The 72,089-nt window shown below is 35.4% G+C and overlaps 5 protein-coding genes across 5 annotated transcripts; all 5 read right to left on the bottom strand.

Moving 5' to 3' along the window:
* Nucleotides 1–5,402: 5,402 nt before the first annotated feature.
* Nucleotides 5,403–7,740, bottom strand: LOC100915539 (olfactory receptor 5B12-like). The gene is made up of 2 exons (XM_003773977.2): nt 6,826–7,740; nt 5,403–5,438 (listed from the first exon to the last, which is right to left on the bottom strand). Exons 1-2 carry the CDS (start codon nt 7,738–7,740, stop codon nt 5,403–5,405), a joined length of 951 nt encoding a protein of 316 aa, XP_003774025.2.
* A 13,587-nt stretch (nt 7,741–21,327) lies between these two features.
* LOC100915802 (olfactory receptor 5B2-like) lies at nt 21,328–22,272 on the bottom strand. Its single transcript, XM_003773978.2, has one exon. The coding sequence runs from the start codon at nt 22,270–22,272 to the stop codon at nt 21,328–21,330; it is 945 nt and encodes a 314-aa protein (XP_003774026.1).
* Nucleotides 22,273–31,708: 9,436 nt separating this feature from the next.
* On the bottom strand, nt 31,709–33,215 carry LOC100916060 (olfactory receptor 5B2-like). The gene has a single exon (XM_003773979.2). The coding sequence runs from the start codon at nt 32,696–32,698 to the stop codon at nt 31,742–31,744; it is 957 nt and encodes a 318-aa protein (XP_003774027.2). The 5' UTR covers nt 32,699–33,215; the 3' UTR covers nt 31,709–31,741.
* Nucleotides 33,216–42,510: 9,295 nt separating this feature from the next.
* Nucleotides 42,511–43,467, bottom strand: LOC100916155 (olfactory receptor 5B2-like). The gene has a single exon (XM_003774565.2). The coding sequence runs from the start codon at nt 43,465–43,467 to the stop codon at nt 42,511–42,513; it is 957 nt and encodes a 318-aa protein (XP_003774613.2).
* A 14,885-nt stretch (nt 43,468–58,352) lies between these two features.
* LOC105751044 (olfactory receptor 5B12-like) lies at nt 58,353–63,599 on the bottom strand. The gene is made up of 2 exons (XM_031942357.1): nt 63,262–63,599; nt 58,353–59,409 (listed from the first exon to the last, which is right to left on the bottom strand). Exon 2 carries the CDS (start codon nt 59,386–59,388, stop codon nt 58,432–58,434), a length of 957 nt encoding a protein of 318 aa, XP_031798217.1. The 5' UTR covers nt 59,389–59,409; nt 63,262–63,599; the 3' UTR covers nt 58,353–58,431.
* Nucleotides 63,600–72,089: the final 8,490 nt, after the last annotated feature.

Raw genomic sequence — 72,089 nt, 5'->3', positions numbered from 1 at the left:
GCCATTTGCTTCTACTTCTGCTGTTGCCCTAACCTAATAAATACTTTCACATGAAAATGCATATGACTTTTTAATAATAGCATTTTAATTCTTCCAGTTACATGTAAAGACAACTTTAAACATAATTTTATTTTATTTTCATTTACTTAGTGCCATGATTGTGCTAAACGCTAGGTATGTAAATAGAGTCCAAACAATTCTGGACCTCTGTAATTTACTTCTAATGAATATAACTTTTTAAAAAAAGTTTTTTATTTTCAAAACATGTCCATAGATAGTTTTCAACATTCACACTTGCAAAACCTTGTGTTCTACATTTTTTCTCCCTCCCTTCCCTATATTCCTCCTAGATTTCAAGTAATCCAATATTTTTAACATTATTCTAAAAATAAAAATAATTTGAGCTCCACATTCCTTCTCTCTATTATCTAAAAAGGTAGAATTTTAAATAGGTTTTGTGTGTGCAGTCATGTAAAACATATTTTCATTATCAATCATATTCTGAAAAAAGAAACAATAAAAGAAAAAAACATGAAAAAAGGTATAGTGAAAATAATACATTTCAATCTACATTCAGATGCTATCACTTCCTTCTCTGGATGTAGATTTCCCATTGTGGGTCTAAAATCATTGTAGACAAAAGCTAGCTAAGTCATTCATAGTTGAGCATGGCGCAATATTGTTGTTACTATGTACAGTGTTATCCTTGTTCTGCCTACGTTGCTCAATATCAGGTCATGTAAATTTTTCTATATTTTCTGAAATCTGCCTGTGCATCATTCACAGCATTCTATTACAATTATATAGAACAATTTGTTCAGCCATTACTGTTTACAAGGGCATCCCTTCAGTTTCCAATTTTTGGCACAACAAAAAGAGCCATTATAAGTATTTTGTATGTATAGATCTTTTGCCCCTTTTATGATTTCTTTAAAATACAGACTTAGTAGTGGTTTTGCTGGATGTTCAGTTTTATAGCCTTTGGGACATAATTCTAGGTTGGATCAGTTCACAATTCCAAAAAATGGTGCATCAGTATCCCAATTTTCCCACAATCTTGCCAACATTTATCATTTTCCTTTTCTTTCATAGTAGCCAATCGGATGGATATACAGTAGCATCTCAAAGTTGTTTAAATTTGCATTTCTTTTGATTAGAGAAATACAAATTAAAATAACTCTGAGATATGATTATAGATAGTGTTTTTTCTTCATTTAAAATATCTGTTCATATCATTTGATCATTTATTAAATAGGGTATGACATATTTTTATAGATTTGACTCAATTTTCTATCTATTTAACAAATGGGACCTTCATCAGAGAAAATTGCTGTAAAGTGGTTTTTCAGCTTTCCTTCTGATTTGGTTGCATTAGTTTGTTTCTGCTACTTCTAAAATTTAATAAAATTAAAATTATCTATTTTATATCTTAAAATGCTCTCTATATCTTGTTTAGTAAAAAATTCTTCCCTTCTTCATATATGTGAGAGAGATACTATTCTTTTCTTTCTTCATTTGGCTATGGCATTACCCTTTATATTTAAACTACATGCACATTTTGACCTCAGCTTTATATGGTAAACAATGTTTGTCTATATACAGTTTCTGCTGTACTATTTTTCAAGCAATTTTTGTCAAATAATGAGTTCTTATCCTAGAGATTTTTTTCTTAGGGAGCTCATGATGGCTTATTCATTTTTAAATTAAAAATAGTGTTAAGTATTCTATTTTCCTTCTGTTAATGTGGACAATTTATACTTTTGCAAGTATTTATGCATTTCACTGAGATTTATTGGCATTTTATTGGGCAAAATAGCTCTTAATTGTTTAATTTTCTCTTCATTATTGGCGAGTTCTCCCTTTTCATTTTTGGTACTGGTAATTTGGTATTACCTTTTCTTTTTAAAATAAAATTAACCAATGGTTTATTTTCTTGATTGTTTTCATAAAAACAACTCTTAGTTTTATTTATGAATTTAATGATTTTCTTACTTTCAGTTTTCTGATTCATTCCTTTGATTTTCAGGATTCTTTATTTGCTGTTTAATTGGGGATTTTAAATTTGTTGTTTTTATAGATTTTTTTAGTTGAATGCCTAATTCTTTGATCTGCTCTTTCTCTGTTTTACTGATTTGAGCATTTAAAAATATAATTTTCCCCTAATTATTTGACTTTATCCCATACATTTTAGTATGTTATCCCATTATCATTCTCTTTGATGAAATTATTGACTATTTCTATGATTTGTCATTTGAATCACTCATTTTTTTTAAATTTTAATTTAAATATTTTCCCAATTACATATAAAACAATTTTGAAGTTCTTTTCAAATTTTGAGTTCTAAATTCTCTCCCTCCATTCTTCTTCTCATTTAGAAGAAAATAATTTGACATAGTTTATACAAATGTAGTCATGCAAAACACATTACAATTCAATGTATGTCATTCTGTGAAAGAAAACACAAAAATCCCAAGAAAAATAAACTGAAGAGAAAATATCTTCAATGTGCTTTCAAGTTCCACCAGTTCCTTTTCTGAAGATGAACAGTACTTTTCATCATAAGTCCTTCAGAATTATCTTGGGTCATTGTTGTGAAGACCGAGTTAGCACGCTGGATACCTTAGAATGAGCCGGAGTCAGGATAAGCAAAAGTCCTTGGTCTTTATTCTTAGTCTTTTAGGGGTGGGAGTGAATTGGATGGACACATGATCTCCACGATCTCTCCTCTTTGTCTCTCACCCAGAAGTCACTCTGGCTAGTCCTATTGTACCCCCTAGTCCCTCCTACAATTCTATGTATACACCAATTATCAAGCCAGCAAAGAACAGTGGCAAGGGCCATTTTCCAAGCATATGCTTATAAAGTATTGTCCAATTGGTAATTAGCCTTAAGTGCTTGGTTGTCCAAGCTCAGTGCATCAACTCAAGAGTTTTAGCCCTTTACACATTGTATTGCTAATACGAATTAAGTTATTTAAAATAGATCATCATATGATATTGTTGTTCAGTGTGCAATGTTTTATTGATTCTAGTCATTTTACTTTACATCAGTTCATGGAATTCTATGTTTTTTTCTAAGATCATCAAGCTCCTCATTTCTTATAACATAGTAGTTTTCCATTGTAATCATATACAGCAAATTCTTTGACCATTTTCCCAATTAATGGACACCCCCTCAATTTTCAATCTTTTGACACCATTAAAATATCTGTTATAAATATCAAAACCACAGGCTGTCCATTGAACAGTTGGTCTACTCAACCAGAACCAGTGGATCTCAGTGGCTAATCTGTGCTAAGTTATGGGTCACTTGCCCCCAAACCTCCTGTTTTACCCAGACGTTTTCTGCAATCTTTCTAAGTTATCTCGCACTGGAAATTCTTTCACTCCATTGTGGGTTCTGTTGTTCCAGAATTTGTTTTGGGGCATGATTTAAAGTTCTCTTAGGGGAAACTGGAAAAAGCTCAGGAAACTCCTTGGGTTTTCTTCACCACCTTGCCACTTCAGCCTTCTATTTAGATCACAACCATCATCTCTGAAAAATCAAGGCTAACTCTATGTTCTACTCATTCCACTATGACCTCTCAGAAATAAAGTATTCCTTCCTGGCACCAGACATCTGAAAGTGTTTTCTCCCCTACAATTATACTGACACAGCACTCATGATTTTGAAGCACTTTACATATGTCACCTCAATGGATCCTAATAACAACCATGTAAGAGAGAGGCTATTATTGTTGTCATTTTACAGATGAAAAAACTGAGGCTGGGAGGGGTTAAATGACTTGGCCAGGTCACAGAGTTAATTAATGACTATTGCAGCACTGAAACTCAGATCTCCTTTACTTCCATTCCAGATGTCTATCCATTTTATGACTGAGCTGCTTAATGAATCATAAACTCTTTGAAAGTAGGAACTGTCTTGCTTTTTGTATTTGTTTTTCCTATTGCTAAGCATAGTGCTTGGCATGTAAGAAATAATTTTTATTATTTTTCTTTATTCATTCATCTTATAGGAAGAAGTGTATTAAAAGACTGGGAAATCAAAAACAAAAAATCATAGACTCTGTCCTTTATGAAGGATGGAGAAAGATAAACATTAAGAAATAAGTTGACTTAATTAGATTATGCAGAAAAATAGTAATATTTTAAAATATACATGAATATCCCAATCGTTTCACATTTCATTTCAAACTTGTTGAGGCAATGGGTCAAGTGCTATACTTTTTCAGTCTTTACAATCCATATTCATAGTGTTGTGTGAGGATTCAGAGAAATGAAGCATAATATATAAGTTTTCTATGTCCCAATGAAGCTTCAGGTATCTGGAAGGAGTATTATTATGTAAATATATGGCTAGGGCCATGGAAAGTCTACGATAAATCTTGAAAGGAATAGAATGAAGAAATCATAGAGTCTGGGAGTCAGAGAACTCCCAGTGGTCATCAAATCCATGTCTGAAAATCACACCTAATACATGAATATCCTACTTAAAGACCACCAATGAAGGAGAATTCTCTGCCAGTTTTGAATAGAATTTTTTTTTGTTATTTATTTTCTTGCATTGAACCAAGATTTGCCTTTGAGCATTCCAGTGATTACTCCTTGTTCTCCCTTTTAGGACCAAGCAGAATATTTCTAATCATTTTTCTACAAGATATTGCTTCAAATACTTCACCACTCACATTTGAATTTTCATTCTCCAAGATGAATATATTCAATTCTTTAAATTTTTTCCTCATATTGAATAGCATTCAGTAAACATTGCTGTCCAAAATGTGACTCCCCAAATGGAATAAAATGCTTAGGTGTACTCTGAAAAAGATAGCAGTGTTATCACCTACTTCATTTGGGGCCAAAGAATTATCATGGTGGTCATGTATAGCATTAGCATTTCTGCTTCCAGGTTTTACTGTTGATTGTTATTGTACTTGCAGTCCTATAATGCCAACTGAACTTTTTCAGATGAACTTCTTCTTAATAATATCATTTTGCTTGTTGAGTTGGGTCCAACATAATTCAAATCCCAAAGGGAAGAAGTGTAGATAACTCACTTTAAAGTGAGGGGAGAAACAGGAGACATATACCAAAGTGCTTCATGTTCCACTAAGACTTCTGAGATCATATAGACCCAGTTTAATTCTAGAAAAATGAACTGCAAAAAGATAATGATTTCTTTATCTTTTATTAGTTTTTTTTTTTACTGTCACAGTAAAAACTGCAATAAAAAGAAAATGAGGCACAAGCACCATAAATTTGTTACCAAGGCCAGCAATTCTCAATAAAAAGGATGCAAGAATCTCCTTTAGTAAAGGATTCACCTAACACTCAAAACAACTCTTTTATTCAGTTGGTTATATAGGGTGCTAGAAATATTCCAGTAATTAAAATTAAACTGGCTGATTACCAAAAATTAATGGTAGACTTTGCTTGGATTACCTGAAAGCAGAAATATCTTTTAACTCAGACAACAGAAAAAATACATAGGTAACTAACATCCTCTGGAAAGTCTTGTGATTGGCAAGCATCTTAAGATTAATCTACTGTCAAGGTCAGTAAATGTTCACAGTTGTAAGGCTTTGTGCATGTAAAGGTCACAGAAATGGGGAAATTAAAAACTTACAAATTTTACAAATTAGGGCTGCACAATTAAGTCTACATTCATCTTACATATATTTATTTAAGTGATTAGATACCATTCTCAAACAATACTTTATAAATGATATGAAATAACGATGAGTATTCATTTTCAGTTTCACTTTATCCTCAAAAAGAATTGTTTCTGGAAAATTAACTTCTTTGCTGATAATAAAGTACATTCCTCAGTTTCTCCTATTATAATAAAGATGACTCTTTAATTCCTATAATTCAAGTTATTAAATATTAAATAGACTTTATTTTATCCCAAAGAAAAAACAGAAGATGCTTAAAAACTATCACAAAATCTCCTATTCAGATACACAAACACATAAAGCACACAAAAACCTATTAGTTAGAACTCAATTAATATTGAAATTGGTATCAGAATATGATACTGTTCCGATAGTGAAATATCTCTCCTATAGTATCAAAGTTCTTTCCAAGCCTGTAGAAGTAAAATATAGTTTGTATTCCTTCCTAAAGACAGCCATAATGCAATAATATGCTAAAGCCAACTCTCAGCAGCTCACAAGAGATAATTGAGTTTTGAATGGTAACATTTTGATCATACAAATAAATCAATTCTACAATCAGGACTTCATTTATGGTTTTGTTGATGATCTAGCCTTTAAGAAGTGATGGAGAAAATAATAGTGAGGATTAAATTTTCAGGTATGTCATTTATTCCTTTTCTCCTCAGGGAACTTGCTCTTAAATATTTAACAGCACACTTCCCATTTAGAGGATGATGAATCATCAATACCATTAATATCAAAGCTATAGATTTCAGCCAACTCAATGGATTTGCTCATGTACTAAGCTGTTCAATAATGCAGGAGTTGGTCTTTTCTAGAATAACAGCTAGAACTTAAACACTTATCATTCATTCCACATAACAGTGATAAAATAGGGGGTAGAATTAAGGCCCATGAAGCATGAGGAAACAGGCTAAGATTTTGGGCGACTTGTCTAAGATAATACAACATGAAAGTATCTGAGACAGAATTGAAATTCACATATTTCCTACCTCCACATCCATGACACTTTCCACTATATGATGCTGCCCCTGAAAAGATTTGAATTAAACTTCTATGAGCACAAGAAAAGTATTCTGACTTAGGGACTGGATCGCCGTATAAGGAAGTTACAGATTGGATTTGTCCAAGAAAAATGATGATCTGCTCACAGCTTTCCTGAAAGCACTCTTGACATCTTTGTTCCTGAGACTATAGATCAGAGGATTCAATGTGGGGATGACCATAGTATAGAATATAGATGCCACTTTATCTGAATCCATTGAATGGCTTGAGCTGGGTTGGAAGTACATGAACATGATTGTCCCATAAAATATTGACACTGCTGTGAGATGGGAAGCACAAGTGGAAAAAGCTTTCTGACGACCTTCAGTAGATTGGATCCTCAGGATGGTGATGAAGATGAACATATAGGAAGACAATATAATAATAAGAGGAAAAAATGCTGTGAATATTCCAGAAATAAATATTACCATCTCAATCTTCTGAATATCAGAGCAGGTTATAACAAGGAGAGGGGGAACATCACAGAAAAAGTGATGGACCACATTAGATCTACAGAAGGAAAGACTAAAGATGTTTCCTATGATTATGGAGGAATTCAGAAAGCCACAAATGTGAGCACCACTGGTCAGAAAAACACATATTGTTGAAGTCATGGTAGTGGTATATTTTAGGGGCTTACACACAGCTTCATGACGATCATAGGCCATGGAGGCTAAAATAAAGCTTTCAGTAGAAGCAAAGGCTCCAAAGAAGAATAATTGTGCTGCACATCCATTATAGGAGACGACCTTGTGGCCTGTGAGGAACCCAGCTATGACTTTAGGAGTAACAGCTGAGGAATAGCCAAAATCCACCAGGGAGAGGTTACTGAGGAAAAAATACATGGGGGTGTGGAGGCGAGAATCCCAGGAGATCAGAGCTACTATCCCTAGGTTTCCTACCAGGGTGATGAGGTAGATGAGAGTAAACATGATGAAGAGAGGAATTTGAAGCTTTGGGACATCTGTTAATCCTGTAAGGATGAACTCGCTCACTTCAGATCGGTTCTCAATAGATGTCATTTGAGAGTGTTGTCATTTAACTGCAATAAAAGAGTAACTGTGAGTATAACCACTCTGCATGATGAATGACTCCAATATAGAAAATAAAGTAAAAGATAGATCTTTGGTTAGGGGTAGAAGGGACCAAAAGCCTAATAGCAATTGTCACTGCAATTACTTTAAGACTTTAATTCCTTGATCCAGTTTGTCACAGAGAGAGTGCCTTGTGTATTAATTCCCACCTATTTTCTATTATTATCTCAATGGTCTTTAAAGTAATATTTCCCATGGGGGAGGGTGGGTAGGAAATCCCTTTCTATCTGGCAAAAATAAGCATAGGGAAGGAGTTGTTATTTAGGGTTGAAGAACTAGATCTTTTCTTATGAATGTCCTTCTCTCTAATAAATAGAGAAAAAAGCAAGAGGAGAGGAGTAAAATAAGAGGAAAGTTAAGACAAAAAAAGAAGAGGAAAGAATCAAAGAAAGTTGGCTGAGATTTCACTGGAATACTGCTTAACTTAGAGTTTCATTGTATCTGTAAGATCTGTTCTACAGACTGAAGTTAAAACTTCCTGACAAAGAAAGAGTTGACAGTTAACAGCACTTCTATAGTTGTAGAAGTTGTCTATCAAAAATGTCATTGGTGAATCACATAACAATATGTATGATTTTAAAATCTGTTGCTTTCACACAATCTGTCCCCTTTTCAATTCTCCATCACTGCTACCATGGAAACAGAAGCCACACCCAGGGATATTTTGTCCTTTTATTCAGTATACAGTTTTCTGGGTCCCAGAGATATCAACCATCTTTAATTTAGCCTCCTTCAAGTTTCAACTAAAATACTATTTACAAGAAGTCTTTGTTCATCTGTATCAATTCTAGTGCCTTTCCTCTTTTGATTATTTACAATTAATTCTGGATATTTATTGTTTGGATAGTAATTTGCATCTTGTCCAGAAATGAGTTCTTTGAGGATAGGATTATATTTTCTCATTCTTTGTATTCTCAGTGCTTAGTATAGCACAGATCCCATAGTAGGCACTTCATTAATGTTTATTGGCTCATTTATTTAAATGTCAACCCTTCCTTTATGAATAAAATTAAGTTGACCTTTGGGCATCAGACAAATACTTAATCCATTCCCAGATTTTACCATAAACCTTTATGGCTTGGATGGACCTACCACAGTTATGCCTCACTAATTTGGAGTACTTAGCTTCATCTTTACCACCATTGACAATAGAAGAAATGCCACATAAGTTAGTTGCTTCATGTTTTTTATAACATGATGTATATTGCAAAAAAATCACAGCAGAATCAGAGAATCTTAAGTAAACCCAATCTGATCAATACTTACCTCTGTCAAAATGTAAGATTGAAAAAAGAAAAGAACTTTTTAAGGAGGAAATATGAAAGATAAGAGTTATATAAATCTAATGATCTATTAGGGTCCCCAAACAATTGTGCCTGAAAAGCAAGAATCTCTTATATGGAAAACAAGTCTGATTACCAACTTGACATTTAGACCATAGGGATGGGAATCATCAGCGAAATATGATTCTAGAAAGGTTTCTCTCATCTTGAATGAAAAGAAATAGGAACCAGAGTGAGGAAATATGGTGGAAAATATTCTTATGATTATCAGCATAATAGAATAGCGTATTGATATACAGTAATTATATTGGAAGCAGAAATAGATCAGCAAGGTATTAAGCATAAATTTGGTATGAAGCACTGGTTTATTAATGATGGAGGACTTTAATTATCTGGGAATCTTCTAGATTGTTTTCTCTTGTTTTGTCTATCTTTCTGTTTTTGTATTTTTGTGTCTTTTTATTTTCATTTATAAAAATACCCTGCTTATTCTGTCTCATCAAAGAACAGTTATTGATTTTCTGAATGAAAATGTATATTTGTCCAACAAAAGTTCAAAAGTGAAAGAACCAACATGAAGAAATCCTGTTCTGAATTTGATTCTCATAAAGAATGGGGAACTGATAAGTATGCTCAAAATAAATATGAATGTTACAGGAGTTGGAGGAACATAAGTGACTGATCTTAAAGTTTGAGATAGATTTAAAAAAGAGAGATTAGCAACTGTCAGACATGAACCTTAGATTTGGAATGAATCAATTCTAGATATTACAAAGGAAGAATAAAGTAGCATCTTATGATCTAATTCAAAACTTAAAATATAGAAAGATCTCAAGAACACAACTTTGATGATAAAATATAAAAAAATGTCAGTTATATAGACTTATATTTGTAAAATATAAACTGTGGTAAAGTAAAAAGGAGAGATAATAAAGGATAAAATGCAAAAGCAGAACATGTTTTATATGAGAGTTAGAGGACTGCCAGAGCTCAGGATGAACTGAGGAAAGCATAAAAGGCTAAAGAGTATCAGGAATTGGATATGTTTTTGAAAAAATTGTCTATTTGGGAATGAAAAGATAATCAAATAAGGAATTGTATCAATGCTTAAAGTTGATGAGACAAGTACTATGAATGATAAAGAAAGGCAGAAGTGATTAATTTATATTTTGGTTTTATTTTCTATGACTAAGAGAATGATATTTGGATTGAGAAGTGAATAACTATGTTTTATAGAAAATTGATACTTCAGATAATAAGCATTAACACTTATATGAGCAAATGAAAGGGAAGAAGCATTTATATAGCATTTATTAAGTGCCATTAATTGTGCTAAGCAAACACTTTATTAATATTATCTCATTTGATTCTCAGTACAACCTTACAATATGTGTATATTAATTATCCCCATTTTTGGCAAGGCAAGTGGGGTTAAGTGATTTGTCCAAGATCACACAACTAGTAAGTTATTCCCATTTTAAAGTTGAGGGACCTGAGGAAAACAGAGTTGACATGACTTGCTCAGGATTACATCATAAAAATCCAAAGCTAGATTGGAACTCAGGACTTCCTGGCTCTAGTACCCTATTCACTGTACCAGAGGTATCTCTTTAAAGTTTACAAAGTACTTTAAATATATTTGATCATTTGGTTTCTAAAGCATGTTTCTGATGTACCAGATAAATAAGAAAACTAATTTGATTTTATATTGTATAAAGAGATACAGTATCCATGCATATAGAAGTGGTCCACTACATTCTATATTTGGAGCAATTTATTCAGTTGTCACTTCTGCTTTTCAAGAAAGAAATAGATAGATTAGAGGTTTTTCAGAAGAGTTTAGCTACAATGGAGAAGGACTTTGAAATCTTGACATATTGAAATTGGTGGAAGGAACTGAGGGTATTTAGTATAGAGAAAATAAAAGATGGGAATCATAACTAATGTTGGGAATAAAGCTAACTTTAAGTACCTGAAAGACTGTCATAAGGAAGAAAGAGGAAGGTTTTATTTGTATCCAAAGAGAAGCACCAGGGCAAAGTGCAGAAGTTAAAAAGAAATGAATTTCAGTTTAATACTAAGAATACATTTTTAAAACATTGTTATTTAGAAGTGGAAGGGTTGCCTTCACATGTGTTGAATTTACTCTTTTTAAAAAGATTTGATGGAAGTGCTAATTGATCACTTGTTAAGTGTATATATCACGTGTATATGTGTGTGCAATATATACATATGTATATATGTACATAAAAATGTGTGTTTATTTGTTTATTTTAATGGCTAACACTGTTCCTACTACCTGTTCTCTTTCATGAATCCATTAAGATCTTTTACTCCTAGGATACTATGAACCAATATTTCATCATCAATAAAGAAAAGATATTAGACTAGGTTATTTTTGAGATCCTTTGCAGTTCTAATTAAATGATGCAATGATATTTTTGACCTATGTTATTTTTTAAAATTTTCATTAGTCTTCAAAATACCACAATAAAAGAACCTTTTTTCTAATGTAGTTTATTTGGGATTTTTAGGTAAGGACAAATGAATAATTAAAACTTAATATCATGGATTATTAGAGAAGTAGAAATAAAATCTATTTTTGCAACTAGCAGCAATGAAGATTTTTCCTTCACTATAATAGGAGCTATACAAAATAGAATACAAAAAACCAACTTAGACTCAATATTGATAGTAATATTGATCTCATACATGGTAGTCTCAAGCCATTTAGTTATCAAATATGTATAAACACAGACTATGATAGTCCTTCTCACTGATATAATCAAGGTTGAGTGTCCACATCCAGAGAAAACCTTTTTTTTTTTTTTTTTTTTTTTTTTTGGTAATCAGGGCAGACAAAATGATTTGTTTTCTACTCAGAAATGTTTAGATATTGATAAATAGTATTATTTTTGAAAGAGCCCTTGATGCATAGAATGAAGATTTGGACTCATGTTGCTTGGAATTTTGAATTAATTTTCTCTATCATTTCATAAAAGGTGATCAATCCCTTAGAGTCCCTTTCTCCTCATTTGAAAAAATCGAATTAGTAGTTTTTGGGCACAGTAATTACACACAGTGAATGTAAAAAATGTTTGCCAAGAATCAAGTGCTATAGATATGAGAACCCCAGGTTATTGGCCTTGTACATGATCAAGGATGAGTGGTATTTTGGGAAACAAAGATATAAAAAAAAAGAGGAAAGACATACTAAAATAATGCAAAGTAGTAATGAGAGAATGTGGTGTAGCTGAGAGACCTTATATCTTTGAGTGAAAAAGATGTGGATTTAAGTCCTACCTCAGATCCTTATTTATTGCATATGCCTAGACAAATCACTTCAGTCATTCAACTTCAAGTTACTTACCTGCAAATGGAGAAAGATAATGATGGAATATATATCACAGAGTTCTTGGAAAATTCAAATGAGGAAATGGATGTAAAGATTTTTCCAAAGATTTGGTCCTTTAAAAATGTGAGTTATTATCATTAAGTGCAAGGACTAAATTTTATCTAATTTTGTTTTCACACCTTTTCTCAAGAATATAGCGCAATACTCTGCACATACTAATCAACATCCCTTGATGAAGTGGCCATTATAACTTTAAAGTTGGCTATCCTCAAACTGCTCCTTCAGTTACTGCATCATGATGAACAAGAAATGATCGAAGCAGAAATTAATAACCAGTATTTATAGAGTACTTGGATGTTTGAATTCAAGATCCATACCCAATCTTATTTGAGGTCCAGGATAATTCTGTGAGAGAAGTACAACAGGTGTAATCATACACATTGGATAGAAAGGAAAGGGAAGAAGTTAAGTGACTTACTCATGGGTAAAGAGTGAGTTAGTGTCTGACAAAGTTTTTATTCAAATCTTCTTGTCTCCAGGTCTAGTTATGTTTCCTTTATACCATTTTGCAGTCTACATAGACTCTGTGGTCTTGAACTAGATATCCTAGAACTTATGTAGCTTGATATGGAGAAAGATGGTCAGGACTCAAAACGGAGAGTTAGCCAAGAACTTTATATTCAAGGTTAGACCTTGAAGTCCCAAACCCAGGAAGCAGGAGATCTTATTGAAGAAACTCTTCATGAACCAGTAAGACAGAGATTTCAAAGGTTCCAGTGGCAGAGATGTCACTTCTGGCCATTACTGTGGTATGGAAGGCAACAGAATTTGCAGTGGTTATCCTATTGTCCATTCACCTCAGCTCCAAGAAATAGAAAATGAATTCTATTAATGATTGGATGAGTCATAGAATTTGACTCACGAATTGCTTCCTTAACACTGAGCCCTGTAGTACTGGAATGTTTCAGTATCAATATCTGGAATCAGGAAAGAGACTGGGACTTTATGCAGTCCTGGGACCACTGCTGCTCTTAGGAGTTAGTGCTCCCTTTGGAGCTTCTGCAGCCAACTCATGAACAAAACAAGTCATTAAATTTTCTCTGATTATGGGGAAATAACTATTTTCTCATGGGTAATTTGTCAGTCTTAGATTGTTGTTAGCAAAGTGAGGGAAGGAAGGGACCTGAACATGAGCATGGATAAAAACTGGATGATAGTCCTTCTATGTGACTATGTGACATTGTCAAAGTCACTGAACATCTGAGACTCAGTTGTTTATCTTTGAAATGGGTAGATAATTTTCATATCTAAAAACAATCAAAAGATTTTGATGAAGATCAAATGTGACACCAAATATGAAAGAGATTTGTAATGAAAATATTTCCACAAAGCGGAGTAGTGGAAAGATTTGTTAGAAGATCTGGAATTGAATTGGATGTCACTGTGAAACTCTAGACAAGTAACATATAGGATGAACTTTGATTTACTCATTTATAAAGTGTAAATAAGAATATTTTCATTTTGTAAATCTCAAGACCATTGCGAGGATAGTAATTTGTAACAAAAAAATTGACATCTATTATGATTATTAATGCTATCTTTTTTTCTAAAGCTTTTTTATTTTCAAAGCATATGCACAGATAATTTGACAGCATTGACCCTTGCATAGCCTTGTGTTTCAGATTTTCTCCTCCTTCCCCCCCTCCTCTAAGATGGCAAGCAATTCAATACATGTTAAACATGTTAAAATATACATTAAATGTAATATATATATATATATATATATAAAATATAAACATATTTAAACAATTCTCTTGCTGCACAAGAGAAATCAGATCAAAAAAAGAAAGTAAAGGAGAAAACAAAATGCAAGTGAACAACAAAGAGTGAGAATACTATATTGTGATCCACATTCAGTTCCTTCATCACAAGATGGTGCAGATGGTCTCTTCATCACAAGATCATTGGAACTGGCACCAATCATCTCATTGTTGGAAAAAATCATGTTCATCAGAATTTATCTTTGTATAATTTTATTGTTGCTGTATACAATATAATATTGATGTTATTGTGTACAATGATCTCATTCTGCTCATTTCACTTAGCATCAGTTCATGTAAGTCTCTCCAGGTCTTTCTAAAATCATCCTCCTGATCATTTCTTATAGAACAATAATATTCCATACCATTCATATACCATAACTTATTCAGCCATTCTCCAAATGATGAGCATCTACCCAATTTCCAGTTTCTTGCCACTATGAAAAGGGCTGCCATAAACATTTTTGCACATGTAGGTCCTTCTCCTTCCTTTAAGATCTCTTTGGGATATGGACCCAATAAAGACACTGCTGGGTGAAAGGCTATGAACAATTTGATAGCTTTTTGAACATAGTTCCAAATTGTTCTCCAAAATGGCTGGATCCATTCACAGTTCCACCAACAATGTATCAATGTCCCAGTTTTCCCATATCCCCTCCAACATTCATCCTTGTCTTTTCCTGTCATATTAGCCAATCTGACAGTTGTGTAGTAGTATTTTAGAGTTGTCCTAATTTGAATTTCTCCGATCAATGGTAATTTAGAGCACCTTCTCATATGATTAGAAATAGTTTTAATTTCTTCATCTGAAAATTGTCTATTCATATCCTTTGACAATTTCTCAATTGAAGATTGGCTTGGATTCTTATAAATTTGCTTCAATTCTCTATATATTTTAGAAATGAGGCTTTTATCAGAAACCTTAAATGTAAAAAATGATTTCCCAATTTATCACTTCCCTTCTGATGTTGTCTGCATTAGTTTTGTTTGTATAAAAACTTTTAAACTTAATATAATCAAAATTATCTATCTGGTGTTCAATTATGAGTTCTTGTTCTTCTTTGGACACAAATTTTTTTTTTTCTCTATAAATCTGAGAAGTAAACTATCCTATGTTCCTCTAATTTGCTTATATCACTCTTTATGTCTACATCATGAACCCATTTACATCTTATCTTGGTATGTGGTATTAAGTGTGAGTTGAGCCCTAATATCTTCCATAACAGTTTCCAATTTTTCCAGCAGTTTTTTATCAAATAGTGAGTTCTTATCCCAAAAGCTGGGGTCTTTGGGTTTATCAAACACTAGATTGCTATAGTTATTGCCTATTTTGTCCTGTGATCACAACCTTTTCCGCTGATAGAGTACCCTATTTCTTAGTCAGTACTAAATAGTTTTGATGACCACTAATTTATAATATAGTTTTAGGTCTGGCATAACTAAGCTACCTTCAGTACCGTTTTTTTTTTCATTAATTCCCTTGAAATCCTTTATCTTTTGTTCTTCCAGGTGGACCTACTCCTGTTTTATTTTTTTTTAATTTCACCTGAAGCACAATATATTTTGCTCCAATCTTTTATCTTTATTCTGTATGTATCATTCTGCTTTAAATATGTTTCTTGAAAGCAATATATTATAGGATTCTGGATTTTAATCCAGTCATTTATTTATTTATTTATTTGTTTGTTTTTGAGGCTTGAGGTCTGTTCAATGCAAAAGAGCCACAGCTGCTTTAATTTGCCCGGGGACAGTTCTGCTGATTGATTTCAGGAGCTGGCTAATGGCAGGTAGGTCAGGTGTTCTTCTAGGGCTCAGTGGTTTACAATTTGCCTTTTACAAAAGGCAAATTTGCCAAACCATCTGCTTGCAACCAGGACAAAGTGGCCCAAGAAGCTTATAGAAGGTTTCCAGACATGTGGAAGCTACAAAGCTTGGACTCCCAGCCCCAGCTCCTTGCCTGGGCTCCCTGTGCTACAGTCTGAGCTCAGCAGACTGTGCCCCTGTCAATTTGAAACAGACCTGTTATGAAGTTCTTCCAAGGTAACTTCTTCTAGAAATGTGTTGTATTCCAAATATTTGTGGATTCTTTGACTCCAAAACCAGTTTAGAGGTTTAATGTGCTGATGGTTTGAGAGAAGGCTAGAGGGAGGTCACAGAGACTCATGTCTGCTCTCTGACATCTTGGCTCAACCCCCAACTCTATTAATGCTATTCTTAAAAAATTAAAAAAAATACTGCTCAGAGTAGTAATTGATCTGTTTCCCCAAACTCCATCTCATCCAGTCCCATTCTGCTTCATATCTCTGTTCCTTAAGGGCCTATGCCCTAAACATTGCAGTTCAGTAGTATCTAAGGGAAATATTGTAGTACTCTTTTGTTATAGTTTAACCCTTTGAAAAATTTCTCTCCTACTATTCTTGAATACACAATGCATGGAAAAACAGTAAAGATCACAGTGTAGTAGATTCAGAATTTGTTAAATAATTAGACGCAAGAAGCAATAATGTTTTATTTTCATCTTGAAAGATCATTTATCTTAGTCCCCTACCTGCTAATATCTCCCCCCACACTGAAAAAATTTTTTTTTGCTGTTTATATGTTTTGTTCTTACATGTGAATATACAGTTTTACCCAATAACATTTATCTCCTAATAAATACACTATATTCTTTTTACTTTAGTATACTAAGAATTTGCACTGGGCCTAGTAAGTTTGATATGCTATTTTCACATACTCCCTGATTTTTGTCTACATGATCATGTCAGTTTAAAACTATTGCAGAAGCAAACCTAAAATACTTCATTCATATGCATGTTTGTAGTCACAGAGGACAGAAATTTGTAATATAATTGAGTAATTAATTACTACTGGTGGCACCAAAAAAATCAGATGATCTCCAGTATTTTGAATTATCATTGTGAACTCTGGAAGAGTTTGTGAACTAGTAAATGAGAGATGTTACTCTAAATCATTCTACTTCTAATCTTTGGAACTAAATCTAAACTAAACTCTTAGTCCAGCATCTCTTAATGTAAGTGTTTAGTAGACATTTGTTGGATTTCTTGAAAAAAAGTGAAAGGAAGCTCAATTTTGATCTGAATATACCATGTGTAGGTAGGTTAGGTAAAGCACATTTTGTTTGTGGAAGGGAACCATACCAATACCCTGTCATCATGTACTGACAACCACAAAATGTAGTAACACAATACATAGATGATGAAAATATCATTTAAACATCAATTATTTGCTAAAATAATGTGTCAGGTGCTGGGGATATATAATGAAAAACAAAACAGCCCCTGTTTTCAAGGGTATAGTCTAATCCAGGAGATGACACATAGGTCATTTCAGATGTAACTATCATATGAAGGAACAGTCTATATTGACCGAGCATTTTCCCATCTGGAAAGACATCTTCTCCATAGAGATTATGTTTCTGCATAATGACTATAGAAGTTTTTTGTAATTATTATTTTTATTAATTATTTCTTAAGTTAAAAATGGCAGACATGGAAATGATCTGGAGCAGAAACCTTATATAGAAACAAACTCAAAATTTCCAGCAGTATGTCAGGAGTAAGCTAATTTGCTCCATTCTGAACTCTCAGGGATAAGCTTCCCTGCTTATCTATAACACTGCTATTTTCTGCTCTACTCCTCCTTCTACTGCTGCTATTGTATCAACTTCACACACACACAGAGAATATCTTCTTTCAATGTTATAATCAGTTCTCCACCACTATTATCTCTGAAAAGGAAATGGATAGTCCATTTCTTCTACTCATTATATGTATGACTTCCTAGAACAAATCATTATTCCCTCTCAAAGTGTTACCTTTCCCTAAAATTAAACTTACACAACACTTATAGACTTCTGAAATACTTTTTCATATTCCCTCATTAGATCTTAATAAAAGCCCCATAAGAGAAATGCTATTATCATTCTCATTTTACAGATGAGGAAACTGAGGCTGAGAGAGATAAAGTGACTGAGCTGGGGTCACATGGCTACTTAAAGACTATTGTGGTATTCATACTCAGGTTGCCTGGAGTTCAAATCCAGATGTCTATTTTCTACATGATTGAACTGCTTATTGAATCATAAACTTTCTGTAATTAGATACCGTATTGCTTTTGTATTTGTTTTCCTGCTGCTAAACATAGTGCTTGACATTTAAAAAATAATTAATGTGTCTTTTTTATTTATCTTCTCTGAGGGCTAGGAAATCAAAGACCAAAATTCACACATTGAGGTTATAAAAAATAAGCATTAAAAATAAAATGGGTTCACTAGATTAATGTAGAATGATATTAATATTGTTAGATATACCTAAATATCTATCATTTCATGTTACATTTCAAACTTGTTGAGGAACTGATAGTGCTAAATTTGTTCATGTTTTATGGTGCACATTCCTGATGGCATGTGAAGATTTAGACAGACAAAGTAGTCAGTACTTATTTGCAATATCCCAATAGGATCTCAGATATCTAGATGCGATGATATTATGGGAGCACCAGGTCAGCCATCAAAGATCCAGGGGGAATTCATGAATTCACAATAGAGCAGAGTTAGAGAATCACAGAATCTTAGAGTAGAGGGCTTTCAAAAATCATCAAAACTAATCTAAAAAGAGAACATTCTCTATAATACATTTAATAATGTATGTCACATTTACAGACCTACACTAAGGGAGAATTCTTCAAGGTAGACTGCCAATTTTGAGCAGGTCATCTGTTAGGAAAACTTTTTTCCATTGAGCTAAAATTTATCCCTGAATGTTACATCCATTGATCCTTGTTCTATCTTATGGTTAAGCAGAATATGTTGAATCATTCTTTCAAAAGATACATCTTCAACTACTCCTACCATGTTTAAATTTTTATTCTCCAAGATAAATATGCTCAGTTCTTTAACAGTTCCTCATATAGAATAGTGTTCAATAAAGCTGTTTTGTACATGTTCCAGGTATCAATCCCTTCCTCAAATGTGACTTCCAGGACTGAATAAAATATTCACATGTACTCTGAGAAGGGCAAAGGAAAGCAACAGCATCACTTCTGTTACCCGAGACCAAAAAAAAATTTCTCAATGTGGTGAGGTGTAGCATTAGCATGTTTGCTTCCAAGTCTTCCTATTGATTAGTATTAGGCAAATAGACCACTAAAACCCACTAAAACTTTTCAGATTAACCATGCCTTCTTTATACCGAACTAGTGATAGTTGATTCGAGTTCAAAATAATTCAAATCCCAAAGGGAAAAGGAGTGAAGTCAGAGTAGGGGAAGAAATGCCAAATATTTATCAAATAATACTTCTGGACCGTGGACCATATTTATTCCTTGAAAATGACATAAGTTTTTCACTCTCTTGTTAACTCATTATTGTCACAAAATATCTGTGATAAAGAAATTGAGGCAGAAAGATCTGAGAATAATCAATTTTATTAACAAGGCTAACAATTGTCAATTAAAGATACCCAAGGATTAGCCAAGGACACATCTGACCATCAGAGTAATTCTTTTATATACTTGGTTACCAGGAGGTATCAAAAGTCATCCAGTGATACAATTTGGTGTGTGATTAGTTACACAAAAATAAAACTCAGAATTCAGATTTCCATAACCCATGGTGACAGAGAAAACATAGATTTGACTAATATCCCCTGGAAAATCTCATAGTAAGCAAACATGTTGGGACCAGAGTAACTCGTCTTCCCACATGGTCAGCAAACACTCAGAGAAATGAATCTTTGTTGTTTGACTTTGGCCCAAAGCAATAGGAACGTTAAACTCTTACAAATTTTGCCAATGGGGTCTATACAATTATGATTACACTTGACATATATATATATATATATATATATATATATATATATATATATATATATATATATATATTCCCCCCAGGATGAGATATAATTCTCAATCAATAATTAATAAATATTATAAAATAAAATGGTAAATCAATTTTCAATATCACATCACCTTCTGAATAGAGAGGTATTCTTGGAAAATCAATTTACATATGGATAGTATAACAGGTTCCTAAGTTTCCCCCACCCACCCAATATGGTCAATATAGGTCTCCAGCTCATATAAAATAATTCAAGCTACCAAATACTGGGCAGTTTTTATTTCATCCCACAGGAAAATCAAAATATGCTTTTCAAAATTAGAACAACCTTTATTCAGATACAGAAACACATGAAACATCTAAAAATCCTATTAGATAGAATGGAATTGCTATTGAGGTAGGTATCAGGATACCACAATGACAATTCAGCAAAAGGCAGTGAATGTTCCATAGGATCATTCAAAGTTCTTTCCAGGTTCTTAGGCCAATTTGTGGTTTTTATTCCTACCTTAAGGTAGCCATGCTGCAGGGATATGCTAAAGGCAGCTCCAAGTGGGCCACAAAGAGATTGATGAATTTTGAATGTGCATATTTAGACCATAGAAATCAGTAAATGCTACTAATCAGGACTTTATTGTTTTGTTGGTGATCAAGAATTAAGAAAGTGATGGAGAAAATAAAAATGATATTAAAATTTAAAGTCTTTCATACATATTTTCCCCCAAAAAGCTGATTCTTGTGCATTTAGCAGCATACCTCTGGTTTACAGATTGCTGAAAAAGAAATTGCAATAATATTAAAGCTACACTTTCTAAGTAACTCAGTGGCTTTGCTTTCCAGGAAAACGTGCAGAAATGATCCAAATAAACTTTCACTTTCTAGCAGGATAATAGTTTGATTTTCTACACAGCACTTGTATGTATACATATACATCATTTTCCCACACAACAATCTCATAAGATATGAAATACAATTAAGCATCTTTCAATGTGAGGAAACGGACTCTGAGACACGTGATTTTCCAAAGGTAACAAACTATGAAGATCTCTGAGAAAGAACTTAAATTCAGGTTTCTCATTTTGTCTTTCTAGTATATAATGTTATTGCTGAAACAGTTTGGATTCCGGTTCTGTGTGTATAAAAAAAGCTTTAATTAGGGGTAACAGCACAGAAAGAGGAAGAAACAGATTGGATTTTCTCTCTAAGAAAAATGATTCTTTTGAAGTCTTTGTCCCCTCACAGCTTTCTTAAAAGCATTCTTGACATCTTTATTCCTAAGACTATAGACTATAGGATTCAACATGGGGATGACCATGGTGTAGAACACTGATGCAATTTTATCTGAGTCCATTGAGTGGTTTGAACTAGGCTGAAAGTACATGAACATGATTGTCCCGTAAAATATAGACACTGCTACGAGATGGGAAGCACAAGTCGAGAAGGCTTTCTGGCGGCCTTCGGCAGAATGCATCTTCAAGATAGTGATAAAGATTAGCAAATAAGAAGTAAAGATGACAAGAAATGGGAAAAACATAGTGAATGACCCTAAGATATATACTAGTAACTCAATGATGTGAGTATCAGAGCAAGAGAGAGCTAGGAGAGGCGGAACATCACAGAAAAAGTGATGGACTATGTTTGAACTACAAAAGGAAAGGCTAAATACGTTTCCTGTGAGTATAGAGGAGGCCAAAAAGCTACAGATGTGGACACCACTGGCCAGAGATGCACACACTGTTGAAGTCATGGTAGTAGTGTAATGTAAGGGCTTACACACAGCTGCATGGCGATCATAGGACATGGAAGCCAAGAGGAAACTTTCAGCTGTAGCAAAGGCCCCAAAGAAGAACCATTGTGCAGCACATCCATAATAGGAAATGACCTTGTCCCCAGTGAGGAGCCCAGCCATCACTTTGGGAGTAATAGCTGAGGAATACCCAAAGTCTACCAGAGAGAGGTTACTGAGGAAAAAGTACATGGGAGTGTGGAGTTGGGAATCCCAGGAGATCAGAGCTACCATCCCCAGGTTTCCTACTAGTGTGATGAGATAAATAAGGGTGAACATAGAGAAGAGAGGAACCTGAAGGTCTGGATTATCTGTTAATCCCATGAGGATGAATTCATTCACTTCAGATATATTCTCCATGCATGTCTTGTGAATATGTTGTCATTCACCTGCAACAAAAAAGTAATCATCAGAAAAACTAATTCTTCATGATGAATGTCTTTTAAATAACTCCTGGGTAGCTGTCAAAGCAATTACACTAGTTCTCCAAAATTCTATGATCAATTACTCAGAGAGTTTCTAATATATTAATTTTCACCATTTTTCAGTCTACTAAAAATGTCTGAATCACCAAAGTGGCATTTACAACTTCAAGAAAGGAAAGCTTATTCTCCAATAACAGTCAGCACAAGAAGGGGGATTACTGTTGGTCTAGTTGGAGAACTAGATCTTTTTTTCTATAAGTAGGTTTCATTCTGATGAAGAAGAGGGAAAGGGAGAAAAGAGAAAAACCAAATTAGCATGATTAAAGATGGAGAGAAGGAAAGGGAGGATCAAAGAAAGTTGGGCAAAATTTCACTGAGATTCAGTTTTGCCTGCAATTGCTGAAGCAATAAGGTCTATGGAATGGACTGAGGAACAATTGCTAGTGACTACCAGTTGCCTAGTTGTGAGAGTTGTCTGTCAAAGCAACTGTGCATCATGTAATAATAAGTGACTTCTAAATTAGTTTCCACCCCATATCTTATATGTTTTTCAATTTCCGTCACGGCCACTGTGGATGCAGAAGATAGCCACAACCAGGGACATTTTGTCTTTTCAATTCATCATATGGTTTTCTGGGTCCCAAAGATATCACTAATCATTGGCTTAGCTTCCTTCAAGTTTAGTTAAAATCCCATCTACACAAAACCTGTGCTGATCTACATCAATTCAGTGTGTTCCTTCTTTTAATTAGCTGCAGTTTATTCTGGATATTTCTTGTTTTTTACAATTATTTGCGTGTTGTCTAAAGACTGTGAATTTGTTGAGGACCAGGAATATATTTTGCCTTTCTTTGTATTCTGTATTTGTATTTGTACGTATATTGTATGTATTCAGTAGAGTGCTGGCCACATAGTACACACTTAATAAATGTTTACTGGCTCATTTACTTAAGTGATTATCCTTTCTTTAGGAACAAAACTAAGGTTCTCTTAGGCAGCAGACAAGCCATAGTTTATCCCCTGAATTCAAGCCTTTATAGCTTGAAAGGATATACCCATAGTTAATTTCAATAACTTAGTTTCATCTCTACCATTAGGAGGCATGAGAAAAAAATTTGATAACAAGTATAAGTTTATTTCCATTTTATCAAGATATATTTTGAAAAAATCACAACAAACAGAATCAGGGAATCTCGTCAGTATCATTCCTTGGAGGTCACCTACCTCAGCTCACATCTGACCAGGAATAACGTCAACAAAAGTCTGCCAGAAGACAAGTAAAATTGGAAAAGCGGAGCTGGAAAAAATGTAGGGAAAATGTAAGAAGAGCTATCCAGTTCTTAGAGTTTATTGGGATCCCCAAAGAGTTAGATATAAGAAGCAAAATGAATTAGAGTCTAACAACTGGAAACAAATTTCACTAACAAGATAACATGAGAGAAGGAACTCATAACTGAAATGTGGCTCTAGAAAAGTTTCATCCTTTTTTGAATGAAATGAGATACTTAATAATACACTTTTTTTTTTCTTTAGACTATATAAGCATATAAGGAAATCAGAGTGGAGAGATGTGGTGGAAAACTTTTATGCCAACATTAGCATAGATGTACAGTTAAAAGTAACATTTATGTCAAAAGAGGGAATGGATCAAAAAGTTGGCATGATGGAATGATCTATTAATTATGGGGGCCTTCAACTATCTGCATATTTGACAGAATATTTCTGAGATTTTAAAGATACAGGGAAAAATTGACAGACTGACTTTGATATGGAAAAGAATTTGTAGCAAAAACAGGTAATTAAGGATGAATGCAAAAGCAATCCTTTCTTATAGTAACATTCAAAAGAGTGCTGAGGCTTAGCATGACAGAAGCCCAGGAAATTAAAGACTAGAAAAGGTGTTTTTGTTTGTTTGTTTGTTTAAATTGACCATTTAGAGAAATGAAGAATAACCAAATAAGGAACTGGGCTGATTCTTAATGTAGATGAGATAAGTACAATGAAGGACAAGCAAAGCAGAGCTGCTTGACTTATATTCTGTTTATATTTTTTTCTCTGACAAGAAGAATGACCTTAATTGATATTATTTAATTGTTTTCATTAGCAATACACAGTTCCTCATATCTCAGATTGCTGCTTCAGTAACTGAAGGATAATGAGCTTCAAAACCTGCAAGTAAAATAATATCTGGTGTTATAGATGTTTCTATGCATGATCTCATTCGAGTCCCAAGATAACTCTATGAGAGAACCATAAGTGTAATTATGCACACTTTATGGATAAAATAACGAAGGTCAAGTTACTTACCCATGGAGAAACAATGAGTTAGTATCTGAGACAGAGAAGGTTCTTATGCAGGTTTTTCTACCTCTAGGAAGTAATGTTTCTACCACACAATATTACTACATGCAGCCTTGGATTGGAAATATTAGGACCCAGATAGCTTGGTTATGGAGAAAGGTAGGTAGGATTCCAAAGAGGATAATTAACCAAGCATTTTATATTCAAGATCTGACCTTGAAGTCCCAAGCCTAGGAAACATATATTCTATTGGAGAAACTCCCCATTAAAATGGTAATCACTGGCATAAGGAGTTCAAAGGTTCTTTGTGGCAGGGTGGTGATTCCTGGCCATTGTTCTGCCATGGATGGCAATGATTAGCAATGCCATCCCTTTTTTGTTTCCTGAGACTGAGCTGAAAAGAGGGTAATTGATGAATAAGCAAATGACTCAGGATATTTGGTACCCACAAGCTAGTTCTATTAACTCTCTAGTGGAATATTTTAACATCAATAACTGGAATCTGAACAAAAGACAGGGACTTTATAAAGCTCTGGAAGCCCTGTGACTCTTGGGAGATGGGGCTCTCTTGGAGATGCTGACAATTCTGCTGCCAACTTTTGAACAAAACAAGCCATTAAGTTCTGCCCTGATCATGGGGAAAGAACCATTTTCTCATGAGTACTTTGTTAATCTTAATTTCTTGTTAGCAAAGTACAGTAGAAAGGGACCCAGAAAAGACAATTGACAAAGTTGGATTCTAGTCTTTCTTCTACCATTTCCTACATTGGTCAAGTCACTGAACATCTCCAAGTCTCAGTATATTCATTTTTCAAATGGGCATAATAATCTGACCTAACTACAATTAGAAGATTTTAATGGAGATCAAATGTGATATTGTACATAAGAGAGAGATGGAGTAGTAAAAAGATTTCTATAAAGTGGGATAGTGATCTTTGAACTTGGTGTTAGAAAAATCCAGAATGGAATTATAGGTCATTGTGAATTTTTAGGCAAGTCATTTATCTTAAATGAACACTGATTTCCTTATTTATAAAGCACAAATAACTACATTTGTATGTTTTAGCAGCTATTGTCGAGATATAAATTTATACATTATAAATGATCTTATCATGAATATTAAGAACTCTCTTTTAAAAAAAAACAATCTATTTAGAGCTTTCATATAATCAATTTTCTCAAACCACATGTAATCCTGTCCCACACTGCGTTGTTGCTTTTGTCCTTGAGGACTCACACCCTTAATGTTGTAGTTCAATGACAACTGAGGAGAATGCTATTGTAATTATTTTTCATGGTTTAAGTAGAGCATTTGTCAAGCTTCTTACTGCTATTCTTAAAGACAGTAGGTAGAGAATAAAAATTAAGAGCACAGTATGGCTCTCTGCCAGCTTGGAACATGATCTATCCTACCCTCTGCCTGCTCATAGTCTACCCCCCATCACAAAATCAACGTTTACTTATTTTTATATATTTGATCTTCAATTAAGTGTATATATTTATTTTCAGCCAATGCAATTTGGTTCCTCATTGGTATACACTATATAAAAATTATGTTTGTCTGGTATAACTATAACCTACACTGGCCCTTACTCAAAGTTGTAGACTAATAAATAAATCATTGTGAAATTAAGTTGATTTATCAGTTTCTTGGACAAACAAATATTGGCATCCCTGTCAAATTCCCAGATGGAAAAAACCCAGAAGGAACAACTTTCACACTGAATCATCTTTTTCAGATTTAAAAATATCCCAAGTCAAATTTTATTAAATTAACAAGATGGAAAATCTTTAGAAGGAATCAGTTTACTTTTTCCATCTGCAAATTCCATCTTTTCAGAATGACTCTATGTCACAGAAATCAGATGTATGGGTGTCATGTGTGGATTGCAAATTCATGGATAATTTGAAACAAAAACATTTAAAAGGAACATTCCAACTCATATGACATATTTTTATTCACCATTTTCACATCTTCCATGATCCATCCACTTATTAATAAATTCTACAGACTGATATCAGAGATACTGGGTGTTTGTGTTGTCTGTGTCAGTCTGTATGCATTGTACAAATGGGACTGAGGACAATACAATGTCATGTCCAGAATGACTACATAATGAAGAACAAATTTCAATTACATTTCAAATCTACTATTCAACTCTTATAATCTTCTCAGTTAGGATCAAATTTATTCTAATATGTTTACATATTTGCATTTTCCAAATGACATGAAATATCAGGATATATACTCTTACTATCATTGACATATTCAATGTCTACAGATTTGAACCAATCTCTACTCTATATTCTCTCATTTAGACTGTTCGTTTCTAATCCTTGTTTACAATGGATTGCATTGTATCATCAAATCCTCAATACTTGACTCATTTAAACTCATTATTCCTTTATCTTTCTACAATCCTTTCTTTTCTCAATTGATCTATTCTCCTAGCCTTTGACAAGTCTCTGGCTTTTTACATGGATCTTGCTTTCAGATATGACCTCTATGCATAACATTTCTCTTTCTATCTCATTTCTCTATCTCTATCTTACTTTCTCTCTCTCTTTCTTCTTCTCTTTCACTTTCTGTTCTTTCAATCTCTCTTTTTCTCATTCTTCTCTTACCTACTATATCATCATCTCTATACTCTTCATACATCATCTCTTCTCTTCTTTCTTTCTTCTCTCTTTCTCTCTTTCTCTCTTCTCTTTCTCTTCTTTCTTTCTCTCTCTTTCTCTTTTTTCTCTTCTCTTTCTCTCTTTCTCTCTCTTCTCTCTTTCTCTCTTTCTCTTTCTCTTCTCTCTTTCTCTCTCTTTCTCTCTTCTCTCTTTCTCTCTCTCTCTCTTTCTCTCTCTCTGTTCTCTCTCTCTCTCTTTCTCTCTTCTCTTTCTCTCTCTTCTCTCTCTTTCTGTTTCTCTCTCTCTTTCTCTCTCTTCTCTCTTTCTCTCTCTCTCTTCTCTCTCTCTCTTCTCTCTCTCTCTCTTTCTCTCTCTCTTCTCTCTTCTCTCTCTCTTTCTCTCTCTCTCTCTTTCTCTTCTTCTCTCTTCTCTTCTCTCTCTTCTCTCTTTCTCTCTTTCTCTCTCTCTTCTCTCTTTCTCTCTCTTCTCTCTTCTCTCTTTCTCTCTTCTCTCTCTTCTCTCTTTCTCTTTCTCTCTTTCTCTCTTCTCTCTTCTCTCTTCTCTTCTCTCTTCTCTCTTTCTCTCTCTCTCTTTCTCTCTTCTCTCTCTTCTCTCTCTCTCTTTCTCTCTTCTCTTCTCTTTCTCTCTCTCTCTTTCTCTCTCTCCTCTTTCTCTCTTCTCTTTCTCTCTTCTTCTCTCTCTCTTTCTCTCTCTCTTTCTCTCTCTCTCTCTCTCCTCTCTCTCTCTCTCTTCTCTCTCTCTCTCTCTCTCTCTCTTTCTTTCTCTCTTTCTTTCTCTCTCTCTCTCTCTTTCTCTCTCTCTCTCTCACTCTCTCTGTGTGTGTGTGGTCAAAATGAATCTCCCACTCTTAAAAATAATTCAAGTTGCTATATCCTGTCCAATTTTTGTTCCACCCCAATGAAAAAAATGCTAAATTAAAAGATCAAAAGTTGTTTTTAAAAAAACAGAATAAAAGAAAGTAATCACAGGAAACCTTAATTTTTTTTTTCTAAAAGTAGCCACACTATAGTGGTGATCTTCTGCCAAAGCCAAGTGGTACAAAAAGGATAATTATATATTGAATATGAGTACCTTGATGAGAAATATAAAAAAGTGCTGCATATTAGCACTTTATTTACAGTTTTGTTGATGATATTAATTTTAGAAAGTGATGGGAAAATAATATAAATTATTAAAATTTAATAAATTAAATTTCAAAGTATGCCATGTGTGTATAGATAGATAAATATTTATATCTATTTATCTATATACACACATACATCCATATTTTTGAAGCCCTGATTTTTAAAGTTTTTCCAGTTCCTCTCTTGTTTAGTAGCTGCTGAAAAGCTAAATGGCTTTGTTCTTGAAATAATAAACTGTTCAAAAATTATGTATTTTCTTCCTCTTTCTAAGAAAGTCACCATAATTGCTCTCTTCCACTTAGGTGTGTGTGTGTGTGTGTGTGTGTGTGTGTGTGTGTATCTGCACACACTATGCAACAGGGAGAGTCCTAGGTTTGGAATGAAAAGAAGTCATCTTCATGATTTCAAATGGGGTCCTGAGCACTTGCCACCTCTGTGATGCTGGATAAATCTCTTAGCCTTATTTTCCTTCTATTTCATCATCTGTAAAATGAATAGGAGAAAAAACCTGGGAAACCACTATTGTGTCTTTGCCAAAGAGATCCCCAAAATCACCAAGAGTGAGGCACAACTCAACAAGAAGACAATATTCATACTATTCATTCCACATAAAAATCATATGAGATTCAGATTTTTATGAAGCCCTTTAAATAAGAGAAAACTGAGATTGGGAATTGCCTAGTGCTGTGTAACATGAAAGTGTCTAAGGTCTCTCCCAACTCCAAATGTGTCACAATTTCTACTAGGTAATTTTGACTTTCACATAGTTTGGATTCTACTTGGGGCAAGCCCATTGCAAGATGGTTGTGACTATTCTGGGTCTCAGAGTCCTGTCTTTCCAGTGAGCAGCAGTAGCAGTATTGGCTACAGTAGTGCCTGAGGCTGAGACAGCTGTTTTTCTTTAGCCCCAGAAGCTGTAGCATTAAGCTACAGGTGTCATTCACTCCTTACCTGGTCTACTCTTAGCAGTTTAGCCCTGTACTTCCCTCACTTGTCTTGCCCATTTCCCTCAGAACATAGCTGCCTTGGGGCCACATCCCTGTCCTACCAGACTACCAGGCCCCAGAATAGTTTCCCAGAGTTCTCTGCATGGCAGGGTCCAGCAATGTCCCTGCCTCACTGACCAAGCTGTGGATTCTAGTGAACGATCTGAAGATAGATCTGCTAATCTACTGGACCCCATGTAGGGACAGTGTCTTTGTTTTTGACAAAGGCTAATTTGCCAAGGAGGTACTGCCAAGGAACTTAAGGTTCTAATTATCCTTAACACTTGAAAAAATCAACTTGGAGACTTTCCACAAGACCCACAAATTCCTGCGTTGTTTATCTTTGAGACTTCCATGAGAAGTGCTACGCAAGAGCTAAGAATGATTGTCTCACAGTCTAGTCCACTTGTAGTTTTCAAGAATATAAGTTCTTTCTTTTGCCCATCATGTAAAGCTCTGCTCAACAGGAACACTTCTGCTTATAAGCATTGTCGTTATTCTGAGATTAATTAAACTTTTGTTTCACCTTTTACTATCCTGTCTCTAACTTTGTTTGGTTCCAGCCATTCACAGGCTAAAAAGTCTGGTTCTATTTTTCAATAGCTGCTCAGCACAATCTATGTCCAAGTATAACAGCGAGTATTCCTTAGAGCACATCCATGGCTCCTCTCCCTATATGGCTTTTCTCCCTTAATCTATAGTGCTTCCAACCTATATTCCTCAGATTTGACAACCAATAGTAGATCCATTATTTCTGATATCACAGACCTGTCCAATCTATCTCCTGGAGCTTCCCAAATGGCAGTGTGGATGAGAGGGTAATTATAATGATAGGAATCAAGAAGGAGCAGTTTTTTCTTCTCTTTATCGCCCCCCAAAGCCTCTAAATCAAGGAGACCATCCCAGGCCAACATCCCCCTTGGTGGTGGAGACTCCTATATCTCCTTGCACCTTCAGACTAATTCATTTTGGGAGAGTGAGCCCAGCATTATTGCCTTTGCTTCTGGCACCATGGGTGAGGCCATCTCTTTTTTTTACCTCCATGTCCCCTGTAGACCCCTGAAAAGTGCTTTGGTATAGCCTGCCTCAAGAAAAATGAGCTTAGTGAGCACCTAAGAATTATAGACTCCAACCTGGACAAGCTATAGACTTAGGCTAATCATCAGCAACTTCAGTGGATATACAACAGTCCTATTATATTTCTTTAGGTCCTCAGTGTTTGTCACTGATATGAGGCTTTCTCACCTGGACAGGTACCTGGCCAGTATCCAGGACTTCCTCTTCTTCCAAGAGTCACTAAAACCACTAGAGCCTGAAACAGATGTTGTAGACTCTTGGAATCAACTGGTAGACTACAATCAAGTCCTTGATTCTGATAGATTCCAGCACTTTGGATATCATGATTTGCCCATATTTTCTGAACTTTGGTAGGGACTTTTGTTCTCATAGGGGAATGACTACACTGATGACCCCATCATCACTCTAAAGTCTAATTCTTAGTCCAGCAAAATCAAGAACCCTGTCATATTCCAAAGCTCCTCTACTCTGGGAAGAGGGGAGAGATGATACGATTATCAGGATATCCTTGTCATTCTTCCTAAGAGTTGGAGACGGGCACTGTCCCTTTGTGTTTATCCTCAGAAAAGTTGCCAGAAATATCATCTGGGACAAGAATACTCTTGTGGAAGAAAGCTGGCAAAAGTTGACATCTAAGACAAAATGAAGGGGCCAACCAGAGGCATAGGGGAAGAGATGTGTCTGAGGGATTTTTCTGGACAGAGCTTGATATAATGGAAGAGCCCGGGGTGAACAGAGAGCTACAGGAGAAAGAAACACAATCTCAACACATGCATGTCATCCAGGGATCCTGGCTGCCACCATTTTATTTTTCTATAAATCCAAAGGGGAGCAACGTAAGCTTGTGTCAAACCCACCTCAGTTCCTTATGTTCTTCTGTTGATTGTGTTGGGGTTTTCTTTGTTACGTTTTGTACTGATTCCTCTAATTGTTGATAGATTTGCATTCTGGATTTTTTACATAAGTTTCTACTTCTCCCCCATATACAAAAGGTTTAGGTATAAATACACACGCAAACACTGTACAAATATACATGGCATTATATATCTATATCTATACGTATTATATATTCACACATACATAGAAACACAGGCTTACATATATATACACATATACCTACCTACACACATATGTACATATGTATATTCACATATATGAAGACAGACAGATCTATAACCATCTCAGCTATAGAAACAGAAAAAAGGAAAAGGTTGCATTCTACTTAGTGCATTCAGGTCTGAATCCCAGAGTGTGGAAGATACACAATGGATTTTCTCTATGAAAAAAGATGATCTAATTGAAGTTCTGGTCCCCTCAAAGCTTTTCTGAAAGCATTTTTCACATCTTTGTTCCTAAGACTATAAACCAGAGGGTTCAGCATAGGGATGACCATGGTGTAGAATACTGATGCAATTTTGTCTGAGTCCATTGAATGGTTTGAACTAGGCTGGAAATACATGAAGATGATTGTCCCATAAAATATAGACACTGCTGTGAGATGGGAAGTACAAGTAGAGAAGGCTTTCTGTCGGCCTTCAGCGGAATGGATCTTCAGGATGGTGATGAAGATTAGCAAATAAGAAGTAAAGACGACAAGAAATGGGGAAAAGACAGTTAATAGTCCTATGATATAAAATAGTAACTCAGTGTTGTGAGTGTCAGAACAAGAGAGAACTAGGAGAGGGGCAACATCACAGAAAAAGTGATGGACTACATTAGAACTACAAAAGGAAAGTCTGAATATGGTTCCTATGCCTATGGAAGAAGCCAAAAGGCTACAGATGTGGACACTACTGACCAAAAATGCACACACTGTTGAAGTCATGGTAGTGGTATAATGTAAGGGCTTACACACAGCTGCATGGCGATCATAGGCCATGCAGGCTAAGAGGAAACTTTCAGCAACCCCAAAGTTCGCAAAGAAGAACAATTGTGTTGCACATCCCTTGTAGGAAATGGTCTTGTCCCCTGTGAGGAGCCCAGCCATCACCTTGGGAGTAACAGCAGAGGAGTAGCCAAAATCCACCAGGGAGAGGTTACTGAGGAAGAAGTACATGGGGGTGTGGAGGCGAGGATCCCAGGAAATCAGAGCTATCATTCCCAGGTTCCCTACCAGGGTGATGAGGTAGATGAGGGTGAACATGATGAAGAGAGGAACCTGAAGCTCTGGAACATCTGTTAATCCTAGGAGGATGAATTCACTCACTTCAGATCTGTTCTCCATTGATGTCATTTGGGAGTGATGTCATTCATCTGCACAAAAGGACAACCATCAAAGAAAGTCATTCTACAGCATGAAGGACACCAAGAAAAAACATGGTCAGAGACCTATCTTATGTAGGGACAGAGATACAGAGCTAAGGGACTGAAAGTATAAAAGTAGTCATCATTTGTCATTGCGTTTACTTTAGGTTTCTGAAAGTCCTTGATCCAGTTTCTCAAAGAGTGAGAGTCCCTCAAGTATTAATTTCCCCATTTCCTAAACATTAAATTCTTCAAAGTGACACTTCTCATTTCAAGCAAAGAAAAACCAAACAGCCTTTTTATCTAGCAAAATTTATTATAAGATGGAGTAGAAGTGTGTGTGGGGGACTATTGTTGCTTTGGCTTGGAAAACTAGATCTTTTCATAGGAATATCCTTCAATGATAAAAAGAGGAAAGGAAGAAAGAAGAGGGAGATGTAGATTTCACCTAAGGAAAAAGACCCCAAATCTTTAGGTTCTGAGCTACTTGTGAACTCTTCGAAAGTGAGCATATATCTGGAGCTACTGGATTTTACCCTCCTTGAGATTTCTAGAGAAGGACTGGTTGAACAATTATTGGCTTTGCAGTAAAAAGGATTCTTTTGCAAGTGTGGGTTTAATGATACTGCTTCAATAGCATTTACATGGTGTCAAGAAATAGGCAACACTCTTATATAGATCTTGTTTGATCCTTTCAATAATCTATTGAGTTAGATATGGGGAACATGAGGCAAAAGAAAAAAAAGTTGAATGAGTTATTTGGGGTCACATGGCTAGTAAATATCTAAAATTGGAATTAAACAGGTCTTCCTGAATGTAAGCCTATAGTTTAGTCCACTCTACTGCCTCTGTTGCATAGGTCTAGGACCTCTGGATGCTATAACCAAATATCTTTAGATGATTGATTGGAAAGCTCGGGCAACCCAAAGAATATAATAAAGCCTTATACATTTTTTATCCCTACTAGAGGTGTCTAACTTGCAGCTAGAGGTATCTGGCCCAATCAGAACACAATGTAATTGGAAAATATTTAAATATATATATATATATATATATATATATATATATATGTATATATATATATATATATACATATACATATATATACATATACACACACACATATATAATAAAACATATTATATAGTTATCTAAGGCAATATATCAAGAGCATCAATTTTCATTTATTCTTGATCTGGCAAGAGCAGCCAGGCTAGCAAGATAATTAAAATAAAAATACTGAAATACTGAAAAATAGTTCTTTCTCATTTTATGGGAATATATGATCGTGGCTATACTACTTTCTGGTTGTATGCTCATGGAAAGAGAAGCCCCTTTCTCTCTCTGGGAACATGTCCTTATCTATGAAATGGGAACAATAATGTCTGAGTAACTGCCTAATAGTTTAGTGTTTAGAGAGATTGTTATATAAAGTGCTTTGTTAAGTATGAGATTTTATATGAGTTGTCTGCTGCTATTATTATCTTAATTTGTAACATTCCTCCTACTACTGTGTCACTTTGGATGTATTCTTTAAGTTCTGTTGAATCAGTTGTCTAAGAGGACTTAGTTTCCTCATCTATAAAGTAAAGGTTTGGATTAATCACCACTGACATCCCTTCCAAAATCTTTGATTCTGTATGGGCACAAGCACGAATTAGTATTAAAAATAAATTAGTATTCAAAACACTTTATATAGAGATAGCTAGGTAGATATATAGATATATGTGTATATATAAACACACATGTGCATGTGTATATATATATATATATAATATTTATATATATAAATATTTGCTATGTATGTATACATAGACATAATATGCATACATATATATATATATTAGAACAACTTTATTTTCTAATGCTATTATACAACACATAGGCAAAGACACAATATTCCTTAAATTTTTATTTGAAAGTATTTTGGAGGAAGAAGGGAAAACTCCATTTTTACATCTCATTCTGTATTTAATCAGGTATTTTCCTTTAATATTAAAGAACCTAGTGCAAAGCAAACCCAGAAAACTTGTAATAAAGATTTAAAGTAATATTGGTCATGTATATGGTATTCTTGAGCCATCTTGATAACTGGTATTAATGAAACAATTACATGTAAACAAGTCCAATGGCATTCTGCTTGAGGTTCTCCAGACTGGATGGCCTCAGGTCTCCATATCTAAAGTCTTTTTAGGTCAGCAGGGCAGACAAGGTGATTCACTTTTTACTCATGAATTAACAAGGGTTTGAGAGCATAAAAAATACTTGAGTAGGAATCAGGAGACTTGAGTTTTAATTTTGATTGGATTGGACACTAATTTGTTTTTGATATCAGACAAGTCCATTAATCATATCAGGTCCTTGTCTTCTAATTTGGAAAATGGAAATAATACGTCTTAAAGTATGGAAGTTCCAAGTTCCAAGCAAAGTATTTTTTAAACACAAAGTATGAGAGACTGAGTTTGGCTGGCAAAAACTAATGAATTAATATATGATAATTTAAGAAAGAAAACAAATGCTCTGAGAAGCACAACAAATGTGGAACACAGGAGGCAGAGGTCATATTAGACCATGAATATCTTTAGGAAGTGTGGTATAATAGAAAAGAACTTGGAGTTAGAGAGATCTAGATTTAAAATTTCTCCTTAGACACTTCATAACTGTGCATCACTAGACAAGTCACTTAACACTCTCAATCTCAATTACTCAATTAATATAATAGCATTTCTTTCTGTCTTTTTTTTCTTGAACACAATACAAAATAAGAAAAAAAATGAAAAGAGAAAGAAAAGCAAAACAAAACAAAACAAGACAACAAAACATTGTCACGTGCTGAACAAAGTATCAGGGAATATTCCAAATAAATAACAATAAATTTCCTTTACAAGAAGAGATTATACTCATGAGTGTTCCTCCCTTTTGTTCTTTGCTGTGCACTTTTTACTTTATTCTTTTTCCCCTTTCATTCCACTCTGTCTCTCCCAAAGATTCTACAGCTGTGCATTGATATATCTTTTATACATACATGCATATATATCTATACATACATATTTGTATGTGCAAATGTGTCCATATATATATGTAGAGAGAGAGTCACACCAACCCATAAATATACATATATCTATATGAACATATACATATACTTCCATAGATATAAACTCACATATACTCAAATATACATATTTGCATATGCATTTACTCAAATATAAACGTGCATCAGAAACAATATTAATATGGGGGAAAGATAATGTAGGTTTCTCTCTCATTTGAATCTTTAAGTTTGACTTTGTCTAAAATTTATGATGTCTAGCACTGATTTTTCTAATAAATTCTACTCTTGATCCTTATTGTAGTATTTGTGTATATTTCTTATTACCCATTTCTGCTAACACTTCTACATTATTTCTGTTCTTTAACTTGCCTTGGAATTACTTTACCTCCTCCCACCCACGGATCCCTCCCTTCACTTCTCCCCGCACCATTTCCTTCCTTCCTTTGTTGCATTTCTATTAATCTACCCAACTTTATCCTACTGTTAAATTAAACATCTTTATCTAGCCCACCTTATCCTTTATCCCTTGCCTGTTAATCTATATACCTTGTCCCACTGCCATAAATCTATACATCCTTCTATACCCCACTTTATCTTCTTCCCTAACCCCTTATTTCTTTATAGATTTTGAAGGATGCTATACCCTTCATTGTATATATGTCTTTCCATTTTTTAAAATTTTTAATTAAGATTATCTAGCTCATTGTTTCTTATAGGCACAATAGTATTCCACTACAATCATATACCATAACTTGTTCATGCAAGTTTTTAGCTAGATCTTTCTGACTTCAGATTCATCCCTTTCCCAATTTGTCTTGCTGCTCTCTACATGAACACCTTAACCTTATATTATATTTCCCAGAACCTACCTGACATTAGAATGTAGGTGGATGAGACTTCAAAGGGGGAGAGTTGATCAAGAACTTTCATATGAGTATCTTGGGTTTGAAGTCCCAGCCTACATATATACCTGGTACCTTTAAAGAAACTCTTCCCTAGTCCTTGTTTTTAGGTATTCCTTTAAATCAAGAGAGATCATTGCAGCTGCAAGGATGGAGGCAGAGTTAGTAACCTTCCTTCCTCCTCAGTCTCAGAAGGAACAATGGAAAGCAGATGCATGAATGACTCTAGGGACTGCTGTCTCCAGGTTGGTCCCATATCAGTGAGACCTAGTAGTCAAATAATGGGAAGTCAATAGTTGAAGTCCTATATAAAGCAGGATCCTGAGATCCTTGGTGCACAATAACTCTCAAGAGACTATTTTTCCTTAGAGACAATTGACTATTACAACCATCATATACAGAATATGCCATTAAATTTTGCTCTGACCATAGGGATCAAACTTGAGTCCTGTAGGAGACCATTTTCTTGTCTTTTATTTTTTTTTTGTTAATCTACCTCATTGTTAGAGGAAATAGAAAGAACCCCTGACTTGGCAGTCAAGGCCTAATTTCTAGTCATTGTATTTTCTCCTTGAGAAGCCTGAGGAAGACAGTATCCTTTTCAAAATTTTAATCTTTTCACTTGTAAAATAAAGATAAAACTCACTCTATCATTGTATATGAAATGTGGTGATTCCAAGTACACTATTGCTATTATACCAGTTGCTCACTCAGACCCACTGTACTTTTACAGATGAACCATGCTTTCTTTAGAATAATCTAGTGCCAGCTGATTTGATCCACAATGCCAAAAGCATTCACAAATGGAGAATTGGTAGTCTCAAAGTGTAGGAAGAATAAGCAGAAACCTACTACATAGCTGGGACTCAATTACTTCCTCTATGAAATTTACAGTTGCTTTCCACTTGACATCCAATTGTAACCCACGTCAAAGTCCCTCAAACCCAATGAAGACATCTGGACTCACATGAACCATGTTTCATGCTGGATAATGACCTACAAAATAATTGCTTTCTCTTCCTTTGTGTGTTTGTTTGTCTGTCTCTGCCTTTGTTAGCTCATTATGACTGAATAGAGTTGTTCTTAAACAAATCATCTTAAATGTTCTTAGTAGAACTTTATTCCTTAGTTTCTCCCAATGTGGTTAGGATGAATCTCCCACTCTCATAAAATAATTCAAATTGCTATATCTTGGTCAACCTTTATTCCATCTCATCAAAAGAAGTTAAATCAAAGGATCAAAATTTGTTAAAAAACAAAAACAGAACCAAAAATATCACAGGAACCACTATTCTTTTTTTAAAAGTTGCCATTTAGTAGTAGTGATCTAATCTCCAATGCCAAATGGCACAAAAAGGATAATTATATATATATATATTGACTATCAGCACCTTCACTAGATTCATCAAAAATGCTTTAAATCATGACTTTATTGTTTTGTTCATGATATTGATTTGAGAAAGTAATGGAAAAATAATATAGATTAATAGATTATTTAAAATGTAAAAGATTAAATTTTAAAGTGTTTCATATGTATGTATAAATAGATATTAATGTCTATCTATCTATTTATCTACACACAAACATACATATTTTTGAAGCCCTGATTCTTAAAATTTTTTCATCTCCCTCTCTGGTTTAGGGGCTGCTGCATAAGTTAGTGGCTTTCTTCTTGTAATAATAAACTTTTCAAAAGAAAATCACCACAGTTACTCTCTTCCACTTAGGGCTGTGTGTGTGTGTGTGTGTGCCTGTGTGTGTGTGTGTGTGTGTGTGTGTGTGTGTGGGGGGGGGCGAGAGAGAGAGAGACAGAGAGAGAGAGAGAGAGACAGGGAGAGAGGGAGAGGGAGAGGGAGAGGGAGGATAGGTGTGCAGTGTCCTGGGCTTAGATTGAAAGAAGTCATCTTCATGATTTCAAATAGAGCTTCAGGTACTTAGTACCTGTGTGATGCAAGGCATGTCTCTTAACCTTATTTTCCTTTAGTTTCCACACCTGTGAAATGAATAAGAGAACAAAATGGGAAATGGCTATTTTTGCCAAAGAAATAGCCAAAATGAGCTCACCAAGAGTGAGACACAACTCAACTAACAAGAAGACAACATTCATATTATTTATTACACATAAGTCTTATGAGATATGGATGCTTATAAGACACTTTAAACTCAAAAAAACTGAGATTGCAATCGGCCTGGTGGTATACTACTTGAAAGTTTCTAAGATAATATAAATTCAGGTCTCTCCAAACTCCAAATTTGTGACAATTTCTACTACGTAATTTTGACATTCAAATAGTTTGGATTCTGCTTGGGGCAAGCCTTTTGCGAGATGGCAGTGGTTATTCGGGGCCTGGGAGTTCTGTCTTCCCAGTGGGCAGCAGTAACAATATTGGCGACAGTAGTGCCTAAGGCTGAGGCAGCTGTTTTCCTTTAGCCCCAGCAGTTGTAGCATTAAGTCATAGGCTTCATTCCCTCCTTACCTGATTTACTCTCAGCAGTCCAGCCCTCTACTTCCCTCATTGCCTTTTCCAACCTCTCTTAGAACATTCCCACCTTGGGACCACATCCCTGCCCTACTAGACTGCCAGCCCCCAGAATAAAGTTTCTCAGGAGCCATTATATGGCAGGGTCTAACAATGTCCCTGCCTCACTGACCAAGTTGTGGACCCTAATGAATGATCTGAAAACAGACCTGCTTACGGGCTGGACCCCAAGTGGGGTCCTTACTTCTTGTTGACAAAGGCTAGTTTGCCAAGGAGGAACTGCCAAGGAACTTAAGGTTCTAATGCTACTTAACACTTCAGACAATCAACTTAGATAGTGTTCCCACAAAACCTACAGATTCCTGCATTGTTTCTCTTTGAGACTTCCAGGAAAACCACTACTCAAAATCTAAGAAGGATTATGTCAGGATCTACTCCACTTGTGTTTTTCAAGAATATAAGCTCTGCCTTTGTCCGGAGTGTTAAGCTCTCTTCCTCAAGAAGAGCACTTCTGCTTACAAGCACTGTCCTTTCTCTGAGATTAATTAAACTTCTGTTTGATCATTTACTTTCCTGTCTCTGGCCTGGCTCCAGCCATTCACAGCTTAGAGCCTGGTTCTGCTCTTAATAGCTGCTCAGCACAATCTATGCTCACATACAGCTGCTAATATTCCTTAGAGCACATCCATGGCTAATTCATTTGTTGGAAAAACGTCTCCTTGCTTCAAGTCAAAATGTAACTCTGAATATTCCAGCCATTACTCCCTGTTCTGCATTCTACATTCTAGCAAAATGTGTCTAGTCTTTTCTCCAAGTCCCATCTTGAAATATTTCACCCACCCAGATTGAAATTTCATTCCCCCCCAAAATTTACTCATTTCCTTAACTGTTCACTACATGGGACAATCTCTAATAAAGCTCATCTTTGCGTCCTCTAGTTATCAATGTCCTTGCTGAAATGTGGCAATCAAGAAAATATTGAAGTGCCTTTAGAAAGGGGGCAGTTTAATGCTGCAGTAGATAATCCATTGGGCTTTGAATCAGGAAGATGCGAGTTCTAATTCTATATTAGAATAATGAGTAATACTGAACAATTCACTTAAAGTCTGTTTGCCTTAGCTCCTTATCTGAAAAATGGAGAGACATTGGAGAAAGAAATGGTAAAACACTTCAAAATTTTTGCCAAGAAACCCTTATGAACAATATCCATGAGGTCATGTAGAGTTGAACAGAAGTGAACATTTGAACAACACAAACATTCTGAGGAGGGCAGAACATAACAGTACGAGCATCACCCTCATTTAAGAGAAATGGATTTTCAATATGATTAAATATGGCATTGACAGTAATGATTCCAAGCACACTATTGATCTATTGATGTTATACCAGCAGCTTACTCATACTCATGTCAAGGTCTAGTGGATTTCAAGAATATGAACTTTGCCTTTGTCCAACATTTTAAACTCTCCTTCTCAAGGGGACCCCTTATGCTTACAAATATTTTCCTTGTTCTGAGATCAATTGAACTTCTGTTTCACCTCTTACTAGCCTGTTTCTAATTTGCTTTGTTTGGCTTCAGCCATTCACAGGTTAAAACCTGATTCTGTTCTCAATAGCTGCTCAGCACAATCTATGTCCAAGTACATCTGCCTGTATTCCTTAGAGCACACACATGGCTCTTCTCCCTATATGGCTTTTGAACCTTAATCTACTTTCCAAAGTATATTCCTCAGAGTTGACAACCAATAGTAAATCCATCATTTCAGATATCACATAACTGTCCAATATAGCCCCTAGGGCTCACCAAGTTTCAATGTGGATGAGAAGATAATTACAATGACAGGAATCAAGAAGGAACAATTTCCCCCCCTCTTCAGTCCCCCAAAGCCCCCACATCAAGGAGACCATTTCAAGTCAACATCTCCCTTGGTGGTGGAGACCCTTATAACTTTACTGATTCTATTTTTTAGGACAATGAGCCCAGCATTATTGCCTCTGCTTCTGGCACCTTGGGTGGGCCATCTCCTTTTTATCTCTAGGACTCCCTTAAGAAATACTTTGGTGTAGCCTGCCTCGAAAAAAATGAACTTAGAACTCTAGACTCCAACCTGGACAATCTATAGATTATGCTAATCACTCATGGCTTCAATTGAGATGCAACAATCCCATTAGACTTCTTTAGGCCCTTAATGTCTGTCACTGACATTAACCTTTCTCACCTGGACAGCAACCTGGCCAGTATCCAGGACTTCCTCTTCTCCCAGGAGTCACCAAAGCCTCTGAAACTTGAGAAAGATGTTGCAGATTCTTGGATTCTACTGGTACACAATAATTAAGTCCTTGATCCTGGTAGATTCCAGCACTTTGGCTACCCTGGGGTCTTACCTGCCATCGTTTTCTGAAAAAGGCTCTTTGTTCTCAGAAGGGAATTGCTATATTGATGACACCATTATCACTCTTCAGTCTGTCTCTGTGCCCAGCAAGGTCAAGAATCCTGCCATTTTCCAAGGCTCTCTCCCTCTGGGAAGAGGGGAGGAATGATCCAATCATCAATATACCCATCTCTTCCTTGGCAGCCTTCCTGAAAATGGAAGACGGGCATTGTCCCTTTGTGTTTATGCTCAGAGAAGTTTCCAGAAATCTCATTTGGGAAAAGAATAGTCTTGTGGAGGAAAAGTGGCAAAAGTTGAGATCCAAGATATAATGAGGCAATCATTCACCTGAGTAAGGGCAGGATGTGCCCAAGGAAATTCTTTGGATACAGCTTGGTATAAAGCAAGAATCCCAGGTGAGCAGAGGTCAACAGCAGAAAGGAACCCACTATTAACACCAGGAGTGCCATGGGATGGGACCCTGCCTGCCACTGTTCCCATTTTTCTGGATCTCCACAGGGTAGCAACTTAGACTTTCACCACCACCTGCACTAGTTCCATGTTCTCCCGTTGTTTGGTTTTGATCCCTCTGATTATTGATAGAATTATGTTTTGGATTTTTTACATGAGAGAAGTTTTTACTTCTCCTTCCCCATAAAGAGAAGGTATATGTATACATACCCATAAACAGTGCATAAATATATAGTATTATATATATATATATATATATATAATATTCACACATACACAGATTAACCTACATACATATATATACATATATGTATATATATTATATACACACACATATATACCTGCCTACACACATATACACATACATACATACATTCAAATATATGAAAATAGATCTATAAAGGGATCAAATAAAAAAGAAAAAGTAAAAGTTTGGATTCTACTTCTCTATGCATAAAAAAAAAAATTTACTCAGTTTCATGTTGGGATCCCAAAGTGTGGAAGATACTGATTGGATTTTCTCTCTAAGAAAAAAGATGATCTAATTGAAGTTGCTGTCCTTTCACAGCTTTTCTGAAAGCATTTTTAACATCTTTATTCCTAAGACTGTAAACTAGAGGGTTCAGCATAGGGATGACCATGGTGTAGAATATTGACACTATTTTGTCTGAGTCCATTGAATGGTTTGAACTAGGCTGGAAATACATGAAAATGACTGTCCCATAAAATATACTCACTGCTGTGAGATGGGAAGCACAGGTGGAGAAGGCTTTCTGGTGGCCTTCAGCAGAACGAATCTTCAAGATAGTGATGAAAATTAACAAGTAAGAAGTAAAGATGACAAGAAATGGGAAGAAGGCATTGAATGACCCCAAAATAAAGATTATTAACTCAGTAATGTGAATATCAGAGCAAGAAAGAACTAGGAGAGGGGGGATATCACAGAAAAAGTGATGCACTATGTTTGATCCACAAAAGGAAAGGCTAAATATGTTTCCTATGACTATGGAGGATGTCAGAAAGCCACAGATGTGAGCACCAGAGACCAGAGATGCACATAGAGTTGGTGTCATGGTGGTGGTGTAATGTAGGGGCTTACACACAGCTTCATGGCGATCATAGGCCATGGTGGCTAGAAGGAAATTTTCAATAATAACAAAGGCCCCAAAGAAAAACAATTGGGCTGCACATTCATTGTAGGAAATAATTTTGTTTCCGATGAGGAGCCCAGCCATTACCTTGGGAGTAATGGTTGAAGAATAGCCAAAATCTACCAGAGAGAGGTTACTGAGAAAAAAATACATGGGGGTGTGGAGGTGGGAATCCCAGGAGATCAAAGCTACCATCCCCAGGTTCCCCACCAGAGTGGTGAGGTAGATGAAGGTGAATATTATGAAGAGAGGAACCTGAAGCTCTGGAACATCTGTTATTCCTTTAAGGATGAACTCATCCATTTCAGATCTGTTCTCCATAGATTCCATTTAAGAGTGATGTCATTCAACCTGCAATAAAAGAAAAATCGACTCCATGACATCAAAATGTTTAGAAACCTGTCTTATGTGAAGACTAGAAACAAGAATTTTAGTGACCAATCACCTCTAGGTACTTGTTATAGCAGTTATTCTAGATCCCCAAAATTCACTCATTCCTTTTCTCATAGACAGTTCCTCTGCATTGCCTCTTGCTTTTTAAAATCTATCACAAGTTTAATCATCCTCAAAATGGCTTTTCCCACTTCAGGAAACGGAAGTACCTTAGTCTGGGGCAAAAATTAACACTAGAAGAGAGAATGAATACCTAGATCTCTTCATATGAATATGATTCACTTCCTTGAAGAAGGGAAGAAATAGAAATAAAAGAGAAGAGGAACAGAATCAAATAAGAGGAAAGTCAACAACTGAGAACAGGGAGGAGAGTGTAGAGGGCCTGGATTTTGGAGAAGTATACTTGGAACAAGGATACTTACAAGTTGTTAACTCAATGGAATTGATGGGATGATTCTTCTCTAGGTCACATATATACTTAGTACTTAGTATGATGATGTAATGACTCTCTAGTTCACACATTTTCAGTATTCTGTAATGATGTAATTGGACTAAGGTATATAAGGGCTGAAAGGACTAGAACCGAGAGATTCCATCTTTGACCAGCTTTTTGGTGGCTTTTCTTTCTCCTTCACTCCTCCACTAAGGACTTGGGCTGATTCCGAGGTCCTCCAGAAAGCTAGACTGAACATTACAGGAGAGGATCAAGGAATGATGGCCAAGAGTTTATTGGAATCCTGTTTTCCTGGATTCATCATAACTTTAAAGTTTATGTGGTTGACTAAAGTTACCAGTCCTTGAGTGGAAACAGTTGTCAATGGACACCAGGGGTATAGTTGTAGAAATCATCTTTCCAAAAGACCACTGGTGGATCGCTTAACAATATATGAGTTTTAATTTTGTATCCTCTACACAACCTGTCCCTATTTTAGTTCAGAAGGCAGCCATAAACAATGATATTTTGTTCTTTCCTTTACCATATATTTTTGGAGGCAGTCCCAGAATAATCTCTAATTTTGGAGTCTGTATCCTTCAAGTCTGAGATGAAATTTCATCTATAGAATCCTTTCTTAATTCATTGATCTCAATATAAGTGCCTTCCTTCTTTTGATTACCTCTAATTTATACTGGATATAGCCTGTTTGTAAACTGACATATGCATGTTATTTGTGGAGAGATTATGGGACTCCTTGATAGCAGGGCCTGTATTTTACTTTTCTGTGTATTCTCAGTGATTAGTATGGTGCTGGACAGATAAAATAAGCCCTTAATAAATGTTTATTGGATCACTGCTTGATCAGTGATAATCTTCAATGTCTGAACTAAAGTAAATTGGCCTTTAGGCTTCAGACAATGACATTTAACATTCCCAGGCATCACTTTAATGTTTCACAGCTTGGAAGGACTTGCCACTCCTTTAGTCTTATTTAATTAGTTTCACCTTTACCATCATGAATTATTTCAAGTACTCATAGGACTTATAAATAAGCTGCCATGTGCTATCTGTTCCAAGTTGTCTTTAAATATCTACATACACATGTATACCTGTGTGTATATTTATATATACACATACATGCATATATATACTTACACATACACATATATATATGTACTAAAGCAGACAATTTCAAATCAGCATAACTCCTCAGAAGTCATGTAATTCAACTCACATCTGACTAGGAGTCACCTCTATCAAAGCCCACTAAAAGTCATATATATAGTCATATATATACGTGTATATATATATATATATATATATATATATACACGTATATATATATAGTTATATATATCTATATCTATATCTATAGTTATAGATATCCAAATATCTAGATACCTATATTTATCTATCTATTAGCATATTGGAGTTTCCAAGGAATTACACCACATATTCAAAATGAATTAGATTCTCTAATACATAAAAACAAATCTGGCTCCCAAGGTACCATTGAGATGTGACAGATAGGATTAGGATGTGGTTCTAGACAGGTTTTTCCTTTATTTGAATGAAATAGGATAAATTACAGCAGGCTATTACAATATTTTTAAACTGAAAAAATACACTGATATAAAGACTCCAGAAAGAATGTAGGAAAACATGGCAGAAACCATTTATATTATTTTCACTATATTACTGAGGAAAATCTTCTATCAGGCCCAGAATGTTTTCTATTAATCTGAATCTTTTATTGTCTCTTTGCCTCTCAATGCTGTTTTTTATCTCTGTTTCTCTCTATCTCTGAATATTTGTTTGTGTCTCCCTCTCTCTAATTTTCCATTTTATTTTGTCTGCCTGCTTCTCCCTATGTGTCTCTTTCTATTTGTATGTATATCTATCTATTTATCTATCTATCTATGTACCTGACTAACTATATAGACTGTTAAAGGAGTTTTTGCAAATATCAACAAAGAAGTATTTTCTACTAATATAATAGTAACTGTATTAAGTGGAAAACAAACTAACCCAGAATCAAGGTTTTGAGTAATATTTGTCTCATACGTGCTGTGTGCCATTTTTGTAATTCTAATATCGCTTGGATTTTCATGTATTTTGTCTGTGATTCCATGGAAAGTAATTATCCTTCTGCTCCTTTGATTCCTCATTCAGAAAACTGGAATAATATTTCTTCAGATATGGGGAGGGGGGGTCAAATGTTTTTCAAGAATCAAATGCTATAGACTTTAAAGTTCCCAAAATCAGGTTATTGAGCTCATGTGTGACAATGGATGAGTATGGGCTCTGAAAAAGAAATACATAGAGAAAAGAACATAGAGATGTTCATATACTATAAAAGACTTGTTTGGTAATGTGTTATGTAGAGAGAGCTTTGATCTTTGATTCAACAACATGTAGATTTAAATAGAACTTCAGACTTTTTAAATTATCTATGTCTGGACAAATCAGTTAAGGCAATGATTCCTCACATTGCTTATCTGCAAAAAGGGGAAAAGATGTAGGAATGGAATTTATCTTAAATAGTTTTTTGGGAGATTTAAATGAGAATATTGATTATTAGACTTGATTTTTGAAGTTCTTTCCATTTCTGAATCAATGAGCCCATCACACATTTAATCTATATTAGTTTAAAAAAATATCCATTATTCTTCATAACACTATATTGAAGAACTTTTTTTCCTAATATGGTTAATGGTAATTGATAGATAAGGACAAAGTAAATGAATAAAACTTTATCTCATAGACTGTTAGAGGAGTTTTTGCAAATATCAACAAAGAAGTATTTTCTATTAATATAATAGGAACTGTATTAAGTGGAAAACAAACTAACCCAGACTCAAGCTTTTGAGTAATGTTTGTCTCATACGTGCAGTGTGCCATTTTTATAATTTACAGCACTGAATGAAATTCAGATAGATAGATAGATGCATACATACATACAGTCTGTGATAATCCTTTTCACTGATGTACTCAAGATTTTGTTCCTCTTGAGTTCCCATGTTTAGAGAGATCCCTTCCTTGTTGGCAAGGTTAACAGGGTGATTTGTTTTTTTCACTCAGAAATAACCAGGCTTTGATCAATAGCCCTCTCTTGGAAAGGTTTTTGATTAGGAGGTTGAAGACATGGCTTTTAATTTGATTTGGGAATTTACTTAGTTTTTCTGTGATTCCATGGATTTTAGTTGATCCTTCCATATCTCTGCCTGTTCATGGGAAATATGGGCATAATATTTCTTTGTGTATGAGGGTCACACAGTGTTTGGAAGGGAATTATTTGTCAAGAATAAAATGCTATAGATTTAAGTTATCAAGATCAGATTATTGGGTTTGTATGTGATAATGGATGAGCAGATGCTCTGAGAAACATAAATACATAGAGGAAAAAAAGGATAGCCGTGTTCCTACAAAAAACTAATATGCGAATATGATGTGATGGAGAGAGCTTTGATTTTTTGAGTCAAGAACATGTGGATTTAAATCTCAACTCAAACATGTATTACTGGTGTGTGTCTAGACAAATCATTTAAACCAACTAGTTTCAGGTTATTTACTTGTAAAAGGAGGAAAAATCTCAGAGTAATGGTATTTATTTCAAATAGCTAGAAGATTAAAATGAGATTACTGAAGAACTTTCTAATATATAAATATGAGCTATTATTATTCAGGTAAAAAACTCTATCTCCTCTATTTTTTTAATTAAATCTCCTTCTAAATCTTTTTATGCAGTACCTTATACACAGTATACAGTAAATAATATTAAATTATGTACTCATTGATCTACAGAGTCACCTATTCTTAAAATGGTTCTTTTGATTACTAAAGGATGAAGAGTTTGAAAAGCTACAAATAAGTAGCAAATAAATATTTGAGCCCAATTTTCATAAATGATCCCATTTGAGCCCTTAGACAAACCTATGAAATAAGTACTAAAATGTACTACTTCATGGATAAAGAAAAAGAATTAAATAAACTTACCCTGGAAAAAAATGAGCCAGTACCTTGAGATAGAAGAAATTTTTATACAGGTCTTCCTGCCTCGATGTCCAGCAGTGTTTCCACTATTCCATTTGTATCTACATAAGCATTGTAGCCTTGAATTTGGAGATCCTAGAATCTGGCTGGCGTAATATAGAGAGAAGTGGCCAAAACTCCAAAAAGGAGGGAGAGGCAAGATTTTTATATTTATTTTGACTTTGAAGTTCCAAGTCTAGCAAACATATGATCATATTGGAAAAAACTCTTTGCTAGACACAGGGGAAGAAGTCAAAGGTATCTAGTAGTATAGTAGCTGGTCACTTCTGGTCATTGCTATGGCATGAATGACAGAAGGGTTAGCGATTCCCATTCCTATCCTACATTCACTTCAGCCTCAGGAAACAAAAAAATAAACTAGATGAATGAGTAAATGACTCAGAGAACTTAATTCACCAGCTGGATCCTCAGAACTAAGCCCTTTTGTGGAATAGTTTAATGTCAGTGACTGAACCAGGGACTTTATGCAGCCCTGGCAGCCCTGAGGCTCTTGGGAAATGATGCTCCCTTGGAGGTTCTGGTATCTCTGCTGCCAACTCCTGAACAAAACAATTAAATTCTGTTCTGACCATGGGAAACGAACAATTTTCTCATAGATATTTTGTGATTCTTTGCTTGTTTTTAGCAAAGTGAGATAGAATGGAACCTGGGAGAGGCTTCTGGTCCTGCTTCTACTATCTCCAACTGGGTGACATTGGCCAAGTCATTTAACAGCATCAAATCTCAATTTATTCTTCTTTGAAATGGGTATAATTGTGCAGCCTGGGTAGTGCAGTGGATAGGATATTGGTCCTTGAATCAGGAACACCTGAGTTCAAATATTACCTCAGACACTTGACATTAACTTGCTGTGTGATTCTGGGCAAGCCACTTTACCTTTTTTAACTCAAAACAACAAGAACAACAAAAACTTGTATTAGTCACAGACCTGAATTCAAATTCATACACACTCACTAGCTCCAGATCATTGAACCTATGTTTCTTTCAGTTTTATTTCAACTATAGAATGAGGATAATAATAATACCTGCTACCATGTTGATTGTGTAGATCAAAAGTGATAGTACTTTAAAGCATCTAGTTCTCTATTTGGTATATGAAGTCCCAAGCACATCCCAGTACTCATTCACTGGCTGAAACTCTATTGAATGCCTGGCCAGTGTTACTAACCCAGTCATATGAGAATTTGTGTCAAGTTGAAAAACAATAACATCTGGAGAGGATGAGTTAAATTGGAAACTCCAGCCTTAATATTACAATGAGAGGCAACATAAAATAGGTTTTTACAGTACACTTCTAATAATCTAGGATGGTTTCAAGAACATTTTTAATGAGAATGATCTGTGAACCCCTCTCCAAATCTCCTGATGAGTTGTTTTCAACAACACAAAGTTACCTAATAATCCAAGATGGTTTCAAGAAGTTTTTCAATGAGAATGATCTATGAATCCCCTTTCCAAATCTTCTGATGATTTGCTTTCAACAAAACAAATTTGCATATCATCTTTATAATATAACACCATTAGATTTCTCAGCTAATTATTTAGATGGTAACAGAAGGAAATAAGGGAACTATTCTGGGATGATAGAATGAAAAGGAAGAAAGGTACCTGTGTGTGGCCATCCATTGAGAATCAATGTGCATTCAAGTGTAGAACCTTTGTGATATTGTGGAAATGATTTCAAGTGTTGAAGAATTGAAAGAATCCCTCAAATTTATCAGAAATAGGCTGAGAGTTGAATATAAAATTTTCACACATCCCCAAATGATTTTGTCCACGATCTTGAAAGTTTGAAATTGTTGCAGAAACCAGCCTAAAATTGTTCAGATATATGCATGCTTGCTTTCACAGAAGGGAAAAGACACACGAAACATAATTGAGTAATTATTAGTTTGTGGCATCAAGAAATTTTGGTTATCTCTAATTCCATGAACTATCATTACAAATCTCCAAAGAGTTTGTGTACCATTAAAAGGGAATTTGCATCAAACCATTGTACCTCTGGGTTGGGGATCTATTCTGGCTCCTAGTCCAACCTTTCATAAAGTAAATTCTTGCAAGATATTTGTTGAAATTCACTAAACAAAAAAGGGAAACGAAGCTCAACTCTGATCCAAATATCCTGTGTAATATAATAATGATGTGCACAGGATAAAATATTGGTGTTCTGCCCTGACAATAATGACTGTAATTTTCTTGACTGATAAAAATCTATTGTGTTAATTGAAGGAAGTTATGTGGCTTATCTTTTTTGCTTTATTGTCAACCACAAAATATAATAATGAATAAATAAATGGGGGAAAATATTCATTCAGTGTCTATGTACGAAGTACTGTTCCCAGGGCTGAAGATATACACTGAGAAGTAAAACCACCCTTGCTTTCAGAGATCATTAATCTAATTATGGATTATAAGTCATTCAAGATGCAAACATTACATAAAGACCATGGTTCATTAACTTAGAAAATAGGAAGACAAACTATTTATATTGATATTATTATCTCTTTTTAATGTTGTTGATAAAAGCAGCAATGTTCAATGGTTAACCATTTGACACTGGCAGTGTCTTTGGTAGCAAAATTGTTTTCCTCATAAGTGTTTTGTTAGCATTGGCTGCAGGGAGAGCAGCAGAATATAGAAATTGGAAAAACAGCAGATTTCATCTTTTAAAAAGCTATCGTATTGTAAAATGTAAAACATGTATCTCCTTTCAATTTATTGATTCAAAATTTTCTCTACCTTATTTATTTTAATACATTTACATAACTATAACACATGGTACATGTGCTAATTATATATTGTGTTTGCAGTACTACATAAACAACTTGCTATTGTGTGTAGATGTCTCCTTGCCACTTTAGTATAAGTCTGCTTTAATTATAGCAAAGGTTGTCAAGTCCCCCTGACTTCTTAGAAAGGCCAAGATGTCCCCTAAAGCAGATAGGGTGTCAAACCACCACATCAGCAGAGTTACTTTTACTGGACTAAAGAACTATACTTTGCCCAGGGTTCCTCATTATCTGTGACCGTCTACACATCCTGCTTTCTTTTGTTTTAATTGAAGCAAGTATGCATCAGTAGTTAAATCCATAAACAAATTTTAGCATAGGAGGAATCACACAGGCAAGTACTAATATAACAAACAATATGAATAAACAAGATACCATAAAAAACTTCCATGCGTCCCAGAAGGAAGGTATAGAAAATAACTATTAATTCACAACCACACATATACTTCCTTCATCAGCCAAGAGATAGTGCAAAGACAATCTATTGTACATCACTTCATGTGTCAGGGAATCCAATGATTTCTGCAGGTTTTGAAGGCCTGCATCACTCATTAGCAATTATTTTTGTGATCATGTAATGTTTGTTGGTCAATTGCCATACATACAGCCTAACAGTCATGCTCTTTCAGTGGCAGATGTAGTCAGAGATGGAACCACCTGATGTTTCTTGGCTCTTCTTTGTTTCAAGGGTTTTCTCTTTTTCCATCTCTCTGATGGATAAAGTGGGATAAGGAATGTTGGCACCCATTAGATTTTGTCTCCATCTGTAGAGATACAAGCAAACCTTTTCTCCCAAACAGTTGAATTATCCCTTCCACTCACCACTCTCCAGATCTCTCCACATCACCTGGCGATTATCTAAAGATACTGGAGCTGCTCACACTGGACATTGCCTTTCCAGTAGGTTATGAAACCTGTCTGCCAGAATCAATGTGTCCTCATCAAAAAACCAAAAAATTAATAGTATAAAGAGGTAAGTTTAGAAGTTCTCTAGGGTTGTCTGTGTCTCCCCCTTTCTTTTGTTTTTGTTTCTCCTTTCTACTATCTATTGCCTGTCTTTGAGGACTGAAGAATATGCCAGTGCTGTGTGAAATATGATGCTGTACAAAAAAGTGTGAGAAATTTTTGCAAGTATATGCAGGTCCATTACCTGTTTTTCTGCTTGTAGCATATCCATAGCAGCAAAGGCCTGTGTAAAGAATTCAGTGACCACCCAGGCCATCTCTTTTGCTGCTGCTACTGCAAAAGTAAGTCCTGAAAAGGTGTCCATGGCAACATGGATAAAAGACTGAGAACCAAAAGATATAAATTGGGTCACATCTATTTGCTAAATTTCATTGGGCTTCAAATCTTGAGGGTTCTTCCCTGGAGGAAGTGTAGGAGGAAGTGGAAAGTTAAGCAAGCTGTACAGGTTTTTACTATCCTCGTAACTTAATCTTTTGTTATTCCAAACTGCAGATGTAAAACTCAAGCTGCCTGATGATATTTAGAATGAGATTCTTGGGCTGCCTGAAATAGAGGAGCATTAGCTAACATTGTGAGGAAGTGATTTACCTTTGTTTCCATGAAAAAAATTGGTCCTGGAAGAACAGTATGAGAGGGGACATGCAAGAGGGAATACTTACTTGGGTGGTTTTGCACCTGTGTCTGAAGTTCCTTAAAAAACTGAAATATGTTAGAGGCTATATATTTATTTGGGCTGTGGCAATTCTTTGTAACACACCTACTGAATAAGTTGATTCAGATATTATATTTACATCTCCTGGGAAATAAATAAGAGCTAGTATAATTGCATACAATTCATTCTGTTGAGTGGACTGACTACTCTTTTAATAAATATGTTAGGAGAATATACAGCACAAATGTTATGTTTGGACACATCTGTGAAGATTATCAGTCCTTTAAGAGAGATCTTAGGAACCTTTTCTTCAAAAACCCGTGGCTAACTATGTAATAACCAGGCTATCTTTAAGGGAGACTTATGTGTAAAAATTTGGAGCTGTGGCCAATAAAATTTGCCACTCTGGGATGGTTTCCCATCATAAATTAATTTGTACATTGATATAAAAGATGTATATCTTGTTATGTCCTTTCCCAGCTAATTGCATTATTTCTTTAATGGCTTTTAACAAGATTCTAGACATAAGCACTGGATAAGAAGTAAGCCTTTGGTCTGATTATGATGTTTTTTGCTATGAATTTCCAGTCATTAGAGGTTAGGATTTCATAAGTCAAATTCTCTGATACTATCCTAACATAAGATGATGCAAATCCATAAAGAGTGCAAGTCTTTTTCACAACTTTGATAACTTCCAGATTAAAAGGAGTGTGTCTTCTCCTGATTTGACCTGGAGGCCTGTTAGGATCATGTTATTCAATCACAGGGTATACTTTTCTTCTCAACCCAAATATATCCCATCCCTCCTCCCTTGCTTTACCTAAAACCGTTTATACTTGAGACAAAGGAAGAGGGCAAAACTGTGTTGATGGTGCCTATAGTGTCACTGCCCTCCCAGCTCCTACTTTTGCTCCCCCAAAAGTGAATTTGAGGAGAGAAGGATCAGGAAGCAGAGGATACCCCAGGGGTGCCTGTGTAGGCATTGGTAAAGGGGACTTGAGAAACTGAAAAGCACTATGCCCCTCAAACTTTCCAGTTCAATGCCTATTTTCATCCCTTCCCCATGCATACCCTCTGGGGCTGTGAGTACCATCCCCATATTTGTTCTCCTTATACTTCTTTGTTTGACACCCCATACTAAAATCATACTTTTTCTTATATTTGGGTTTTCTTATTATTATTATTAAAGTTTTTTATTTACAAAACATGCATGGGTAATTTTTCAACATTGACTCTTGCAAAACCTTTTGTTTCAAATTTTCCTCTTTTCTCCCCATCCCCTCCCCTAGCTGGCAGATGGTCTAATACATGTCAAATATGTTAAAATATATGTTAAATCCAATATATGTATGCTTATTTATACAGTTATCTTGCTGCACAAGAAAGATCAGATCAAGAAGGAAGAAAAAAAACTGAGAAAGAAACAAAATGCAAGCAAACCTCAACAGAGAGAGTGAAAATGCTATGTTGTGGTCCACACTCAGTCACAGTCCTCTCTCTGGGTGTAGATGGCTCTCTTCATCACTGACAAAGCAGCACAGGTTTGAATCATCTGATTATTGAAGAGAGCCACATCCATCAGAATTGATTATCAGATAGTCTTCTTGGTGCCATATATAATGATTTCCTGGTTCTGCTTATTTCACACAGCATCAGTTCATGCAAGTCTCTCCAGGCCTCTGAAATTGTCCTAGTGGTTGTTTTTTTACAGAACAATAATATTCCATAACATTCATATAGCATAACTTATTCAGCCATTCTGCAACTGAGGGGCATCCACTCAGTTTCTAGTTTCATGCTGCTACAAAAAGGGCTGCCAAAAACATTTGCACATGTGAGTCCCTTTCCCTTCTCTAAGATCTCTTTGGGATATTTTCCCAGTAGAAACATTGCTGCATCAAAGGTTATGAACAGTTTGATAAGTTTTTGAGCATAGTGCAGAATTGCTCTACAGAATGGTTGGATCTGTTCACAGTTCCACCAACAATACATCAGCATCCCAGTTTTCCCACATCCCCTCCATCATTCATCATTCTCATTTCCTATCATCTTAGTCAATCTGAGAGGTGTGTAATGGTATCTCATAGTTGTCTTAATTTGCATTTCTCTGATCAATAGTGATTTGGAGCATTTTTAAATATGAGTACAAATAATTTCAATTTTTTCATCTGAAAATTGTTCGTTTTCTTTGACCATTTATCAATTGGAGAATGGCTTGAACTATTATAAATTTGAGTCATTTCTCTATATATTTTAGAAATGAGGCCTTTATCAGAACTTTTGAATGTAAAAATGTTTTCCCAGTTTGATGCTTCCCTTCTAATCTTGTCTGCATTAATTTTGTTTGTATAAAACTTTTAAACTTAATATAATCAAAATTATACATTTTGTAATCAATAATGACTTCTAGTTCTTTAGTTGCTGTGAAGACTGAGTTAGCACCCTGGATACTTTAAACTCAACCGGACTCAGGATAAGTAAAAGCCGTTGGCCTTTATTCTTTGTTGAAGTCAGAGGAATGGACATAGGAATCTCCACACCTCTCTTCTTTCTCTCTCCGCCAGGAATCATCTGGCTTGTCTTACTCCACCCTCTAATCCCTCCTTCAAATCTCTTTATACACCAACAGATCTAGCCAGCACAGAGTGGTGGGCAGGACCATTCTTTCTCCAAGCATATGCTAATAGAGTATTGTCCAATTGGTAATCAGCCTTAAGTGCTCGGTTGTCCAAGTGCATCTGCTCAGAGATTCAGCCCTTTACAGGTTGCAAATTCCTTCTTCCTCCACAGATCTTAGACTGTGCTTCTCCCCTGTACTTCCCTCACTGCACTTGCCCACCTCCCTTATAGCATGGCTGCCTTGGAGCCACATTCCTGTCCTACCAGACTGCTAGCCCCCAGATTAGAATTTCCCAGGGACCTCTGCATGGCAAGATCCAGCCATGTCCCTATCTCATTTGGGACCTAGAGAATGATTTGAAGATAGATCTGCTAATCTACTGGACCCCACTTGGGAATAGCATCTTTGTTTTTGACAAATTCTAATTTACCAAGGAGGTACTGCCATAGCACTTAAGACTCCAATGACCCATAACATTCAATCCCAATCAAACCCATAACAATCAGCTTAGAAACTATTCCCAGAGGATCCACAAATTCCTGCATTGTTTATGCATACATGAACTATACAGGGCTAAGAATGATTCTGTTGTGGTCTAGTCTAGTGGATTTCAAGAATATCAACTTTGCCTTGCCTAGCCTTTTTAACTCTCCTTCTCCAGGGGACCCCTTCTGCTTACAAGCATTTTCCTTGCTCTGAGATTAATTAAACTTCTTTTCTCCTTTTACTATCCTGTCTCCAATTTGCTTTGTTTGGGTCCAGCCATTTACAGATTAAAACATTAAATCCTGGTTCTGTTCTCAATAGCTGCTCAACACAATCTATATCCAAGCACATCTGCCCATACTTTTTATTTTTTAATTTTTTTTTTATTTAATAGCTTTTATTTACAGGTTACATGTATGGGTAACTTTACAGTATTGACAATTGCCAAACCTCTTGTTCCAATTTTTCCTCTCTTTCCCCCCACCCCCTCCCCCAGATGGCAGGATGACCAGTAGATATTAAATATATTAAAATATAAATTAGATACAGAATAAGTATACATGATCAAACCGTTATTTTGCTGTACAAAAAGAAGCAGACTCTGAAATATTGTACAGTTAGCCTGTGAAGGAAATCAAAAATGCAGGTGGGCAAAAATATAGGGATTGGGAATTCAATGTAATGGTTTTTAGTCATCTCCCAGAGTTCTTTCACTGGGCGTAACTGGTTCAGTTCATTACTGCTCCATTGGAAATGATTTGGTTGATCTCATTGCTGAGGATGGCCAAGTCCATCAGAATTGGTCATCATATAGTATTGTTGTTGAAGTATATAATGATCTCTTTGCCCATACTTTTTAGAGCATATGCATGGCTCCTCTCCCTACATGGCTTTTCTATTTTAATCTATAGTGGTTCCAACCTATATTCCTCATATTTGACAACCAATAGTAAATCCATCATTTCAGATTTCACAAAACTGTCCAATCTAATCCCTAGGGCTCACCAAGTTTCAGTATGGATGAGGGGATAATTACAATGATAGAAATCAAGAAGGAACAGTCTTTTTACCTTCTTCCAAATCAAAGAGACCATTTCAAGCCAACATCTCTCTTGGTGGTGGAGACTCCTCTGTCCCCTTATGCCTTTACTGATTCCATTTTTTGGGAATTATTGACAGGATTATTGCCTCTGTTTCTGGGCACCATGGGTGGGCCATCTCCTTTTTACATCTAGGACCCCTGCAGACTCTTAAGAAGTTCTTTGATATAGCCTGCCTCAAGAAAAATGAACTTAGTGAGAACTTAGGAACTATAGACTCCAACGTGGACAGCCTATAGACTATGCTTATCATTCATGGCTTCAGTTGAGATGCAACAATCCTATTAGACTTCTTTGGGTCCTCAATTAGCTAACTGATATTAGTCTTTTTCATCTGGATAGCAACCTGGCCAATATCTAGTACTTCCTCTCCTCCCAGGAGTCACCAAAGCCTCTGGAACTTGAGGCAAATGTTGCAGACTCTTAGAATCAACTCCTACACTTTAATCAAGTCTTTGATCATGGTAGATTCCAGCACTTTGGCTACCATGGGGATTGATCTGCCTATCTTTTTGAAAAAGGGCTTTTGTTCTCACAGGGGAATGACTACAGTGATGAACCCACCATCACCCTGTAGATTGTCTCTGAGCCCAGCAAGGTCAAGAATCCTGTCATTTTCCAAGAATCTCTCCTGTGAAGACCGAGTTAGCACCCTGGATACCTTAGAATCAGCCAAAGTCAGGATCAGCAAAAGTCCTTGGTCTTTATTCTTGGTCTTTAGGGTAGAAGTGAATTGGATGGATGCAGTATCTCCACAATCTCTCCTCTTTGTCTCCTGCCCCAAAGTGACTCTGGTTAGTCTTACTACACCCCCTACTCCCTCCTACAATTCTCTGTATACACCAATTATCGAACCAGCACAGAATAGTGGGAAGGGCTATTTTCCAAACATATAGTTATAAAGCATTGTACAATTGGTAATTAGCCTTAAGTTCTCAGTTGTCCGACCTCAGTGTATCATCTCAAGAATTTCAGCCCTTTACACTCTCCCTCTGGGAAGAGGGGTGGAATGATCCAATCATCAGGATACCCTTCTCTTCCTTGGTAGCCTTCCCGAAAATAGAAAAGGGGCACTGTCCCTTTGTGTTTATGCTCAGAGAAGTTTCCAGAAATCTCATTTGGAATAGTCTTGTGGAGGAAAAGGGGCAAAAGTTAAGACCCAGGATATAATGAGGCAGCCACCCACCTGAGCAAGGACAGAATGTGCCCGAGGAAATTTTCTGGACAGAACTTAATATAATGCAAGAGCCCCAGGTGAGCAGAGGCCAACAGCATTAAAAAACCCACTCAACACCAGGCATGCCATGAGATGGGACCCTGACTGCCACCATTCCCATTTTTCTATGTCTCCATAAGGCAGCAACTTAAGCTTGCACCACCATCCATGCTAGTTCCATATGTTTTCCTGTTGCTTGGTTTTGATCTCTCTGATTATTAATAGAATTACATTTTGGATTTTTACATGAAAGAAGTTTTTTCTCCTTCCCCATGCATATATATATATATATATATATATATATATATATATACATACATACATACACACACATAAACACTGAATAAATATATGGTATTATATACATATGTTACATTCAGACATACATAGACACACCTGTCTACACATATACATATGTATATACAGTCAGATATATGAAAATAGACAGATCTATAAAGAGATCAAATTAAAAAGAAAATATAAAAGTAAAAGTTTAGATTCTACTTCTCCGTGCATAAAAAAAAAAATATTCATTTTCATGTCTGGATCCCAAAGTATGGAAGATACTGATTGCATTTTCTCTTTAAGAAGAAAGACGATCTAATTGAAGTTGCTGTCCTCTCACAGCTTTTCTGAAAGCATTTTTAACATCTTTATTCCTAAGACTGTAAACCAGAGGGTTCAGCATAGGGATGACCATGGTGTAGAAAATTGACGCTATTTTGTCTGAGTCCATTGAATGGTTTGAACTAGGTCGGAAATACATGAAAATGACTGTCCCATAAAATATGCTCACTGCTGTGAGATGGGAAGCACAGGTGGAGAAGGCTTTCTGGCGGCCTTCTGCAGAACGGATCTTCAAGATGTTAATGAAGATTAGCAAGTAAGAAATAAAGATGACAAGAAATGGGAAAAAGGCATTGAATGACCCAAAGATAAAGATTATTAACTCAGTGATGTGAATATCAGAGCAAGACAGAACTAGAAGAGGGGGGATATCACAGAAAAAGTGATGGACTATGTTTGATCCACAAAAGGAAAGGCTAAATATTTTTCCTGTGACTATGGAGCATGTCAGAAAGCCACAGATGTGAGACCCAGAGACCAGAGATACACATAGAGTTGGTGTCATGGTGGTGGTGTAATGTAGGGGCTTACACACAGCTGCATGGCGATCATAGGCCATGGTGGCTAGGAGGAAACTTTCAATAACAAGAAAGGCTGCAAAGAAGAACAATTGTGCTGCACATTCATTATAGGAAATAATTTTGTTCCCCGTGAGGAGTCCAACCATTACCTTGGGAGTAATAGTTGAAGAATAGCTAAAATCTACCAGAGAGAGGTTACTGAGAAAAAAATACATGGGGGTGTGGAGGTGGGAATCCCAGGAGATCAGAGCTACCATTCCCAGGTTCCCCACCAGAGTGGTGAGGTAGATGAAGGTGAACATTATGAAGAGAGGAACCTGAAGCTCTGGATTATCTGTTATTCCTTTAAGGATGAACTCATTCACTTCAGATCTGTTCTCTGTAGATTCCATTTAAGAGTGATGTCATTCAACCTGCAATAAAAGAATAACTTAGAAAAATCCACTCCATGATATCAAAATGTTTAGAGACTTCTCTTATGTGAGGATTAGAAACAAGCATTTAAGTGACCAATAATATCTGGGTACTTGTTACAACAGTTATTCTAGATTCCCAAAATTCACTCATTCATTTTCTCATTAACAGTTTTTCTGCATTGCCTCTTGCTTTTTAAAATCTATCACAAATCTAACCATCCTCAAAATGGCTTTTCCCACTTCAGGAAACGGAAGTACCTTAGTCTGTGGCAAAAAATAATATTAGAAGAGGGATTGCTGTAGGTCAGGGTTGAAGAACTAGATCTCTTCATATGAATATGCTTCACTTATTTGAAGAAGGGAGGAAATAGAAATTAAAGAGAAGAGGAACAGAACCAAATAAGAGGAAAGTCAACTGAGAGCATGGAGGAAAGGATCAAGGAATGTTGGCCAAGAGTTTATTGGAAATCCTATTTTAGTCCTGGATTCATTATAGCTTTAAGGTTTATGTAGTTGAGTAAAGTCACCAGTCCTTGACTGGGAACAGTTGTCAATGGACACCAGGGATATAGTTGTAGAAATCATCTTTCCAAAAGATGGATCGTTTAACAATATATGAGTTCTAATTTTGTTTCCCTTACACAACCTGTTCCTATTTCAGTTCAGAAAGCAGCCACAAACCGTGATATTTTGTTATTTCATTCACCATATATTTTGTGGGGGAGGTCCCAGAGTAACCTCTAATTTTGGAGTCTGCATCCTTCAAGTCTGAGATAAAATTTCACCTGTAGAATCCTTTCTTAATCCATTGATCTCAATATAACTGACTTTCTTCTTTTGGTTACCTCTAATTTATTCTGGATATAGCTTGTTTGTAAGCTGACGTATGTGTGCTATTTGAATAGAGATTATGGGACTCCTTGATAGTAGGGACTGTATGTTACTTTTCTTTGTATTCTCAGTGATTAGTTTGGTGCTGGACATATACTAGGCCCTTGATAAATGTTTATTGACTCACGGCTTGGTCAGTGATAATCTTCCATGTCTGGACTAAAGTAAATTCCCCTGCTATCTGTTACAAGTTGTATCTTTAAATATGTACATATATATGTGTATATATGTGTATATTTATATACACATATATACATACATAAATGTGTGTGTGTGTGTGTGTGTGTTGTAAAGCAGAGAATCTCAAGTCAGCAAAGTTCCTCAGAAGTCATCTATTTCAACTCACATCTGACTAGGAATCACCTCTATCAAAGCCCACTACAAGTCATATATAGTTATATAGATAGAAATCTATATCTAAATATCTAGATACCTATATTTATCTATCTATCTAGTAGCATATTGGTGTTTCCAAGGAATTACACCACATAGTCAAGATGAATTAAATTCTCTTATACATAAAAACAAATCTGGCTGCCAAGGTACCATTGAGATGTGAGAGATAGGATTGGGATGTGGTTTCTGCCCAGGTTTTTCCTTTATTTGAATGAAATAGGATAAATTACAGCAGCCTATTATAATATTTTTAAACTGAGAAAATACACTGATATAAAGAATCCAGGAAGAATGTAGGAAAACATGGTAGAAGCCATTTATAGTATTTTCACTATATTACTGATGAAAATCTTCAATTATCAGACCTAGAATGTTTTCTATTATTCTGAATCTTTTATTCTGTCTCTTTGCCTCTCAATGCTATTCTTTATCTGTTTCTCTGTCTCTTATCTCTGAATATTTGTTTGTCTGTGTCTCACTCTCTGGAATTTTCCATTTTATTTTGTCTGCCTGCTTCTCCCTATTTGTCTCTTTCTATTTGTATGTATATCTATTTATCTATCTTTCTATGTACCTAACTAACTACATATGTGAGTTCTAATATTGCTTGGATTTTCCTGTATTTCTTCTGTGATTCCATGGAAAGTAATTGATCCTTCTGCTCCTTTGATTCCTTATTCAGAAAACTGGAATAATATTTCTTTGGATATGGGGAGGGGAGGGGGTCACACAGTGGTTGGGAGGAAAGTGTTTTTCAAGAATCAAATGCTATAGACTGGAAAGTTTCCCAAATCAGGTTATTGAGCTCATGTGTAACAATGGATAAGTATGGGCTCTGAAAAACAGAAATACATGAAGAAAAGAGCATGGGAATGTTCATATACTACAAAGTACTAGTTTGTCAATGTACTGTATAGAGAGGGCTTTGATCTTTGATTCAAGAATATGTTGATTAAAATAGAACTTCAGACTCTTTTAATTATATATGTTGGACAAATCAGGTAAGTCAATGATTCCTCAGATTGCTCATCTCCAAAAAGGGCAAAAATAATTTAATGGTATTAATCTTAAATTGTTGTTGGGAGATTCAAATGAGAAAAATTGGTTAATAGACTGAATGATTTCTGAAGTTCTTTCCATTTCTGAATCGATGATCCCATCACACTTTTAATCTATATTAATTTTTTAAAATATCCATTATTCTTCATAATATTATATTGAAAGAACTTTTTTTTTCTAATATGGTTAATGTGAAACTTATAGGTAAGGACAAAGTAAATGAATAAAAGTTTATCTCATAGACTGTTAGAGAAGTTTTTGCAAGTATCTACAAAGAAGTATTTTCTTATATAGAAAACATATATAGAAACTATATGAAATGGAAAACAAACTAAGAATTAGAGTTTTGAATTATGTTTGTCTCATATGTGGCAGTGTGCCATTTTTGTAATTTACACTACTGAAACAAATATAGATAGATTTATAGATACATACATACATAAATATATACATACAGTCTGTGATAATCCTGTCCCCTGATATACTCAAGGTTTTGTTTGGAGTTCCCATCTTTAGAGAGAGTCCTTCTTGGTTGGCAAAACTGACAAGGTGATTTGTTTTCTACCCAGAAATAACCAGGTGCTGTTCAATAGCCCTCTCTTGGAAAGGTTTTTGATTAGGAGGTTGAAAACTTGGCTTTTAATTTTGCTTGGATATTGTTTTTTTCTGTGATTCCATGGAGATTAGTTGATCCTTCCACACCTCTGCCTGCTCATTGGAAATATTGCATAGTATTTCTTTTTCTATGTGGGTCACACAGTGATTGGAAGGAAAATATTTGTCAAGAATAAATTCCTGTAGATTTAAGTTACCAAGATCAAATTATTGGGTTTGTATTTGACAATGGATGAGGAGATGCTCCGAGAGACACAAATACATAGAGAAAAAGGGATAGAAGTGCTCCTCCACTACCAAAAACTAATATGACAATATGATGTAGTAGAGAGAGCTTTGATTTTTGAGTCAAGAAGAGGTAGATTTAAATCCCACTTCAAACCCTTATTAATTGTTTATGTCTAGACAAATCACTTAAGTCAGCTAGCTTTAGGTTATTTACTTGTAAAAGGAGGAAGAATCTCAGAGTAATGGTATTTATGTCAAATAGTTGGGAGATTACAATGAGAATATTGAAGAGCTTTCTAATATCATATAAATGTAAGCTATTATTATTCAGGTAAGAAACTCTCTCTCTCCTAATTTTTTTTTATTAAATCTTCCCTTAAGACTTTTAATGCAGTGCCTTACAAAAAGAATAGAGTAAATAGTATTAAATTATATACTTATTGGTCTACAGTCACCTATTCTTAAAATGGTTCCCTTGATTACTAAAGGATGAAGAGTTTGAAAAGCTACAAATAAGTAGCAAATAAATGTTTGAGCCCAATTTTCATACATGATCCCACTCAAGCCCTTAGACAAACCTATGAAATAAGTATTAAAAATGTACTGCAAGTGTAACTATACACACTTCATGGATAAGGAAAAAGACTTCAATAGACTTACCCCTGGGAAAAATGAGCCAATACTTTGAGATAGAAGAAATTTTTATACAGATCTTCCTGCCTCCATGTCCAGCTGTGTTTCCACTATTCTGTTTGTACCTACATAAGCAATGTAGCCTTGAATTTGGATCTCCTAGAATCTGATTGGCTCAATGTAGAGAAAATTGGCCAAAACTCCAAAAAGGAGGGAGAGGCAAGATTTTTATATTTATTTTGACCTTGAAGTTCCAAGTCTAGCAAACATATGATCATATTGGAAAAAACTCTTTGCTAGACACTGAGCAAGAGGTCTAAGGTATCTAGTGGTATAGTAGCTGGTCACTTCTGGTCATTGCTATGGCATGGATGACAGAAGAGTTAGTGATTTCCATTCCTAAATTACATTCAGTTCAGCCCCAGGAAAAAAAAATAAACTAGATGAACGAGTGAATGACTCAGAAAACTTAACTCATGAGCTTTAACCTCAGAACAAAGCCCTTTCACAGAATGGCTAAATGTCAGTGTCCAGGGACTTTATGTAACCCTGGCAGCCTTGAAGCTCTTGGGAGATAGTGCTCCCTTGGAGGTTCTGGTATCTCTGCTGCCAACTCCTGAACAAAACAAACAATTAAATTCTGTTCTGACCATGGGAAAAGAACAATTTTCTCATGGATATTTTGTAATTCTTTGCTTGTTTTTAGCAAAGTAAGATAGAATGGGATCTGGGAGAGGCTAGTCCTGCTTCTTCCATCTCCTAAGTGGGTGACATTGGTCTAGTCATTGAACAATAGCAAATCTCAATTTATTCTTCTTTGAAATGGGTATAATTGTGCAGCCTGGTTGTACAGTGGAGAAGATACTGATCCTTGAATCAGGAACACCTGAGTTCAAATATGACTTTAGATACTTGATATTAACTTGCTGTGTGACTCTGGGCAAGTCATTTTACCTTGTTTACCTCAAAACAACAACAAAATAACAACAACAAGAAAACAAAAACTTGTATTAGTCACAGTCATGAATTCAAATCTGTGCACAGACACTAGCTTCAAATCATTGAACCTCTGTTTGCTTTAGTTTTACCTCAACTATACAATGAGGATAATAATAATACTTGATCCCAGATTGATTGTGCAGATCAAAAGTGATGGTACTTATAAAGCATTTAGTTCTCTATTTGATATATGAGGATGCTATATAACTACTAACTACCATTACCATCATTATCATCACCATCCTAGTACTCATCCGCTGGCTACATTCCCACAGAAGCTCATTCTTGTGGGTCATGAAACCTGTCAGCCAGAATCAATGTGTCCTCATCAAAAAAGCAAAAAAAAAAAATTAATTGTATAAAGAGGTAAGTTTAGAAGTTCTCTAGGGTTGTCTGTAGCTTCCCCCTTTTTTTATTTTTATTTTTATTTTATTTATTTTTTTTTTTTTGTTGCTCCTTTCTACTATTTATGCCTGCCTTGGGACTGAAGAATATGCCAGTGCTGTGTCAAATATGATACTGTACAAAAAAGTGTGAGAAATGTTTGGAAGTATATGCAGGTCCATTACCTGTTTTTATTGCTTGTGGCATGCCCATAGCTGCAAAAGCCTGTGTAAGGAATTCAGTGACCCCCTGGGCCATTTCCTTTGCTGCTGCTACTGCAAGAGTAAATCCTGAAAAGGTGTCCATGGCAATATGGATAAAAGACAGATGACCAAAAGATTTAAATTAAGTCACATCCATTTGCTAAATTTCATTGGGCTTCAAATCATGAAGGTTCTTCCCTGGAGGAAGTGTAGGAGTATGGAAAGGGAAGCAAGCTGTACAGGTTTTTACTATGCTTCTAGCTTCCTCTTTTGTTATTCCAAACTGCAGATATAAAGCTCAAGCTGCCTGATGATATTTAGAATGAGATTCTTGGGCTGCCTGAAATAAGGGAGTATTGTCTAATATGGTGAGGAGGTGATTTACCTTTGTTTCCATAAAAAAATTGGTCCTGAAAGAACAGTATGTGGGGGGACATGCAAGAGGGAATACTTACTTGGGAGGTTTTGCACCTGTGTCTGAAGTTCCTTAAAAGGCTGAAATGTTTTAGAGGTTACAAATTTATTTGGGCTGTGGCAATTCTTTGTAACACACCTACTGAATAAGTTGATTCAGATATTATATGTACATCACCTGGGAAATAAGTAAGAGCTAGCATAATTGCATACAACTCATTCTGCTGAGTGGACTGACTACTCTTTTTATAAATAAGTTAGGAGAATATACAATGCAAATGTTATGTTTGGACACATCTGTAAAGATGGTCAGTCCTTTAAGAGAGATCTTAGGAAATTTTTCTTCAAAAACCCATGGCCAATTATGTAATAGCCAGGCTATCTTTAAGGGAGATTTTATGTAAAATTAGGAGCCGTGGCCAATAAAATTTGCCACTCTGGAATGGTTTCACAGCATACATTAATTTGTACATTGATATAAAATTGTATATCTTGTTATGTCCTATCTCAGATAATTGTATTACTTCTTTAATGGCTTTTAACAAGATGCTAGCCACAAGTACTAGATAAGAACTAAGCCTTTGGTCTGGTTATGCCGTTTTTGCTATGAATTTCCAGTCATTAGGGGTTAGGATTTCATAAGTCAACTTCTCTAATAACATCCTAACATAAGATGATGCAGATCCATAAAGAGTGCAAGCCTTTTTCACAACTTTGATAACTTCCAGATTAAAAGGAGTGTGTCTTCTCCTGATTTGACCAGGATGCCCATTAGGATCAGGTTCTTCAATCACGGGGTATCCTTTTCTTCTCAACCCAAATGTATCCCATCCTTCCTCTCTTGCTTTAACCAATGACATTTATAATCGGGACAAAATGGAGGGCAAAACTGTGTTGGTGGTGCCCATAGTGTCGCTGCCCCTTCAGCTCCTATTTTTGGTCCCCCAAAGATGGAATTGAGAGAGAAGTATCAGGAATCAGAGGATATCCCAGAGGTGCCTGTGTGGGCATTGATGAAGGGGAGTTGAGAAACTGAAAAAACACCACGCCCCTCAAACTATCCAGTTCAATGCCTATTTTCATCCCTTCCCCATGCATACCCTCTGGGGCTGTGAGTACCCTCCCCATATTTGTTCTCCTCATGCTTCCTTGTTTGACATCCCATGCTAAACTCATTCTTTTTCTTATATGTGGGATTTCATTGTTATTATTATTATTTTATTATAGCTTTTTATTTACAAGTTATATGCATGGGTAACTTTATAGCATTGACAATTGCCAAACCTTTTGTTCCAATTTTTCCCCTCCTTCCCCCCATCCCCTCCCCCAGATGGCAGGTTGACCAATACATGTTAAATGTTAAAATATAAATTAAATACAATATAAGTATACATGTCCTAACAGTTGTTTTGCTGTACAAAAATAATAGGACTTTGAAATAGTGTACTATTAGCTTGTGAAGGAAATCAAAAATCCAGGTGGGCATAAATATAGGGACTGGGAATTCAATGTAATGGTTTTTAGTCATCTCCCAGAGTTCTTTCTCTGGGCGTAGCTGGTTCAGTTCATTACTGCTCCATTGGAACTGATTTGGTTGATCTCATTGCTGAGGATGGCCAGGTCCATCAGAATTGATCATCATATAGTATTGTTGTTGAAGTATATTATGATCTCCTGGTCCTGCTCATTTCACTCAGCATCAGTTCATGTAAGTCTCTCCAGGCCTTTCTGAAATCATCCTGCTGGTCTTTTTTTTTTTACCGAATAATAATATTCCATAATATTCATATACCACAATTTATTCAATCATTCTCCAATTGAAGGGCATCCACTCAGTTTCCAGTTTCTGGCCACTACAAAGAGACCTGCCACAAACATTCTTGCACATATAGATCCCTTTCCCTTCTTTAAAATCTCTTTGGGATATAATCCCAATAGTAGCACTGCTGGATCAAAGGATATTCACAGTTTGATAATTTTTTGAGCATAGTTCCAAATTGCTCTCCAGAATGGCTGGATATATTCACAATTCCACCAGCAATGTATTAGTGTTACTGTTTTCCTACATTGCCTCCAACATTCCACATTATCTTTCCCTGTCATTCTATCCAATCTGACAGGTGTGTAGTGGTATCTCAGCGTTGTCTTAATTTTCATTTCTCTGATTAATAATGACTTGGAGCATCTTTTCTTATGGCAAGAAATAGTTTCAATTCTTCATCTGAGAATTGTCTGTTCATATTCTTTAACCATTTATCAATTGGAGAATGGCTTGATTTCTTTTAAATTAGAGTCGATTCTCTATATATTTTGGAAATGAGGCCTTTATTAGAACCTTTGACTATAAAAATGTTTTCCCAGTTTATTGCTTCCCTTCTAATCTTGTCTGAATGTTTGTACTAAAACTTTTAAATTTGATATAATTGAATTTATCTATTTTGTGATCAATAATGATCTCTTGTTCTTTTTTGGTCATAAATTCCTTCCTCTTCCATAGGTCTGAGAGGTAAACTATCCTATGCTCTTCTAATTTATTTATAATCTCATTCATTATGCCTAAGTCATGAACCCATTTTGACCTTATCTTGGTGTTGTTAAATGTGGGTCAATGCCTAGTTTCTGCCATACTGATTTCCAATTTTCCTAGCAATTTTTGTCAAACAGTGAGTTCTTATCCCCAATACTAGGGTCTTTGGGTTTGTCAAACACTAGATTATTAAAGTTATTGGCTGTTTTGTCCTTTGAACCTAACCTATTCCACTGATCAACTAGTCTGTTTCTTAACCAATACCAAATGGTTTTGGTAACCGATGCTTTATAATATAATTTTAGATCTGGTACAGCTAGGCCACCTTCATTTGATTTTTTTTCATTAATTCCTTTGAACTTTTTGACCTTTTTTTCCCATATGAAATTTGTTGTTATTTTTTCTAGGTCATTAAAATAGTTTTTTGGGGAGTCTGATTGGTATAGCGCTAAATAAATACATTAGTTTAGGTAGTATTGTCATCTTTATTATATTTGCTTGCCCTATCCAAGAGCATTTAATATTTTTCCAGTTGGTTAGATCAGACTTAATTTGTGTGGAAAGTGTTTTGTAGTTTTGCTCATAAAATTTCTGATTTTCCCTTGGCAGATAGATTCCTAAATATTTTATACTATCAATCAGTAGTTACTTTAAATGGAATTTCTCTTTGTAATGCTGTGGGATTTTGTTAGTGATATATAAGAATGCTGATGATGTGGGTTCATTTTGTATCCTGCACCTTTGCTAAAGGTTTGGATTATTTCTAATAACTTTTTAGTAGACTCTCTGGGGTTCTCTAAGTATACCATCATATCATCAGCAAAGAGCGATAATTTGGTTTCCTCATTACCTACTCTAATTCTCTTTCTCAACTCTTATTGCCATAGCTAGCATTTCTAATACAATATTGAATAGTAATGGTGATAGTGGGCATCCTTGTTTCACTCCTGATCTTATTGGGAATGGTTGCAGTTTGTCCCCATTACATATGATGCTTACTGATGGTTTTAAATAGATGCTTCTGATTATTTTAAGGAAAAGTCCATTTAATCCTATACTCTCAAGTGTTTTTAATAAGAATGGATGTTGGATTTTATCAAATGCTTTTTCTGCATCTATTGAGATGATCATATGGTTTTTGTTAATTTGGTTATTAATATGGTCAATTATACTGATAGTTTTCCTAATATTGAACCAGCCCATACATTCCTGATATAAATCCTACTTGATCATGGTGTATTATCCCGGTGATGATTTTCTGTAGTCTTTTTGCTAATATCTTATTTAAGATTTTAGCATCAATATTCATTAGGGGGATTGGTCTATAATTTTCTTTCTCTATTTTCAATCTACCTGATTTAGGTATCAGTACTGTGTCTGTGTTATAAAAGGAATTTGGTAGGACTCCTTCATTCTCTATTTTTTCAAATAGTTTATATAGCATTGGGACTAATTGTTCTTTAAATGTTTGGTAGAATTCACATGTAAATGCATCTGTTCCTGGGGATTTTTTTTTTTAGGGAGTTGATTAATAGCGTGTTCTATTTCTTTTTCTGAAATGGAACTATTTAAGCAATTTACTTCTTCTTCTGTTAATCTGGGAAGCTTATATTTTTGGAGGTAGTCATCCACTTCACTTAGGTTATCAAATTTATTGGCATAAGATTGGTCAAAGTAACCCCTTATTATTTTTTTAATTTTCTCTTCATTGGTGGAAAGTTCTACCTCCTATGGTTGGAGATCAAAATTTTGTTTAAATCTGTTTTTTTTTTCCTTAGAAACAAATGGAATTCCTCTCTTTCATTAAATGTCCATCTTCTTCCATGGAAAAAAATGCTCATCTTAGCTGGGTAGTTTATTCTTGGCTGCAATCCAAGTACTTTTGCCTTTCCATATATCAGATTCCAGGCCCTTCAATCCTTGAATATTGAGGCAACCAGATCTTGAGTGACCCTCATCATGGCACCTTGATATTTGAATTGTTTTTTCCTGGCTGCTTGTAATATTTTTTCTTTAGTCTGACAGTTCTGAAATTTGGCCACAATATTCCTTGGAGTTTTTATTTTAGGGTCTTTTTCAGAAGGTGTTCAATGAATTCTTTGAATGCCTATTTTACCTTATGGTTCTATTACTTCTGGGCAGTTCTCTTTGATGATTTCCTGTAAAATAGTATCTAGGCTCTTTTTTTCATCATAATTTTTGGGAAGTCTAATGATCTTCAGGTTATCTCTCCTAGATCTATTTTCCGTGTCTATTGTTTTTCCAAGTAAATATTTGATTTTTTCCCTAATCTTTCATCTTTTTGGTTTTGCTTGACTGATTCTTGATGTCTCAATCAGTCATTTCTATTTGTTCAGTTCTGATTTTTAGTGAATTATTTTATTCATTAGCTTTTTTACTTCTTTTTCTATATGTCCAATTGAGTTTTTTGAATGAGTTGTTTTGCTCTATGTAATTTTTTTCCAATTCACTAATTTTTTTAGCGAATTATTTTTCACAAATCCTATTTTCTTGGGAATTCTTTACCTTTTCTAACTCATAAATTCTGTTTCCCTGCAGTTCTTGGGAGTTTTTTACCTTTTCCAATTTACATTTCAGGAAGTTGTTGCTCTCTTGCCTAGCTTCTCTTTCCTTTCCCCATTTTTCTTTTAGTTATCTTTTAAGGATTTTAATAACCTCTGCTAGCAGAGCCTTTTGTGCTGGAGACCAACAATTGTCTGGAGACTGTTTGCTATTAGTCTCCTGGGGGTTTAAAACCTACTCTCTTTCTGTATAGAAACTATCGATCATCCTTTTGATTTTTTTATTTGTTTTGTTAAAGCCTGTAGGGTCAGGAGGTTACCAATTTCCTCTGCAGCACAAGGATAAATGTATGGACAGGTAGCTGTCCTGCCAATTGGCTACAGAGAGCAGGGAGGTACAGGAGTGTTCCGGGAAAGAGCTCCAGCCAGGGAAGTAACTCAGGACTGTACTGCAGAGCTATGGAAGTGCCTTGCAAAGAACCCAGCTGCCCTGGGTTAAAGACTGCCCTGGGGCTAGAAGCTGGCCAGAGAAAGTGTCACTACCTCAGGTCAAATCCTGCCCTGGGGGTGTGGGTATTAGCAGCTGACCAGTGAATAGTCTGGCAGGAATGGGAAGTGTTCCTGCCCAGGGAAGCACAATTGGCAGTGAAAGTTCTATTGCCTCAGGCCAACCCCCACACTGTGCAGAGTAGAGGCTGCCCTGGGCTGCCCCCCCACCACCACACACACACACACACACAAAAGCCGTGTGGCTGCAGGGCTGTGTTATGATCTGCACTGAGTCACTTCTGGTTTTGGGTGGTTATAACCAGATCTCGCTAGGCTCTGGTGTTTTTTAGAGATTAGTCTCTATCTTTGGCTTTAATTTCTCTGCCAGTTTACAGCTTTATAATTAAGCAGTAAGTCTATGAGAGAGTCATCTTTAGCCACAGAGGTCACCCCACCCCTGCTCTGCTCCAGATGCTAGACTCTCCCTGCTTGTGCTGGTCTGTTCCTGGCTCCTCAGGACAAACCTTTCCTGACTATCTTCCAGATTGTCTTCAGCTGGTAAGTTGTTGTGCTTCTAAACTTCATGGGTTTTACCAGTCAAGCACTATTTTTGAGACTGAATTTAATAGTTGGTCGTGAGGGCATGAGAGAGCTTAGAAAGTCACCTGTGCCTTCTTTGCCATCTTGACTCCGCCCTTTTTTATTATTATTAAAGCTTTTTATTTACAAAACATATGCATGGGTAATTTTTCAACATTAACCCTTGCAAAACCTTTTGTTTCAAATTTTCCCCTTCTTCTCCCCATCCTTTCCCCTAGTTGGCAGGTAGTCTAGTACATGTTAAATATGTTAAAATATATGTTAAATCTAATATATGTATGTGTATTTATACAGTTATCTTGCTGCACAAGAAAGATCAGATCAAGAAGGAAGAAAAAAAACTGAGAAAGAAAACAAAATTCAAACAAACTGAGAGTGAAAATGCTATGTTGTGTATATACATACTCAGTCACAGTCCTCTCTTCATCACTGAAAAAGCAGCACAGATTTGAATCATCTCATTATTGAAGAGAGCTACGTCCATCATAACTGATCATTGTATAGTTTTATTGTTGCCATGTATAATGATCTCCTGGTTCTGCTCATTTCACACAATATCAGTTCATGCAAGTCTCTCCAGGCCTCTGAAATCATTCCGGTAGTCATTTTTAATAGAACAGTAATATTCCAAAACATTCATATACCATAACTTATTCAGCCATTCTGCAACTGATGGGCATCCATCAGTTTCCAGTTTCATGCCACTACAAATAGGAC

The sequence above is a fragment of the Sarcophilus harrisii genome, chromosome 6 (assembly GCF_902635505.1).
Source record: "Sarcophilus harrisii chromosome 6, mSarHar1.11, whole genome shotgun sequence".
Taxonomy (NCBI): domain Eukaryota; kingdom Metazoa; phylum Chordata; class Mammalia; order Dasyuromorphia; family Dasyuridae; genus Sarcophilus; species Sarcophilus harrisii.
Note: the sequence above shows the minus strand (reverse complement) of the source record. Positions and strands in the feature narration are given on the sequence as shown.

Excerpts from the sequence above, each read along its gene's own strand:
- LOC100915539 (XM_003773977.2), bottom strand. The coding sequence starts at position 7,740 with ATGACATCTATTGAGAACCGATCTGAAGTGAGCGAGTTCATCCTTACA. Across the intron at positions 5,439-6,825 it reads AGAGTGCTTTCAGGAAAGCT|GTAATCCAAGCAAAGTCTAC; the intron begins GTGAGCAGATCA and ends TTCTGCTTTCAG.
- LOC100916060 (XM_003773979.2), bottom strand. The coding sequence starts at position 32,698 with ATGACATCAATGGAGAACAGATCTGAAGTGAGTGAATTCATCCTCCTA.
- LOC105751044 (XM_031942357.1), bottom strand. The coding sequence starts at position 59,388 with ATGGAATCTACAGAGAACAGATCTGAAGTGAATGAGTTCATCCTTAAA.
- LOC100915802 (XM_003773978.2), bottom strand. The coding sequence starts at position 22,272 with ATGGAGAATATATCTGAAGTGAATGAATTCATCCTCATGGGATTAACA.
- LOC100916155 (XM_003774565.2), bottom strand. The coding sequence starts at position 43,467 with ATGGAATCTATGGAGAACAGATCTGAAATGGATGAGTTCATCCTTAAA.